The following is a 60,948-nucleotide window of genomic DNA, read 5'->3' on the forward strand; positions in this document are numbered from 1 at the left end:
AAATTGCAATTGAAGTTATTGGAAGTACATAAATGTATATTTATATTTATAAGTTTTTAGATTATTTAGGAACGTTACTTCAAAAACCGTCAAGCCAGTAAAATATGATAAGTATACATCTACAATTTGTTGTTTTATATATATCATGAAAATCTACGTTTTTTTTCTTCATACCAAATATTTAGGGACTATTTCATGTATGATTTTCATCAAAATTAGTGCCAATAGAAGCAGAACTCTCATAAGTTCATTTGGTAATATATCTATTTTGAAGCGTTAATTCTCAATTTCTGATGATATAACACAAAGTTTATATTTTATCAAAAAATTTGATTTGCACCAGGAGAAAAACAAAACTTACCGAAGAAAAGTATGACCAAATAAACAAATATATATTCAGACAATTCTGCACCTTTCAACAAATGGTTTGTGAAAATCCAACTGTAAATGCCGTCAAATTTATTTATTTTTTTTTTTTTGCATTCACTTGCAGATGTATGTGTGTGTTAAGAAATCAAGAACTAATAAAAATATGTGTCTATGAGCATTGGAGGGTGTGAACATAGGATAAAGGCAGGGTGTGGATATAGAATAAAGGCGATAGGAACGTTCATCTTGCATTGAGCCCGAACACCAACAATTGTTGAACTATCCTATACTAGTCATATTGATTGATAAAATGTACGTCACATCAAAGTTCACGGTGTCGCTTTCAGAGTTAATTAATTTTCCTTTCTTAATTTTCTTTTGAAGTTAATTTTTTATGCGCCGTCAACAATTTTGACGTTATACAAATGTCCGGCGTCCGTATGTCCGTCCATCCCTCTGTCCGGCGTAAACATGTCGCACCGTAACTTGAAAACGACTCATCCAAATTCACGAAACTTAATACAGTTGTTCCTTCTGTATACCTTTGGTGAAAATAAGATAAAAACTTTTTGAGTTACGGGACTTTGTAACTAAAACAGGGGGGTGTTTTTTTTTCACATGTCGCACCATATCTCAAAAAAAAAATTTATAATCATTGTTAAAACTTTACACACTTCTAAATTATATTAATCTTAAGATCTGTAAAATTTTTGGTGATGATTCAATATTTCATTTTTGAGTTATTGAGTATTTTGTAAAAAGGGGGGATGGGTTTTTTACATGTCGCGCCATATCTCAAAAATAATTTATGCTTATTTTACTTAAAACTTTACACACTTATTAGTTATATTGATCTTAAGATCTGTATACTTTTTGGATTCGATTCAAAATTTTATTTTAGAAATATTAAGTTTTTTGTAAAAAAAAAAGGGGGGGGGTTGCGTTTGGGGCTGACTTTCACATGTCACGATTTAACTAAAAAACAATTTATGATTATTGCTTAAAACTTTAAACACTTTTTAGTTAAATTTCTTTTAAGATCTGTATACTTTTTGGTGATGATTCGAAATTCTATTTTAGAGTTATTATGCAGTTTTTTTGTTAAAAAATGCGTGTTTTTGTCCCGGCCGATAAAGCTGCTAATAATATTATTATTGTTTGACGTAAATTTTACATTGAGGTTCTGAAAAAAGAAATCACCAATTCACCAACATTCCAACTGACTCCATTTTCAGAAAACGACATCTGTAACAAACATAAACTTTTAGCTACCGCTTTACAAGCAGAGCCAAATACAATGAAAGTCCCAACTATGTACTGGCTTCCGAGGCTACACAAAACACCTTACAAATATAGATTTATTTCGTCTTCAAGCCATTGTTCCACTACTAAATTGTCTATTCTTCTTACCAGCACACTTGGTACAATTAAAAACCTGATAATAAATTGTTCAAATAAGGCCTTCGAAAATAGTGGAATTAATTACTTTTGGAGTGTCAAGAACTCGTTGGAAGTACTTGATAAATTGCATGCTTATATTGGTGATTTTAAATCTGTTCAAAGTTTTGATTTTTCTACCCTGTATACCACATTGCCTCACATTCTCCTTAAGAAAAAATTCACACACCTAATAAAAATAAAATGGGCATTTAAAAAGTCAGAATGTGAATATATATGTTCAAACTCTTTTAGGTCATTTTTTAGTAGCAATAAACCAAAAAACTATGTCAATTGGACATGCTTTGATACTATATATGCCCTTGAATTTTTACTAGATAACATTTTTGTTCGCTTTGGGGATTCCGTATATCGTCAGATTATCGGAATTCCAATGGGGACTAACTGTGCACCACTTATTGCGGACCTGTTTTTGTATTGCTATGAGTTACAATTTATGACAAAAATAAGCAAAGACCCATCAAAACAACATCTGATAAACAAATTTAATAATACTTGTGGATATTTGGATGATATTTTGGCTCTCAATAATGACGACTTCAGTATGTATATTAAAAAAATTCATCCTGTTGAACTTACTTTAAATAAAGCTAATACTAACAATGACCACTGCCCTTTCCTCGATCTTGATATCTATATCACTAACGGAAAGCTGAATACTAAAATTTATGATAAAAGAGATGATTTTTCATTTCCTATCGTTAATTATCCATTTTTAGATGGTGACGTTCCCTTGTCACCATCTTACGGTGTTTATATATCTCAACTTGTACGATTCGCTCGTGTATGTCACAATGTTTTAGATTTTAACGAGAGAAATTTATGTATTATTGAAAAATTATTACACCAGGGTTTTCGATATCACAAACTAGTCAAAACATTTACTAAATTTTATCATCGGTATAAGGACATCATTCGTAAATATAGCTCAACATGCAGACTTCTTATACGTTCAGGTATTTCACATCCAATTTTTTATGGAAATATTCTTTATAAAGCACAAATGTGTCAGTATTCACCTCAAAAACTAACAAAACCTTTGAATAGACTTATTAAGAAGGGATAGAGAGTTACGATACTGTTGTCAGGTCATTAAAGATTGCATATTTTGGCGTTAATATTGATTATAGGGTCTTTGCATCGGAACTGAACACATTTATTCAAAAACCAGTTGTTGGCATGACACGCGTACGGGTTATGTTCTTCTCATATATGTTATGATGGTATGATACTAAACCCCTAACGGGAAGGATTGTGCCTGATTTTCATATGATGAAATCATAATCTTTCAGTCAGTTTAATTAAAGTCTGGAGCTGGCTTGTCAGTTAACTGCTAGTAGTCTGTTGTTATTTATGTATTATTGTCATTTTGTTTATTTTCTTTGGTTACATCTTCTGACATCAGACTCGGACTTCTCTTGAACTGAATTTTAATGTGCGTATTGTTATGCGTTTACTTTTCTACATTGGCTAGAGGTATAGGGGGAGGGTTGAGATCTCACAAACATGTTTAACCCCGCCGCATTTTTGCGCCTGTCCCAAGTCAGGAGCCTCTGGCCTTTGTTAGTCTTGTATTATTTTAATTTTAGTTTCTTGTGTACAATTTGGAAATTAGTATGGCGTTCATTATCACTGAACTAGTATATATTTGTTTAGGGGCCAGTTAAAGGACGCTTCCGGGTGCGGGAATTTCTCGCTACATTGAAGACCTGTTGGTTAACCTTCTGCTGTTGTTTTTTTCTATGGTCGGGTTGTTGTCTCTTTGGCACATTCCCCATTTCCATTCTCAATTTTATGATAAAACAAAATACTACCAAGAAGAAAGGCCCATGCTTTGCATTGTACTAACGGGGTAAAAATAACGAATAATATGTCACGAATAATATGTTTTTAACAATAAAAAATAGTGTGGACTTTAACGGTGCTTTTTTGTGGACTTTAGCGGAACTTGCTATAACTGTTGACTTTAACGGCGTTTTCTTGTGGACTTTAGCGGAGGTCATTTTGTGGACTTTAGCTGAAAGTCTGTGGACTTTAGCGGCGTTGTGGACTTTAGCGGAAATTTGTTGTGGACTTTAGCGGTGTTGTGGACTTTAGAGGAATTGTGGACTTTAACGGTGCCACACACGACCACCGAAAGCTTTATTATATGTGAAGCCCAGGTGGTCTTGTGGTCTAGCGGGACTGCAGGCGATTTGTTGTCACGATATCTCAGTAGCATGGGTTCGAATCCCGGCGAGGGAAGAACAAGAAATTTGCGAAAGCAAATTTACAGATCTAACATTGTTGGGTTGATGTTTAGACGAGTTGTATATATATATACTTATTTCCATAAAGTATAACAGATATGACTGCCCGTGATGTCCGTAGCAATTTAAGGATTAACACGAAACAAACGGAAAGACTGACATAATTATTTATTTCATGGTTTTAGCATAAAAATGGAAAAATAAGAATAGAACGCTACTTTTTATAGTTTTATAGGGATGTAAAAAGTAAAATCAGAAAAATATTTGATACTAAACTCCGAGGAAAATTAAAAACGAAAAGTCCATTTTCAAATTGCAAAATCAAAAGCCCAGGCACATCAAATGAATGTATAACAACTGTCATATTCCTGACTTGGTACAGGCAATTATGTATGTAGAAAATGGTAGATTAAACCTGGTTGTAAAGCTAGCTAAACCGCTCACAGACAGATATAATTGGTAAAAATATCAAAAATATAGATACAGCAGTTAATATTGTGTTATAATCTTAATCACTATAAAAACAAACAAATATGTAACAAACAAACACAAAAAGCGTTGAGCGTGAGCTTATTTAGAACTGCCAATGAAACAATTTTTCAATAATACGACTTTAATCAGAGAAATATAATACCATTCAATTTTTTATTAAGCAATTGATTAACATCATATAGGTACATGTATAATTAGATAATATTAAATATAGTTAACAAAAATATACGATTATGACAAAATAGACAGAAGTATTAAATACGCATAAAAATAAAGACATATAAATATAATTCCGAATAGCAAAGATATGTAATAAATGAATTACAAATCAACATACTAAAACAGTAATTTCTGAGCTCTAGATTTCATCCTCAATATCATCAATCTTCCCTTCGTTATAGCTAGATTATGTGATGACAATCTAAATTTAACAATACACTTTTCGTAAATTTTGGGTATTGGTTTACATAAACCCGTCTGCAAAGAAAAAAAATTGATATCGTATATCTATACAAAAAATGTTTTGATGAACTATCTAAAGTCGCATCAAACTCTTGACAGACTATTATATGTCTCTGCTTCAATTAAACCAACCAAGAGCTCACTATACAGACATTTATTCAAATAGAAAACTCTCTAAAATCAGTTTTTCTCACATTAATACTCATTTATCAGAATTAAAGTCTTAAAGAAATCACTGTGTATACTCTAAGTTTTTCTTTACTATACATTTTATACCCCCTCCCCTGTTTCAATTTTTTAAAGAATTTGAAAACAAGACTTTAATTATTGCCAGCTTACCCTATTTGCATATTTTCTGATAAAAAATGTCTAGAACCTGTTAAAACTGTTTTGATAACATATTGAAAGCATATCAGAATATCATAAATGAAATGTTTAGCGGTCAATCATTACAACATTCAAGATTATATAAAGTATCCAATCCAGCCTCTATCTCCAGTCCACATCTTACTGTATGCCTATTTGTCAATTAAAGAACACATTTTCTGCCTCAAATGGTCAATTTAGAATTCTTGTCACAACAGTATCATCTTTAACCATATATCTGACACAATTTAGCTACTATATATACTAGAAGTGTTCAAACAAAGCCATATTTGCAATAGTTGTATGTATGCAGATACCAGTCTGAGATATAAATTCACTTAAAATGTTGTAGAGATGACTGCTAACATTTGATTTTTGCATAACTTCCAAGCATAGTTATTGTTTTCTATATCAAGAACTTTAAAATCATAAAATCATAGCATTTACAAGTTAAATTATTTGTTTTATGACCCAGGGGGTAGGCAATTTTCTATGTTTCTTGCCCCTGGGGCCTCAAATTTCCTAAATAATTCTGCTGTTTCTAGCAATTTGGAGTATTTAGTACATATTCAGGATAGAACACACTATTGTAAGTTTTCTTGAGATATTTTTGTTTTTCTAGCTTGTATTTATCATGCCGTGGTTACAAAAAAGCAGATTTAGGTGTTGCGGCTTACTTTTGGGTTATCGAAAGGACACAAATACCCCATAAATAATATTCAGGAAGGATCTATGAGTTTCAATGACTGCGAAGAGTAAATATAAGCACTTCTTAACAATTTAACATACAAATATGCAAATATTATGATTTAATTTTGTATCCAGGACTTTAAGTAAACTATGCATACTGTAAACTGTGAATTTATGCTGAGTCATCATATTTAAGGCCCAGGATTCTATCAATCTTCATTAAATATTTATAAAACTTCTTATTTGAGTTAATTTCTTTAAAATCTGTGAAATAAAGCAAACTTGGTTAAATTCTGAATGTTCCCTTTTTTCACCCTATATAGGTTGCATTTCTGTAAATATTGACAATGCAATTTCCCATAGGAACTCCTTTTACGGCTAAAACTGTACCACTTTTACTATGAAGTTTTGAAAAAAATCTTATCCTAGAATTGAAAGTTCATATGCACCACAATTTTTTTCAAAGGTCAAAATATAGGGCTGTGCGGCATATTTTCAACGTTTATATGCCCTGAACTTCGCAGAGTTTAAACTTACACTAATTTTCTTAACTACCCCTACCTCGAATGAAAGGTTACCACAGATTTCAATGTAAACAATATGCACGTGTTTATTTACTGGTAACGTTCCCAAGTTCTGTCTCTGCGATATGGAACACAGAGAGCATAACTGGGAACCAGTATGTAAACAAAATGAATTTTCTATGAATATTCAATTACTCCCCAAAAGAGGCGTGTTTTGAGAAACAGCTGTATTTACAAAGTGCAACCTTGAGCCTAGATCACTTTTCAATATTCTTCAGTTTTTAAGGCAATTACTATAATCCATAGGGTTCTTATAGGTAAATAGTCGCTTAATCTCGTATTTAATCATGATGACAGAAATTATTATTATCTAACTTATATTGACACGGTTTTAACAAATATAGTTAAATTACATGTTTCATTATATTATATACAATTAATTAGAGATTTTGATTGGCTGACAACAATTGCGAAGCACTCCGATGTGTAAAATACACCAGCTATAACTGCACCTGCTACAATGTATCCGTAACGATGTTAAAGCATTGCATTCAAAAACAAATGGTTAACTCTTAATAACATGTCTGTAGCATTAGAATGCCATTATTTAAAATGAACCGCTTCTGCGCTTCAAACCGAAATTCTTCGGTCAACGCTTTTTAATTCCTATAAAATAATAAAAAGAAGCATTTATTTATAAAATAAATACACACAACATTAATTCTACTCAAAGTAATATTTCGTCTGTTTGGGAATTCATACTCATGACGTCACAAAACGGGGTTATACAACAATAAAATGTTTGGTGTGCGATTAGGATTAACAACCAAATAGGACTTAGCACACAGCATTGGAATTATCTATTTATATTTGTAGATGCAGACTGTACATTGCCATCTTATATGACAGGAGCATGGTATGACAGCAAGTTTATAAACGTGGAATTTCCCAGTTCTTCTGTGATGTATCTGGAAAAGTACTCCATTACTCGATCAGGATCAACAACCAATCTCACATGCTATTTAAATAGTGGGAACAAATATATACTTAAGTAAGGAAGCATTGTACTCTCGATGTTATTGTGAATTCAAAGGAATTATTTTGATATTTAGGAACAGCATATGGGAAGTAAAACAGTGGTCTTTATTATCAGTTCTTTCAGTTGAGAAAATAAGACCAAAACTTGGCCTTCACAGCAAATAAACATATTTTAAAGAGAGTTTTGGTCTACCCGCATTACTTTATTTATCTCGCATAAGTAGTGAAAAATATGAAAAATTATTTTCAGTATTTTGTCTAAAATCTAGTTAAAGTAGATTATGTACTATTATAACTATTGGCCTTTATTAATACAGTACTATATAGTACTGTTTGGTTGATTTGTTTTATTTATACATATAACATGTTTGTCATGTGTAATACTGGTGTCTACCATTGTATTCTTAAATGAGTTTTCTTTTCTAAACCGTTTGTTATTCCACTGATCGGGAGAAAAATGGAAGTTTGTGAGTTTGTGTACAAACAAAACATAGTTAAAACTTATTCAACCGAATTCTAATATGACTACTCAAAGACAAGGAAAGTTGTCATTATTTATATCATAATGATTTGTTCATTAAGAAATTTGGTACTGCTAATTGATAATTCTTAGATTTTTCTCTGTTTTTAAACAAATAATTCATCAAAAGAACGAATTAATGGCAATTACGAGTTTAAAATATAGACGACAATTTTTGTTTATTGTAGAAGATCATATGTGGACCTCTACGGGTTTACTATGTTTTGTCAGATTGGTGTGTATCCCCGACATCTCTCTGTTTACACACTTAAATGGCTCTTCTAGCCTTTTTAGATTCATTTCAATTATTTTAAGTTTTTAAAAGTGCTACTTAGTAGCGGTTGATTGTTCAATCTAGATAGAAATTCTCATTGAACGTAATCATAATAACTCAAAGTATACGTTTTATTTTTGCTGTCCTACTTATGAGTCGATATCACTGCTGTTTTAATCCCACTATACTGTATGTTTGAAATTGTTAATGCTTCATCAGAAAAAATAACTTCGAATGTAAAGGGAGGGTTAAGCGCTTGCTAACGTATGTCGTTGGAGGCTGTTTATTACATTTTTTTTCGTTAATTGTTTTGTTTCAGTCCGTTGTGGGTTTTTTTATCGTTGTAATTGTATTAAAGTTTATCATTTCGTAACTCCATAAAGCTTATTATTACTTATAAACTTCAATCCCTAATACTTACAAAACATTTTGACAGCAAATGCGTAGTCACAGTCGGTCAACAATAAATAGTTTAAACATAACATATTATGAATACTGTCATTATTCATTAAATTAACATTAAACAGTTTACGTGTGACCAGATCAAAACAATTTCTTAAGGGTTCCATTTTATATTCAATTATAATTTCGATATGTTCATTCTTTCTTTGTTTTTTTTTCGCAGAACAACCGATACAGTTTCAGCAACTATATCAGGAGTCCCTGGTGACTACAACTATTACTTATGTATGGAAGTTACGAAGATAACAGAATATTCATTTTACCACTACATGCAGTCAGGTATGTATGTACATATATAATGTTAAACCAACATTTGATTGAACGTGGCAATATTTTTTGGTTTATTCCAATAGGGAATGACGAATATGTAAACTAAGATAAAAATTGAATCCATGTACAGATTGCCTTAACACGAAGATCTACAAAACCATGAAAAAAACGAAATCAACGAAAAGTCAAAGATAAAAAAAAAGAATGCCGCTACATGCATGTACAATAATATTTGTGGAAGTGTAATATATTATTAGAACTTTAGTCTGGGAGATTTATGTATAAGTTGTAAATAACTTTGAACGAACTTTCAGTGACCGCTAGTACTCTCAGATCGGTACTTTGTGTCCTTTGTCTTGATGTAAGTTGTTTTGCACTTCCTGCTTATATAATGATGATTTCACAGTTTGCTCTACAGTATCAAAATATATTTCACCATAGTCTAAAATTAAGGGGAAAACCCCAGACAAGTGTTACACCGCCATAGGATCCGTCCAAAATCAGGAGCGTTCATCAAGAGTTGTCGTTTGTTACTTTTTGTCAGATTTGGTTTTCGTTTATCATTTTATCGGAATGCCGTTCGTTTTTTAACGTTTGAATTGTTTCATTTTTTGTCAGGTTTGAACCTTTCATAGCTGAGTATTGATCTTTGTTAAAGGCCATATGGTGGCATTTAAATCGACATCATTTGTAGATAGATGACTTATTTGTAATCATACCACATCTCCTAAGTTTATATCAAAAACACGCATGCTCTGGTAGGATAAGCAGATCTTTTATAAAAACTATAATTATCTTCCCGATGGCTTATACGACAGGTATACGCCTAAGAATGTCGAAAAGGTATGGTTGCTTCTGTTTCGTCTTAAAGCTGCGTTTTAATTCTGTACTGTCAAATGACTCAAAATTGCCCTGTTCAAATATTGAAATTGAATGCATACTAAGTACAAAATAAATAATGTATGACTTGCAGAACTTCTAAATCGTGATGAAGTGTAAGAAATTCAAAAGAAAAGTATGTTTTCGTGATACGGAAGGTATGCCTCGCAATAAGTCAACTACGAACATTTCTCCCACACTGGACTCCCTGACGGACCGAAAATGATAATAACACATGGCTGATTTGCTTGAATCATTAGGTCCCTGTCCCTGCAATGAATAACACAACTAAAGTGAAGCCCAGGTGGTCGTGTGGTCTAGCGGGACGGCTACAGTGCAGGCGATTTGGTGTCACGATATCTCAGTAGCATGGGTTTGAATCCCGGCGAGGGAAGAACAAAAAATTTGCTAAAGCAAATTTATAGATCTAACATTGTTGGGTTGATGTTTAGACGAGTTGTATATATATATATATAACAAGTCAAAAAGGGTACAACATCACCATTAAATAACTATAAAATTAACAAATATAAGTTATATTTCGGATAACAGATATCCTTCTTCAATAATAGCACGATGTCAAATGAATCATGTCAATATATTCAAACTGAGAAACTATCAAAATCTTGAAATTTATACAATTTAAGCGAACAACACAGACGCTGGTACAATTTTAAAATTTCCAAACACGACGCAAAGATTACAAAGATATGCCAAATTAAAATAGTTATTTGCGATGTGAACTGGCACAACTTTCCAAAGGTTGTGACAGTTTAGATGTTATAACTGCATGGAGGGCAGTTCTCAAACAAAAAAATCAAAAATGCCCTAACCGATCCAAGTAAGTATATAATAATTCGTCTAAAAAACAACCCAATAATGGTAGATCTGTAAATTTATGGAAGCAAAACTTATTTTTTTTTTCCTGGACGGGATTCAAACTCATAACGGGATTCGAATTCATTTGTGTATATATAATACGTGCAAGTGAATAATTATTTGGAAATTTTTCTTTGCTTATTTCGTCAAAATGAGCCAAATTGGCTGCTTAAAGCGAATATTCATTTCACTATTTCACTTTCATTAATGATTGAACAGAAAAAGAATCATTTTTTTTCTATATCTCGTAGCTTGTGTGCCGTCAATACATGTATCTTTATAGATTGAAATATACTGTAAACTGCAAAAATATCAGAAAAGAAGATCTACCCAAAAGTCAACATAAATAAATTGTCAATTAACATCTTGTTCGAGTTAATATTTTCCTAATTAAGTCCTTTTCTAGTAGTTCAACGAATTTATTGGCAATTTCTGTACAATTTAAAAAAAAAAAGTCTTCTGCTTTTGAATACATAACGGGGCCAATATTAAACCAAATTTGGTCTCAATCATTATTAAGGTATTTTTTTTATTATTTTAGTCTATTTTTAACATGATTTCCAAAAACCAATGTAGAATCAGGTGAGCAACATACTCTCTTGAGAGCTTCTAGTTTTGGTTCTGCAGTTTTTTGCACGGAAAATGTATTTCTCTTAGACACGTAAAATCTGATTCGATATGTGAAGGACAAAGTGTTTTTTGTCAAATGCCGATGTTGTTGTTAAAACAGATCTGAATTAAATAGATGTGCCTGTAGAAAAGCAGGGCAAATGTGCAATATTAAATGTCATCCAAATTTAGTTGGTAAAAATAGATGATTGTTTTGAAATATTGTGCTTAACATTTAAATATATGGTGCTCGATATTTTAGTATATTGTGCATACAATTTTAATGTAATAAGGTAATCATTTTAAAATGTTGTGCTTAACATTTTTACAATTTATGTTTATAATGATGTTTTAATATGATTTTATAGAATGAGTCATCTAACTTTTATTTATTTTCTATATAAATAAGAATAATTCTTCATCTGAGTTATTATATACAAAATGTATAATCCCTGACATCTTTTTATTTTACATAATCTCTGAAAGTTTTAGTTGTATATATAATACCTAAACTAACCAGTTATTCTACATAATCACAGGTTATTGATTCTACATATTCACTGATAATACAAATTCACTATAAGAGAGAAGAGAAGAGGGACGAAAGATACCAAAGGGACAGTCAAACTCATAAATCCAAAACAAACTGACAACGCCATGGCTAAAAATGAAAAAGACAAACAGAAAAACAATAGTACACATGACACAACATAGAAAACTAAAGAATAAACAACACGAACCCCACCAAAAACTAGGGGTGATCTATAACATATACACACTTAAATATGAAGCATTGTAACTTGTTTAACAACCAATTCTGTGTATACACTTGGTAATTGGAAAGACTATGTGGTAAAGATAGACCAGCCGTCCGCCAATCGTCACAAAAATTAGATAGATTTATCTATTGAACGTATAAAATTAAGTCGTGAGTTCTATACAATGCTCTCCATTTCGGTAATGTTTAAGACACATATTTCTTAATACAGGTAGAGATACCAATGGAGAAAGGACTGTAGCAGCTTTGTTTTCAAATTCACCAAGTGTAAATGACATTTGTACGGAAACCATAGCAACAGAACTTTTTCAAGTTATGGTTCGTCAAGGTAAGTTATAAATCAATTATACCGTTCGCACCATTTAATGTGGTTATTTTCGAGCAATATACCGAACACTCGGTGTTTCGAGCACTAATACAATGATATTATTAAATAATAAGTTAAGAGGAGAACAAAGATAAGACAACTGAACGAAATATTTCGTTTAGAAAATTAAATACAGAAAAAATATTTTCCATATTTTTTGTTATAGCAACGGCTTATTACCGTGGTACTCCTGAAAATTAGCAAAACGACGCTTTTTGAGTCTTTCTTAACCGCGTTATCTACTGTTGTAAAAATAATTTATGGCCTTAGTGAGAAAATATGAACCATTTTAAGTTGATTTTGAATATTATTTTCTATATTTGTATATTTATCATACAAGTCTAAACATGTGACAACTTTATGACAGACTTTCTGCATCAGAAAATGTAATGAAACTAAAGAATCTATAAGTCAACTTTTCTGGGAATGTACCCTAGTTAGAAATTCATGGTAAGAAATTTCAGCACTTTTTCAAGTTAAAAATAATTTAACTTTTATATTTAATGCTGAAAATATTGTTCTTTGGTAAGAGTCATGGGATATAGCATTCCTAACTTTTTAACATGAGACTGTAATTGAAAAATGTAATAACAAATTACAAAAAAAAAGATACCACGTGGTTATACAAGGCTTTAACAATATATATGTATACATCGTTTTCTTATACTAGTAATACCTGACTCATATAAATGTACTTTTAAGGTTTTGCAAGTAGTGCGTTGCAACAGTGTGCTACTCCTTTCCTTGGTAATTTCAAGTTCTTTTTCCAAGATACTCTAGGCACAGACAGTACAGGAAACATAACCGCATGCGATACTGTTAATTCAGCCAATGTATCATATGTAACATCAAACTTGCTGAAAGTAGCCTTTTCTGGTAAGTTTCAACATTTAAAAAACTGTTACATACCAGCGAGTAAACCAACCATTAGTAGTGCTTAATTACAAGATCCCTCCCGCTATGTTTTACAAAATAACTGGTATGCTTCAAATATTAAAGCTTTAATTGTTTTTACATTTTAAATTGATTTAATTGTCTCTAAATAGTATTTTGAAATAATTACAATGAAGAGCATTAAGAATTTATTAAAAGTCGTCGAAATTGTAATTAGAGTCACGTCCGTTTTCTGCGACATGACAGAACCGCATGGGTTCATGGCATCAATTCCTGAGTAGGATTTACCAAAGACACGAAAAGTTGTATATACTTTCCCATAATAAGGAAATGGTAAGGAGTATAATTATGTAACATGTAGGGTAACATGTCTACATGACTGTAGACTGTCACGAACTAACGAAATCAGAGGTTACCCCGTGTCAAAGCATCATCATCATCATCATCATCATCATCATCATCATCATCATCATCATCATCATCATCATCATCATCATCATCATCATCATCATCATCATCATCATCATCATCATGTTTTAAATTATCACAAAATTCACATTATTTAAATGCTAACATAATGAATTATACTTTATACAGTTGGTGGATACTTTGGATGTGTTGCGAATATAGAGTCTGGTTCTACATACTATACATCTTGGTATAACTTTGATCCTGACTCATCTTTTATATCCAATTCAGTTACACCCAGATTTGCGTGTGTGGTAAGATTGAAAAATTTAACGATATTTATACTGTAACTGTTCTATTTGAGCAGTCAAATTTCATTCCGTATGCATGTATTCATGTGTTATATACAGCCACTGACCTTATGTATTACGCTCGTGTATGTTCACACTATACGACTTCAGAAGTGTGGCCCTTACACAAAAACTGCTCTAACAGGGCTATGATGAAGAAGGAATGAAATCAACAATACATCAGTTTGTATCGTTTTCTCAACTCACTAGCGACAGGTCTTTGCGGTCATGTATCTTTAGATTTCCAGTATAGACGTCTTGTATGTAATTTTACCATTTGAATCTTGTTTCCGTATAATTTAATTACGACGTCAATAAAGAATATTATTCCACTGTTTATACATATTGATAGTTTAGCAATATCTGATTGTTGATACTATACCACGTGTCATTGTCATTGAACAAATCTTCACATTTCATTCTGAGGGTCATATTCCCCTCTGAAATGTCGGGATTACATCGTGTGACGTTACGCGCGGTTAATGTACAACATAACGTTTTGAACTTCTTATTCTGCTAACAATAGCGATATAGCAATAATCATTATCAAGTTCAAATTTATTTTAGACGATAAAACAAAAAGACTAATAATTAAATTTTGATACGTACTGATTGTCAAAGGGTAAGATGTGTGTTTTGTTTAACTTATAAAAGCAACCGGATAAGAAAACAAAATGTATGCAAAATAATATTGAATTTATACACCTTATCGTTATTTGTCCGCCATGACTAGATATCACACAGGTTCCCGTAAAATGTTGACGTCATAAAACAAAATATCTGACGCCACAATGGAAAAGTGAATGTTGTGTGCGTCAAAAGTTCAAGCGGACGACCTAAAATCCGCGGACCTGAATTTATTTATTTCCTGTGCCTGAGGGAGATATGAAGATTTGCTCACCCTCGAAAAATCTTATTTTCCTCGGGCAGAGCCCTCATGAAATATGATTATTCTTTGTGAACAAATCTTCATATCTCCATCAGGCACAGGAAATAAATGTATTCTGTTCCGCTGATTTTAGGCCGTCCGCTTTAAATTCAAAATTGATGGTTAACCAAGATACTTCATTTGGGGTAGTTGTTACAGTTGCATTCTAAAGAGAATATCTATATATTGGTTGAATTGTAAATTTTATTTGTACTCAGGATAGAAATGTTTAGCACAGACGACAATAACAAGTTAAAAATAAGCTTATCGTTTCGGACAGTAATCACGTCATTGCGTCAATGCGTCAAAATATAACATTTATTTAAAAATGATAGGCATCTCTGATAAATATTATAACAGATAGTTATATATTATCTGTATATCATTCTATAGATTCAGTAGATATTAGTTTTTAAAAACTTTAATTTTTTTTAATAAATGCTTTATTATGCGCATTAACGCATTTTTATAAATTTCCTGTTTTCAAAGCTTTGTATTTTTCGAAAAACTAAGGATTTCTTATCCCAGGCATAGATTACCTTAGCCGCATTTGGCACAACTTTTTGGAATCTCAGATCCTCAATGCTCTTCAACTTCGTACTTGTTTGGCTTTATAAATATTTTGATATGAGCGTCACTGATGAGTCTTATGTAGACGAAACGCGCGTCTGGCGTACTAATAATCCTGATACCTTTGATAACTGTTATAACATACACAAAAGATCAAAAGTGTGCTTGCAAGACGTTAAAACCCATTCGCATAATAACTTCTGGAGGAGAGTTTTGTTTTCTGTGCTTTTCTGGAGAACGTGAAAGTTGCGAAAATTTCATGAAGATCATTTCCGTTTATTTCTTGGATTCATCACACATTGTTGTATACCCATTATTTATTTTTGTAAAGCTTATCGGTTTTCGATTTTTGATCATCGTCAGATAGCTCTCGTATTATTCAGACTGTCACTGTCACAAAAAAATAAATGCGACTTTTAAAACATGTTCATTTGTATTTTGTAATTTATCGTCCTACAAAATTATGTTATATACAGAATGATTACGTCTGCTTTTGTACAGATAGCACAATATGACAGTACAAACATTACAGCGTCACAAAGAAGTCGTATGTGCCATGAAGGTCAAACTGCTACTTCAAAACCAACAGACGCATCAGCAGTGTATCCTGAGTCAGTACCTACACCAGGTGGTCTTCTCCATCTGACACCTTATCGTAAGTAACAAGCAATAACTTCCTTTTATGATATGATTCTGGAACCTTTGCTAACTATTTGTAACATCTGTAAATAAATCATATTTCTACAAGTAGGAATGAGCATGTATTAATTGAGATGTAAGTGTATACGGATTGACACAGCAATCCATCGACAAAAACAAAAATAGATAGCAATGTCTTCAATAGTATACAGGTGCCTATACAACATTTGCCAAGTTCTAAATCGCCATGAGTCTTAAATGAATACGCGAATAAATCCACCAGAAAATTTCAAAAATCTGTCGCCAAACTTCCATCATGCCAAAGAATCTATAATACACCCAGAAAACTTATATTTGGTGTATGGCATTTCAAATCACAACGCCATTAGATTAAATTAATCTGCTTATTAATTATTTTGTTTTATTAATACGATGAACAGTTTGAAATAGAAATTAATTTCCAAATAACCATCTCGTCCTTAGATTGAGACTTTTGTCAACACTTCAAAATCTCATGTATGCAGCAAAACTTAAATTTTCTGAATTTGCTTTTTTCTTTAAAGATAATGCGTCCTTGACTTCCTCTGAATGGCCTTCCTACTGCCAGTACTACTTTTCCCCTTAAAGCACATGGTCAATAAATATATTTGACTTAAACCAACATTCTCCTTAACAAAAACGTACCTGAAAGAAGCTAAAAAAAATGCTTTGTCAAAAATTTAGATTTTCAAACAGGCACAAAATAAAACTGGTTTTATGTCCCAGCTTTTGTCATCAAAAACGAAATCAAGTGTTTGAATTTAAAGAAAATAATACGCTTACTTTTTTGAAGATTATGGATAAATACATTCTGTTGAAAGTATAAATTTTGAAAACAAATATCACATGAATAAAAAACCCGAGGTGTTACATATTTCCTTACGGATATGTAGGGGACAAAAAAAGAACTATGAACTCTGAGGTCTGCTGACAATTTTTTGTCAAATATTGAATACAAAGATTTTCACCTTAATTTCAGTGCATTTATGAATTATGTAATTCTGACCTTTGACATATGGTATCTAGTGATCAAAATCAGAAGGGTGGTTAAATCCAAGGCGAAATATCTACCAAAAATAGGTATAGATTGGTTGTTTTGAAAAACATTGTTGAAAAATAAACTTTTTCCCGAATTCCTTTGACCTATTGATATAGGGATGTTACATTATCAAATCAAGTTTGGCTCGTTGAACCATACCAGAAAATCGACATTACCATGCATTCAAATGTTTAATTTTCTGTAGTATCATAATCACTCAGTCTTAATTATTGCATTCAAAATAGATTCAACAATTTCTCTTACACTGATATATTGTTGACCCTATGACTATTTCTATCAATCAAACCACAATATATGTATCAACAACATATCAGTTTTGAAGAAAAATCTATGCACTTGTTATTTGACAAATCTAGGAACAATGTTACGTGCTTTATATTTAACGATAATTGGTATATAATACTTAATGGTCGTGTGTGCTTTTGATACAAATCCTAACCTATTATGAAAGAATTCATAGAGTAATATTTCAAAAAAATCGAAAACAATCCGGTTTTTTTCGATTTTCAGTTTATACTGTGTCAAAGTTCTATGAATACTAAATTCTGTGCAATAAAAAGAGCATATGGTATGATTACCAACGAGACAGATCTCGACCAAAGACCGAATGACGTCGACGATAACAACTATAGGTCACGTACGGCAAACGTCAATAAAGTGACAAATGTGGAACAATGCAAAAAATACAACTAACGGCCTAATGTATGTAAAAGCAATAAATGAAAAACAAATATGATATACAACAACAAAACACGACTACCAGTGAACTGCAAGCTCTTGAATTGGTACAGCTAGGTATTTACAGTCATTGATTGATCAATCAAAAATCTTTTTTTCAAATTTCTTTCTTTCGAAATAAATGTAGGCAAACACATACAACAAGACATGTTTATTTATATCCATGGTTAACAAACTTTTTATTTACTTCTTACCCTTAAGATGTTGATGTCAATGTTTTGCTGACACTATTTAAAGCCATATTCATGTTTAGATTAATTTTTAAAATATGATACTAATATTCCCTATTTCTTATCTCTCTCTTTATACAGTGACATGTGGTAAGTATGCTATAGAATAAAATTATTATGTTAGTCATATTGACATTAATTAGTTGATGTCATGTTATGGTGGGTATAAATGAAATCACTGTGTGTGTAAATATGATGGTGGAATACTACTGAAAATCGGAAGATCTTAGTACTGTAGTGTTTTTGTAGCCATTTCAAGTTTTAAAAAAAAATCACGAAAAGCAACAAATTATTATAGTTTATACATATGATATTTGAACAATAATCACCGTGTATAACGCCACATTCAGGTGGAGTGTTGACTTTGTTTGACAAGGGTTGGCGGTTTCGAGGCAAAGAAAAAATGATCGAATCTAGAAAAATGAATATTTTACATTTTACGTGCTTAGTGTCAAGGAGCAGTATATGGGCTATGTCGAATATTTGCTAAAATTATGCATACAGCCTTGGTCTGTTGAACTACAACCAAATATCAAAAACATAATGCGTTTATCTCATTTATCATTTGACTATAACTGATTGCATTCTTTCAAAATGGGTGAACTTTTGTATTGGAAGCACATAAAATCGGCGAAAACCGTCTAAATGTGTCTTAAATTCATCATGGCAAACTGCATGTTCTTGACACATAAATTTCTGTTTCAATGATATAAAAAAAATCATATAGCCATCGACTTCGTTTATTGTCTAATAATCAGTTTGTGACCTTTTTGGTAGTAAAAAAAGTAAAACAAAATCAACGTTTTACGGCCCGCAACACGATGACGTAACGATTATTTTTATGTTTGTTGGTATTTTTTCATAAAGAACACAACTTTGAATGATGTTTACTGTAAAAACGAAGTCGGTGACCCTATCTTTTTGGCACCATTAAAACGGATATGTATGTATCAACAACATATAGTTTTTTAAAAGTCTATGGAGTAGAAATACGAGATTTGATCATTTTTAGACAATTTTTAAACGGTTATTCGACAATTGTATGTGCTATTTATACAAATGTTAACCCATTTTGAAAATATTTAATCAGTCATATTTTGAATGATAAATGATAAAGATGCATTATTCGAGCAAGTGTTGTATGAAAACATATATTGAAATTTGTGCCATAGTCCATTAACTGTAACTTGACCTTAAGAAATTATTTATTGCACAAACTATACCGATTACTTGGTACCCAATCTAAACGTATGTTGTGCTCCTTCTCGCAAACATTACTGCACTGTTTCAGTCAGGTCAAATATTTTAAGACTTGGATGCAACTTTCTGGATAAAAAATCATTCCGTGGACCAGATTTCGTATATTTTTATAGAAATAATCTCATGAGATCTTTGTCTGCAAAGGCATCACGTTATTGTAGAATATTTCTCTGTATGCAATTTCTAAAATGAAAAATTCTTCGTAACCTGAGATGTAAATATCCAATCGTAAAGGAATCCAAACAATAATGTGAAAAAATATGCTGTATTAGTAATACAAGAATTTCCCAATACAAATTTACAACGAGTATGAATAATTTGCGTTATAATAAATGTCTTTGCCTAAAAAGGTTTACTATATTACAATCTAAAAATAGAAGCAGAAGATACGAAAGAGACGATATTAATGGCAAGTATTAGTAGAAGAAGAAAATACTTGATACCATAACAAGAAATATAACAACAACAAAAAATAATTCTCTTCAAATATTACACACCAAACATGTAGTGGATGTTGGCTTACATTTCTCCACTGTTTCAGTCAGGTCACAGATTATAAGACTTGGATGCAACTTTCTGGATAAAAAATCATTCCATGGACCAGATTTCGTATATTTTTATAGAAATAATCTCATGAGATCTTTGTCTGCAAAGGCATCACGTTATTGTAGAATATTTCTCTGTATGCAATTTCTAAAATGAAAAATTCTTCGTAACCTGAGATGTAAATATCAAATTGTACAGGAATCCAAAAAATAAAGTATAAATTTCCTGTTGACAAAACTTTGAATTCTATTCGGTATTGCGAATCAGAAATTGAAATTTCGAGATTTATCGGGATTAAAAGCTGAAATATATCGGTTTTCTAAGTTCATATCCTGAATAGTCGGTTTTAGTCAAACATGAAGATGACATAACCATATAAATGTGGATGCGATATCCTTTATTTCTAGTTCGTGAAGGTATAGAAGCGATCAACATAGTTATCAAAGGAATTATTATTAAGTGAGATGAACAAAATCATCCTAGCTTCTTTTAATTCTTCTTGAGAAACTACTGTATATAAACACTGAACAGTTTGGCAAAGAGATACATTAGGAAGGAGAGCACAGTTAAAACATGGTAAAATATGGGTATTCGAACTGTTTCAATTTATACTATCAAAGTTTGTTTTCTTTTTCAAGTTCCTACTACTGATTCTAGTGACTCATCTAATGCTGGAGTGATCATTGCTATTGTGGTTATACTGTTACTGCTAATAATTGCTGTTGTAGCAGGAATCTTGTTCTATAAGTTTTATTATAAACCAAAGCAAGATGAGAAGAAGAGACTCATTGAAGGTAAATTAATTAAACTAAGATTATGAAATGAAAATTTTCCTCTTTTCAGGTTTTCTTTTTCCGAAACCGTCCGCCAGTTATGTAGTTCTGTCAAATTGGAACCTTTTAACGTTTTTTGAAAGCATATCTCATGTGGAAATCAAATGTGTAAATCAAAGAAATAAACTTACATTTCGGACGAACATTATCAAGAAGATTATCGGTTTTTAACGTACAAATATATTAACAAAATATTAGCCGCCGACACTATTTAAAGCGTTTTTGCTCATCGTACATCTTTTGTAGTTTGATATCTATTTTTCTTGCCTGTCTCTGTAATCAAAATTTGATATTTATATAAATTTAAATTTCTTTCAGAGCAAAAAAAACCTAGGAGCCATATTGGAATGATGAGGAAAGCAGTGGATTCTGGCATTGGTGGAGGAATTCATAAAGAGAAAGAGAAGATCGATATGATAAATATGGTAGACATAGATGATGATGATGGGATTGAGGGTAGCATAACTGGTATAAATCCCGATAAATTCCGGGAATATAACAATAATATGAAGCTAAGTGCAAATTTTATTGGCACTTCCACCCCTGCAACGCCTAGTGGTGTCGATGCTGATTTTTCAGATCCTAATTCCGTACCAGAAAATGATACACCGAAAGAAAAACCAAAGCTTACTTCAGGATTCTCAGCCAATATGCAAGGAACAAGTTCGAATGAAACGCCAAGAACAGCTGCGGATTTGAACGGTCATATCCCAAATGGACATTTATCAGGAGATAAGACAAATCAAGCCGTCAATGCTGGACAGCCAACAGCAGTGACGAATGCAGTCGTGCATAATAGTACAAGTGGAATCCGGAGAGAAAAATCTATCATGAAGACTGCGACTAAAGACGGTGAAGCTTTGAATGACAAGCCTGTTTTAAATGTACCTACAGAGAAAAAGACGACAATTGCTACAATTAACCCATACACAGAGGAAAAGCCCACAATCCCTCAACAGAATCCTCAACAGAATCCTCAACCAACAGAGGACGATAAGCGGGAAGATAAATTAAGAAAATCTGTATCTTTTGCGCCTGATAAACCCGCCATAACTTCAAATTCGTCCTCAAATTCAAACAATGCTCCACCTGGCATTTTAAACATGTCAAAGGAAAAGACAAGTTTACCTGGTGCCATTCAAGACGTTCCTGATACCCTTATTACGCTTCCACGTGAACGGTCTAACCTTCTTGGTCCTAGGGATACAACATTACCGGAAATAGACTTAAAGAAAAACACAGTCCCAGATATGTCAAACTTTTAACAGTTTATTAATTAGTACACATAAAGTACATTAAATTTATGTTTGTATGCTTATAACCATGTTTCTTGTTATTTTACTTAAGAATGAGCTTATGCAATATTTATGATTTCCAAACTTTTGTAATCATTCACATTTGTGATGCAGCAAACGTATTTCTTGTAATATATAAATGTAAAAACTAATGTTGATGCAATTAGTCTGAGATATGGATATAAGAAGATGTGGCGTATGTGCCAATGAGAAAACTTTCCATTCAAATCAAAATTTGTAAAAGTAAATCATTATAGGTCAAAATTTAACTAAAAATGAATTTCTTATACCAATCAAATCTTGCTTATTACGTAAAGATAAAATTATATCTAAAAACGTTCTAGATTTTTTTTTATCAAAACATGTGAATAAATCTCTTCTGCAATTTTTTTGTATACAGTGCTTTTAATCCTGGTATCTATGATGAGTTTATTTAAAATAAACGGTGTTACTTTGCCTTTTTTAACAACTAAGTGCAACATACTTGCCAATTGAGCAAAATAACTTCGGCTTGAAACGATTCGACAACTTGCGAATGACAATGACAGAACAAAAATATGACTTCCAGTCTAAAAAAAAACATAAAATAAATTTCCAGGCAAGATTTAATATGATTTCTCTCGATTTTATTCAAACATGTTGCTTTATAGGTCCGTTTAAATGTTACATTCATTAACATGCCATCAAGATAAACGGATTCGTAAACCTTTATATTTCACGCTTTCGACAACAAAGTGGAAACCTTTCCTGTTTAACCCTCTTATACAATAAATAAGCATTGACATATCTAGGGGTTCAAAAAGAGGTGTGGCCAACAAAAGCTAAAAATTAAAACCTTCATCAGCTTAATCATTATTTTTTATGATCACACATTTAAGCAAAGAAAGGTTATTGTTAATTATGTTATAAATTCTGTATTATGAAACTTGTTTAGTCTTATTAGACATTGCAGTGCATATTGTTTCATGTGTATGATATTGTATATATTCGTTAGAAATTAATAATGACTTATAGATTTCTTTAAAGTATAATGATTATGCTTTTTGTGTGTCTACAATACTGAACATCTAATGCATCTTACCGAAACTTTGTACGTGTTACCGATTACCTAGAGAAAACATGTTACATGTACTGTCAAATGAATATTGCAGCACAACTCTAAAATAAAATTAATTTTATTACAAAATGGAACATACATGTCTCACATGATCAATATGAACGGTAAATGAAATATATAAATGAAATAAAAAAGACAACAAAAAAGGAATATATGCGTTTGAAGGAAAATTCAAAAAGTCCTTTATAATATCATGTATGGCAAAATCTCAAACTTAAACACATTCAACTAATGAAAAACTACTGACAGATTTCTGACTATATACAGGCATTTTCTTATGTAGAAAACGTCAATTACAAAATGTTTATTGAAATGCTTGAATTTGTACAGTTATACAGCTAGATAATTAAAAACAAATGTCCTTAGTGTCAATAATAGTTAATCATTTTTAATATTTTTAATTTATATCTCATGCTGTTTGAAAGATTTTTTTTTGGTTATATATAGCTAAATTTTGTATAGAAATAATATACAATATTCACCCTCAATAAACCGAGTTATCAGACTTTGGTCATTGTTTGGTCCAAAGAACTCTTGATTACATAAACGATATGATACATTTCGAATTTTCGTTAGTATTGTTAATATTAAGGTCCATATTATGCTGTGTCAGTATTCAAAAAATTATCAAAAGAAAGATTTGGAAAACTATATTACTATCTCTGTTATATTATTTTGCAAATCTATGACATGAATTTGCACCAGAATCCTATATACTATTGTGTAAATAAAAGTTCTATAAAATAGTTTTCTTTAATTAATTTGATCAAACACTACAATTTGTTTTCTTTATTTGTAATATGCAAAACTATATATTATTTTTCTGTTCATAGGCAAAAAATAAAATAACAAAACATACCGAATCCTGAGCAACATTTTAAACGGAAAGTGCCAAAGTAAATGGCAAAGTCACAAGCTCAAACACATTAAACGAATGAACAGTTGTCATATTCCTGTCTTGTTACAGGCATTTTCTTATGTAAAAAAATGGGGGATTAAACCTGGTTTAAAAGCTAACTAAACCTCTCACGTGTATGATAGTCGCAAAACATTTCATTATATTCATGATGTGTGAACAAAACAAACAGACATAGTAGGTAAAAGATTAAAAAAATAGGGGTACAGCAGTCAACATTGAGTTATAACTCTTCTCTACACGTAATATCTTTCAAATTTATTAAAACAAGTCTATTCACCTGGAATCATCATATGTTTCAACCACTAATCATTTTAATATTGTTTCTTGGAATCTTGTCAAATAATAAAAATCCTGCTGCCCTTTCTATCGATTCTAGAGGTACTAGATACTTCTTCAATTTAACATCTTTTGGTAACGGTTGGTTCGGCAATACAAAAGGCATCAGTTCATACTGTCCTTGATTATTTTCTATTAACAAAACCTTGAAGAAATGTGTTGGAACGGCTACGTTATTTTTACCAATTACTTCATACTTTACATACACTTTGCCATCGTTTTCACGTCTGCAAAAATAAAATAACATACATGTATTTAAGTGATCTACTTCATTTGAATAACTATCAAATTCCATGTAAACATACTACCAAACAACATAATTATAACCCATGAAACGACACCGTCAGATGTCTTTTGTTTTTGGGGTGTTTTTTTCGGTGGCAGAGTGGTTTATGTAGTTAATGTACTAGCCTGTCATCACTAAGGTTGTGAGTTCGAATCCGGCAAGTGGCAGGATCGTTCGACTCCAATCTTAGTTGACTTGGATTGTCAGTTTTCCTATCGAAGGTCTGTGGTTTTTTCCAGGCACTCTAGCTTCCTTCATCAATAAAGACTGACCACCATGAAATAACACAATCGTAATGAATGTGGCGTAAACACCAATCAATCAATCTGGGGTTTTATGTTGCTGGGTTGCTGTCTCTTGTTTGTACTAAATGTCTTTTTTTCTTATTTCTATAAGCCTTCAGAAAAAATATATAGTGTATGGTTATGTTTATGTTCTGCTCTATTGGATTTGTGAATTTAACGAATGAAGATCTCAGACAGAAAAAGTAGCAGATCTCTACTGGTTTTTTTTAAAGTCTATCTTTGTCAACTTCGTGAAAAAAGAAACATTTTGAGCAGATCTCCCAAGTTTACACCAAAATTCTTCTCCATTATGCTCAATTCGTGCGAATGAAGATCTCAGTGACGGAAAAGCACCAAGTTCTCTACTGGTTTTTACTTGGTTTAATAGTTTTATCATCTTCGTAAACACATTCAAAAAATTGAGTAGTCTCACCAAAGATGAAACAAATTCATAACAAAAACTCCACTCTGTACATATATGGTAAATGTCATTATTATGTATTATGGAAAACTAAACCAAAATCATTTGAACGAAGAAACATGTATTTCCACATATCACCGAAATCAAAGACAACCAGATGCTCCAAGTCGTAGCTTTATACGACCGCAGAGGTTGAACCCTGAACGGTTGGGGCAAGTATGGACACAACATTCAAGCTGGATTCAGCTCTAAATTTGGATTGTGATTAAATAGTTGACACAGCATAGGTTTCTGACACAGAATGAATGTGTTCTAATGAACTTAAAATTTTTGTTTTCTCTCAGAGCAATTCACTATGCTGTTGAATATTAATCCTCTCAAAAAAATGTTTGAAGAAATTTTCTTTTTTATTTATGAAATTTCAAATGAGAAAAATTGAACCCAATTTTTTTAATCACATCCCCCTTTCCCTTATTCCAAAACTAATCTCAATTAAAATTTCTGATGGAGTTTGCAACAATAACTACTCATTTAAATACATCATAAAATATTAAGATGTAAAAAAACTGCTTGTTATCACTGAATGGTAAAGATTATTTTAATTTATCAGTTGGTAGTAAAAAGTGAATATACATTGTATATTGTATATAACAAAGATTTAAGTTGATTCTGGACAAAGAAAGATAACTCCAATTAAAAAAAATCTTGCTATTGCACAATATTTTGCAATGAGATATTTCTTGCTTACTATTCTGGACAAAGAAAGATAACTCTAATTAAAAAAAAAAATTGCTATTTCACAATATTGTGCAATTAGATATTTCTTGCCATTGCGCAATACTGTGCAATTGAAAAGACTTGCTATTGCACAATACTTAATATAATAATTTTAGATCCTGATTTGGACCAACTTGAAAACTGGGCCCATAATAAAAAATCTAAGTACATTTTTGGATTCAGCATCTCAAAGAACCCCAAGATTTCAATTTTTGTTAAAATCAGACTAAGTTTAATTTTGGACCCTTTGGACTTTAGTGTAGACCAATTTGAAAACAGGACCAAAAATGAAGAATCTACATACACAGTTAGATTTGGTATATCAAAGAACCCCATTTATTCAATTTTTGATGAAATCAAACAAAGTTTAATTTTGGACCCCGATTTGGACCAACTTGAAAACTGGGAATCTAAGTACATTTTTAGATTCAGCATATCAAAGAACCTAACTGATTCATTTTTTGTCAAAATCAAACTAAGTTTAATTTTGGACCCTTTGGACCTTAATGTAGACCAATTTGAAAACGGGACCAAAAGTTAAGAATCTACATACACAGTCATGACAGTTAGATTCGGCATATCAAAGAACCCCAATTATTCAATTTTGATGAAATCAAACAAAGTCTAATTTTGGACCCTTTGGGCCCCTTATTCTGTTGGGACCAAAACTCCCAAAATCAATACCAACCTTCCTTTTATGGTCATAAACCTTGTGTTTAAATTTCATAGATTTCTATTTACTTATACTAACGTTATGGTGCGAAAATCAAGAAAAATGCTTATTTGGGTCCCTTTTTGGCCCCTAATTCCTAAACTGTTGGGACCTAAACTCCCAAAATCAATACCAACCTTCCTTTTGTAGTCATTAACATTGTGTTTAAATTTCATTGATTTCTATTTACTTAAACTAAAGTTATTGTGCGAAAACCAAGAAAAATGCTTATTTGGGTCCCTTTTTGGCCCTAATTCCTAAAATGTAATTCCTAAAATGTTGGGACCAAAACTCCCAAAATCAATACCAACCTTCCTTTTGTGGTCATAAACCTTGTGTTAAAATTTCATAGATTTCCATTCACTTTTACTAAAGTTAGAGTGCGAAAACTAAAAGTATTCGGACGACGACGACGACGCAGACGACGACGCCAACGTGATAGCAATATACGACGAAAAATTTTTCAAATTTTGCAGTCGTATAAAAAGATACCCATCCTTTTATTTTTTTATTTTTTTATGCATCATTTAAAAAATTGTAAATTCAATTAAAAAATTGTAAATTCAATACTTGTCCATTTTTCACTTTACCAGTTTTATGTAGGCATACGAAAACACATGTGCTTCAAAGAAACGAGAAAAACACATTTCATTATTGTAATTCAAACGATACTATTATGTTGCAAAAACGGGTCTATTGACTATTGTTTTGATTTTTTTTTATAGTTTACGGAAAATGTACGAGTTTTCTTTATAGATATGATTGTGTTCATATGTACTCAATATTCCTTACAGACTGCTTGCAGACGCGGATTCAGGGGGAGCAGAGGGCCACGCCCCCTTTTCTGGGAAAAAATGGTTGATTATATAGGAAATCATTGAAGCATCATCGGAGCGGGCCCCCTGTAGTGCAGTCAGTGGGCCCCCACTTAAAAAAAAATCTGGATCCGCCACTGGCTTGCTGCTTCTTTGTGTGTATAATAATTTAACTTCTTCTACAGCTATCTATAATAGACATTCTTGGAGAATTACAACGGCAATGATCGACCACTTGACATCTAAATTTTATAACTGGGTACATATAAAGAGTTTCAACCAATTTCTAAAAGTTAAAAGATATAGCCTAGACAAAGGAAGGATTAAATTACCAAAACGTGTATTCTTTCTTCCTATATCCATTTAGTATTTCGAAAACATGAATTTAACTAATATAAAACTTCATTAATAGAAATTCAAAAATAAAGTATAAATGCATGTTACCTTGGGAGATAAAGAGGTCCTGTACAACAGTACACATTTCTGCTTTGTCTGGCTTTCGCCCGGACATACTTTTCCAAATCATTCCAGACATCTCTATTGAAACCCTCTCCGACCTATTCGAAAAATTGACAAAATTAATAAAAATAAATCAGAATGAAAATTCATGTACAACAACATGCTAGACGTATTTGACAAAGCAAAAAGACATTTGCAACTCATATTTACTAAAAAAAAAATGTATGATTTTAGCATTTATTACTTACCTGTAGCTACGTTTCTGTGTATGACCTGGCTTCTGAAAATACCTATTTCTATATTGATGATAATACACAATTTGTATAATATGGTTAAACAATGATGTGCGGGGTATACATCCATGAGAAGCCAACAGTCGATTTACACTATACCGTCATGCATTTATAGTTCCTTAAAGGAATTAACTTTAATTTTATAACTCTGGCAAAAGTTAGTCAGATATGAATTATATTAAAACTATACTGTTAACCTAGAATAATTTATTTTCAGTTGCATTTCGAGAGCAAATAGCATGTCGTTGTAGTTTCATAGCCATTCCCCATATCTATCACCCATCAGTTTTCATTTGCCAAAAATTATCAAAAACTTTATCAAATATATTAGCAGGATGAATATTTTAGTTACTGTGAGGATCATTTTTAATCATTAAAGATTATTAATCTTTTCATTAAAATTTGAATGAAATGCAAAATTATTGTAAGTAAAACAAACACGAAATATTATTGTCATATTTAAATGTGTTTGTTTCAGAATATAAATGATATAGCTTATGTTGGAGATGATAGGTCGTTTAGGCTGGGTTTTTTTTTATTGATAAACAAAATGTTTTAGAACAAAGCGAATTTACAAAATATCTGTTTACATGGTTTAATTCCATTAAAAATTTGGCGGAAATATATACAATATTGGGTTTTCTAATAAAATCCTCCCTGTATATCATTGAAAAATAAGTTGACATATATGTTATAATTCGGAAGCTTCACCTCTAATATCTAATCTATTTGTCAGTGTTCTTTTCATGTATTTATATCTTTTTATTCTTCATTCTTCAAGTCAGATTTTTTTTTAATAAAGTTTTTTTTTTTTATCTTTTCGGCAAAAATCCATGTTAACTTTAAATATATATACAGACTTGTAAAACATAGTTATACATGTAATATATGCAGAAATGTATGTGTATGCTTTTATCTAAAATACATCAAGCTATGAAAAATTTAGAAAGAATTTTGCTTGATGACCTCTATACATTTTGAACATGCATGTAATTACATGGAAGATACATTTTTAGTCTACCGAAATAGCTTGCCAAGATTATTATTTTTATAATTGTATATTACAACAGAACCCTGTAGGGATTTCAAAAACCTGCATATATGTGTACGAAAAATACTAAATAACCAAAACTAATAAAACTACCTGAGGTGATACATTGCTGAGAGTAAAAGTCTGGTCCATAGCTTTCTGTGTGTGGCGATGGTTAGCTGCCGCTGCAAGATGTCCTCTGTCATAGCCACTGTTTTTGAAGTCATTTTTTGTAGCCCGGAAGAAATTGTGGATGATGTTGTCTTCCAGAAATTCTGATTTACCTCTCTTGATGTTTTCATTCTTCATAACATGCTCTGGTTTAATGTGTTCAAATACCCACTGGGCATTCCTATTTCTTCTGTCATAGGACAGTACAAAATTGTCAAATGATCGAACTTGATCCAGACTAGGAAAGCCAAACTTCATGATTTCTGAAACGCGATTTACTGGTTGTGGAAAAGCTGCAGGCATACTTGTACTTGTAGTGGCAGGAATAGACGATGAGGCAAAAACTGACGGAACGAATAATGCTTTGGTGTCAGTCAAGGGTAACAAATGAGTTAGAGGGTCTTTATTTTCCTTCTTCAGTTTTTCATATTTGGTACCAAAGAATAAACCAATTCCCATAGATGCACCACAAAGGCTGGCAGTTGTGATAAAACGAACTCTTGACATGTTCGTGAATAATCCAATGTCAACACTGACAACGTGCTAGATAATGAACCGGATGTTCAATAAAATCCAAAGTAAATAATGATGATTAACATGCGGAATATTTATTTCATTAGTTTGTACATTTATTTTTATAGGACGTTCTTAATTCTTTCTTATTAAACAGTTTTTGCATGGATTTTTTTCTCGTAATTTTTTTTATATAAAGAGGACTTCAGCTTAACAGAGCTTTTAAAAAGTATCTTTAGACCTAACTGTGGAAGTAAAAAAAAAACATGACAAAAAACAACAAAATCCAACTTGCAATAATTACAAGATAGCGGTCAGTCTTTTTTTGAGATGTTTGGTTTCAGTTGCGTGAATTGTTTATTCATCGGTAGTTGTTTACTATATTTAGAATAATTGCAAGATTGATTAGCATTATATATAATTTTTATAAAAAAAAATACTTTTGACGGTTGCTTGCTTAATGTCTAGTGGCAAGTATTTCATGCATATTTACAGCGAATAAATTAAAAGTACTGAAGTGCTGAACATCGTATGACTGCAAGTTCTTGTGGATGGTCACGTACTTTTTCAAGAAAAAAAATCACATCTCTATGCCTGAAAGTCACATTACGTCCAGTGGCAAACAAACGTATATGCGTTATCAGGACAACCATACATTAACAATTAATACTATAAATAAGTTCTATAATAAGAGGCGAAAAAAATCCGGAACTTTGGAATTGTACTTTTGTTTCAGTTTCCTGAACTTTGGAATTGTACCTTTATTATTTCGGGAATTTAGGATTGTGCCTTATTTTGTATGGTTATTAGGAGTTTACTCTTATCAGGGCTAGGAATTCAAAAAATATTCTTGGAAAGCCGGCAGAGACTTTTTTTAAATTTTTTCGGGACTTCAGTATGGCACTGTTCACTCCCTTTACATAATAGAGCCCGTTTGAAATTAAAATCGGATGAAATCCAACTGCCACAAGATGATAAGAGAATATGTATAGGGACAAATGTGTTGCCTTTCAGCAATCCACCGACGGCGCACTGAAAGAGTTGTTACAAGGATTTTAATGTGCCGAGGAGGTATTTGTTTTAATATCCACCTTATCACATACGTAACACTGCTGCGTACTTTTACAGCCCGCACAGCCGAACGGAGGACCAACTTTGGAAAGGGGGATACTGTTATTCATATAAAGACCTAAAGGACTATATATTTCAATTTGCAATGAAATAGTAAAAGGAGTTTACGTCAATGAAAGAGCAATAGCCAAATAACGGGGGACAATTTGACGTTTTTATAAAATGAACCCGATTGGGTGTTTATAAAAATGACACGCTTTAGTTGCCTTCTACAACTTTACATATTTTTGAGTTTATGCAGTGACGTTATATGGACACGTTTGGCGGATTCGGACACTCTAAGGGGATGAACACGTTTCTGGGTGCTTCACGGTTTGATAATTTCTCTCCATATATTCGTTGTAATGTCGTTAATGAAACTATAAAACCGAACAAATATAAGATATTACTAAATGAAATTAGCCGTAGTCGTGTCATTTTCAATATGATAAACTATAGGGAGTAAGTAATCCAGTTTGGTAATCTCCTATGCTTGTCGTTCTGGAGTTATAATGTACATTTCTTTATTTTCGAGAAAAGGGTGGAAAGTAAAGGGTACGACAAAGTAAATGTGTGACCCCTGATGTTGGGTAATACAAACGTAATTCTATCAAATAACAGTCTTACGAATCTTATTTTGTTTTCTTTCATTTAATACAAAAATATATAAACTTGGTCGATTGAATCATGGCCATAAATGTTAAGAAATCTCTGGGATTTTGTTTTTTTTCTGTTGGATTGTTTTTAGTAAACATTTTAACCCCGAAAACTGCAATAATTATAGTAGATTGAAATTCACGTGTTGTTTACTTTGACAATACATGCACTTGTCTCAGAATTTTTTTTCTTATATACCTTAATAAAACACAAGGTACTTAAACTTGCATTTTAAAAAAATGTCAGACGGTGACGAAATTCCGTTATATGCCCCTTTCTAGGCTGTCAACGCTACTAAAACTTGTAAATTGATTTATCTTTACAATGGGGAATAACACGCCTACATTTGTTGTCGGAATCATTCGTAGCAATCCTACCCAAGTATGTCAATCGTAATAAGTTTGAAAACCGCTGAAAATTTGGAAATAAACGTCTCGCAGTATATTAAGATATATGGGACATTTTTTTTCTGAGATAAGTGCCTGACTAAATTGATTTATCTTTACAATGGTGTATAACACGCCTACATTTGTTGTCGGAATCATTCGTAGCAATCATACCCAAGTATGTCAATCGTAATAATTATACCAACCGCTGAAAATTTGGAAAGAAACGTCTCGCAGTATAATAAGGTAAATAAGATTATTTTTTTCTGAGATAAGTGCCTGTGTTTGACAATTATAAAAATATTAGGACATAAAAACTTGAGAATAATTGCTATCTTATCTATTTACTTACAGAACAAGGATTGTGAAAGAAGATACACGATCAATTTGTCTACGTTTCGTGCAGGCTGTACAAAAATGCACTTATTTATTTTGATTTTGCTAACTGCAGATTTAGTATATGTTAACAGGTCAGTACATGTATGTATGTAATATATATTCACTTTGACTAACCCCCCCCCCCCTAAAAAAACAGAATAAATTTGGTATGCACCAATAAGGAGGTAATAAAGTTATCATTGATATAATATTCATAAGGTTGCAGGAGCGGTTTTATGTTTCAATTTAAAACATTAAAATGCCTCAAAACAAAATCTGGCAATAAAACTAGCCTTTATACAAACAGGTATCTTGTAATCGATCCATCTTGATAAAATTGGAAAAGATTAACTTTTCTCCGAAAGAAGGAATATCTGATCCATGGAAGAGACGCATTAAAAAAAGTCAATATGGAGGTTTGAACAATATTTTAGCGGTTTTCACGTATTCATGAATTGCCACGAAATTTGAAATCAGCATATGGAAAAGTTAATATTGTCTTAAGCAAAAGATAAAAACGTGTCTTTTTAGTGTTCTTGGTGTCTCAGGTGGCTGAGGTTATATTTGATAGATTTGTTTTTTTTTTAAACCAGAATCAGGGATTATAGACTCCATGCTGAAGCATAATGTCGCCTGCCAAAAGTTGAAATGTTCGAAAATTAAGATGTATAGAAGATCTGTTGCTTAGAATTATCGCCAAACACAATTTTTATTTTAAAAAATACATTAATTTCAGTCAGGTATAAGAAGTACAATATTTAATTTTAGCCAAACTACACAAGGGTATAATTTGAAAGCTCTGAGCGTCAAGGAATTTTTACGGTTTGATGCCAACCATGATGGAACCATTACTTTAAGCGAATGGGAAACTGTTCTTCGAGGAGATGATGATGATGGTAAGTCCAATAAATGTTCAATGAAAACAGCGATTTTGGAAGGTACGGTATGTGCTCAAAGGAACCGGCGATGTTGGAAGGCACGGTATGTGCTCAAAGGAACCGGCGATGTTGGAAGGTACGTTATGTGCTCAAAGGAACCGGCGATGTTGGAAGGCACAGTATGTGCTTAAAGGAACCGGCGATGTTGGAAGGTATGGTATGTGCTGAAGGGAACCGGCGATGTTGGAAGGCACGGTGTGTGCTCAAAAGAAACGGTGATGATGGAAGGTACGTTATGTGCTCAAAGCAACCGGTGATGTTGGAAGGTACGTTATGTGCTCAAAGGAACCGGCGATGTTGGAAGGTACGGTATGTGCTAAAAGGAACCTACGATGTTGGAAGGCACGGTATGTGCTCAAAGGAATCGGCGATGTTGGAAGGTATGGTATGTGCTGAAGGGAACCGGCGATGTTGGAAGGCACGGTGTGTGCTCAAAAGAAACGGTGATGATGGAAGGTACGTTATGTGCTCAAAGCAACCGGTGATGTTGGAAGGTACGTTATGTGCTCAAAGGAACCGGCGATGTTGGAAGGTACGGTATGTGCTAAAAGGAACCTACGATGTTGGAAGGCACGGTATGTGCTCAAAGGAATCGGCGATGTTGGAAGGCATGGTATGTGCTCAAAGATACCGGTGATATTGGAAGGCACGAGATGTGCTCAAAGGAACCGGAGATATTAGAAGGCACGGGGTGTGCTCAAAGGAACCGACGATGTTGGAAGGCACAGGATGTGCTCAAAGGAGACGATGATGATGGTAGATACAATGTATGCCTAATGAAAACGACGATATCGGAAGGTACAAAAAATGCTCAGAGGAGACGACGAGGTCTGACGGTACAGTATGTACTCGGAGGAGACGACGATGTCTGAAGGTACAGTATGTACTCGGAGGAGACGACAAGGTCTGAAGGTACAGTATGTACTCAGAGGAGACGAGGTCTGAAGGTACAGTCTGTACTCGGAGGAGACGACGAGGTCTGAAGGTACAGTATGTACTCAGAGAAGACGAGGTCTGAAGGTTCAGTATGTACTCAGAGGAGACGAGGTCTGAAGGTACAGTATGTACTCAGAGGAGACGACAAGGTCTGAAGGTACAGTATGTACTCAGAGAAGACGAGGTCTGAAGGTTCAGTATGTACTCAGAGGAGACGAGGTCTGAAGGTACAGTATGTACTCAGAGGAGACGACAAGGTCTGAAGGTACAGTATGTACTCGGAGGAGACGACGAGGTCTGAAGGTACCGTGAGTATGTACTCAGAGGAGACGAGGTCTGAAGGTACAGTATTTGCTCAGAGGAGATGATGATGACGGTAGGTACAGTATTTGCTCAGAGGAGACGATGATAACGGTAGGTACAGAGTTTGCTCAGTAAAGATGATGACAATAGGTACGATGTACACATGTTAAGAGGAGACGACGAAATTTGACAATGTTGACGGTAGGTGCACATTTTGCTAAGTAACGTTGACGTTGACAGTAATAAGTAGGGACGATGAGAAGGTGAGATTGGCACGATTAGCGAAATATGATCTTTATAGCTCAAAAATATTGGATTACAAGAAAAAACATGTTCAATGTTTATGCCATTACCAATTTAATTTATCCATCTGCTAGTTGCAAGAATATATCTTTGTCACTGTCTGAGTGAGTTTTAATGTTTTTAGTTTTGATATTGACGACTTAATTGCTGTGATAGGTTATATTTTTGATACACACTGTACATCATTTTATTAATTACTCATTAATTTTGTTATTTTAGAGAGATTAAATTTTAAAAATATTCCCAAATAGTAAAATAATTTGAATATGTACTTATGTACTTGTCTATATTTCTTATTTTTTTTTGGTTTTGTAAAAAAAAATGCCCTGAAAGACATCATTTTGGTAAGATGCTTGATTTTATTTTTACGCCAGAAAAATTGTATTTTTTTTCCAATAGGTGACGGAATCATAACTTGTGACGAGTATGTTCGTCATTCGTCATCACCACATGACATTGCTTTAGGAGTACTGAACCAATTCAATGGCGGCGATTGTAAGTTAACGCACGATGAAGGACTGGTTCCATATCACCACATGGACGGAAACGGTAAATGTTTACTTATATAATTTGTGTCAGCCAAGTAGTGAAATATAATAAAATTGAGAATGAAAATCAGTGGGGAATGTGCCAAAGAGACAACAACCCGACCATAGAGCAGACAACAGCAGAAGGTATTTATAAGTATTTATTTAAAACCTTTTTTCGTTAGAGTAAACTTACCTTTTATTTCAGTTCGTATAAAATTTACAAATGTATTATGAAAAAAGAAGAAAAGTGAGGATAATAAATGTAAAATAACTCTTAAGTACTTCTCTGCGCTCGAAGCGCTTTTATTGGTTACCATTCATCAAGAACTCCCAGAGTAAAATATTTTGAAAGCCAAAGAAGTACAGAAACAAGAGATGAGTTGCATGGCCAAACATAATTCTAAGGTGACATCCAAATAACATAAGTTGAAGGAAAACACGCCATGGGGAAAACAGATATACGAAAATTCCACAAAATACCACATAGGATATACTATTACAAAATGTAGGCAACTCGAGTCCAACAAAATACCGGTGACAGATACTTGGCTGCTCCATAAGCTCCTGCTCTACTAATGACACTCATTGTGTTGTTCATGGCCGGTAAAAATACTATGATAAACTATCTTCTGTGATGTCGCAATCAATGAACAGCACAGAATAAATGCTACGCCAAATTGATAAAACATATGAAAAATGTGAAATTCATTAAGTTTACCATCAACCAAGTCTAGTTACTAGTGTGTTGATGCAAAGACATTAAAAATTCATAATAGAATAATTAAAATCGTCTTTCTTGACTGAAAGTTATGTAAAGTCACTACCACAGCTGGGATTATCCGTCGATATAAAGTAAGAAAAAATATTTCTTTTTTTCATTGTTTTAATTGTTTAAATGAGCCTTTAAGAATAGATTTAATAACTGTTCGTTATTTATTTCAGGTGATGGAATTCTTCAAGAGATTGAGTTTATAAATTTCTACATTCAGGTAAATGTCCTTGGGAACTTGCATGTTCATATTTTTATTGCACATACGGCATATGAATTAATGTGTTTCCATTTCATTCTTTTTATAAAATTTTAATGAATGTTTTGTTATTTATTATTAACATCTTTTAAAAAAACATGGATCGTCGTGCAGGGAAGTTTCATAATGCAGTTTTGTTTGTTTTATAGGGTTCATCTCCATCTTTATATTGTTTGTTGGATACCAATTTTCGTAGATTACGTGGGTATACAGGTGAACCTCAGATTTGAATGTTCAACGAAGTACAAATTACCCATAGGCTTGTAGACAGACTTTGACAAAACCTCGAAATCAAATACAAACTAAAGAATGACATTTTTTCCTCAAACCACGAAAGTTGGTTCCCATAAAAAAATAAATAAATTGAAAGTGAACACGTTGTGCATGTAGACATTTTTCTTTTGTTCAAATTGACCTCTTGTTACTTTGAATATTTGCGTCATTGGGTTACTTTTTCATTGGAGTAAATATTACATTTCTTTTTATTTCAGGTTTTGAAAAATCTTGGTCTTACTGATCATGGCCATACAACAAAGAGCACTTGAATAAAAGATATATTGACTTAACCTTGTCATTGTTAAAGGTCACTGGTTTTACTATCATATATATAGGAAGATGTGGTATGATTTCCAATGAGACAACTCTCAACGAGAGACCAAATGACACAGAAATAAACAACCATAGGTCACCGTACGGCCTATATAGTTGTTAATTTCGATATACTAATAGTTAATGCTATGAAGGTTTATCACTACCTCAGGTTGACTATAAATGCACTGCCGCTACCTGTACGTTATATGCTATATTTGCACTATTTCATATTGTAATAATTTTCCATAGCAAGAGTAACTCGACGGATGCCACTAATGGAACAGAGACAGCTAACCATAATAGAGCACATGAACTTACCCGTAGTTTTGATAGAGGTTCATGTTGCTCATTTTTTAGTTTTCTGCATGCTTAATTTTGAGTTTTTGCTATTTTCTTTTTGGTCATGGTGTTGTTTTCTTTTATATGTATTTTGATTTACATCATGGGTATCTTTTTTCTATCTCTTCTCTATCATAGAGGTATTACTTAAAATATCACTATCTGGTTGATATCTAGTTTTTTTTTTAAGTATTCAATTTGGATTCTTTTATTGTGATACTGTTACAGCGCTGATTACTAGAACTAATGACCATTTGTATTGAATTGTTGAATCGTCCACATAAATGTTTTAGTCAAAGTACCTACAAATATATGTATAACAAAAAATACAGTGCAACGCCTAATTGACATGAATTATAGAACAAATAAACTATATAAAAAATGTGAAGATGTGGGGGGGTTGTTTTTTGTTTCTTCCTTTCTATTCTTTGGTCATCGACTACCCCTTTGCATCACGGCTTTCTATGTATAACTCTTATAAGAATCCAGAGTTTATAGAAGGAAGCATAACACCCAAAACTTACTTGAAAATATTTGTCATACTTATTCTTTTTTTTTTAGATGAGAAAGGTAGGTGTGGAGGTGTCAGGTAACAATTACATGATCTATGGTAGGAACACACATAACCTTTTTGGCTTAAATAATACGGTGATGCTAAAAAGTTGGACCAATTAGATCATTTTGCCCACATTAATTAGTGTAAAAAATCGAAGTTTTACCGAGAGTGGAAATATATTGACGACTGAAGATTATCTAAATCTACTAGCTTGTCGTTTGCGTCATAAAGCATACGATTGCGCCAATTAGAAGAAAAATTACTTCCCAACTCCTTTATTCGGACTTGGAACCGGCAATTTGCACAACAAATGTTGCTTTTTCTGAAACATATATATCTTCCTCTTACTGCTGCTGCATGGGTACTTCCAAATTTAATGTATATATATATATATATATATATATATATATAGCTTTTAACTTCATTTTATTGTCCAAAAAGACAAACATTGAAGGATGAAATGGATAAAACATTTCATAATAATTCCTTATAATTGTAACGGAGATGCTGTGGAATAATCTCCCTTTGTTTAATTCGGAATGACGCAAAATGAACTTTTTCACTGTCAGAGAAAGGAATAACACAGTGTATATTAGATAAATTATATGGTAGTGATTTGGTTGACGTTTCATCCAATTTACTGGATATTTAAGAGAAAACTTGGCCATTCTCATGGAGGAATTATACCGTTTCAAATGGACCTGTGAAAAGTATACACTCATTAAAGAAATATATAGAATTGGGCTTTAAACAGACCACTTGGATTTATCACTAATCCGGCTCCGACCAAACATTTGAGCTTTACGGAATCAAATTAATGATTTGGCTTCACTGCTCACATGTACATTATGTGGAACAATTTAATAATGTATCTGAACATCTGTCTTTGGTCTCATTTGCCAGACCTCAGTCATACCAAGAACGAACCATTAATCGACAAGAGGGAACGGTGACGCATAGTCACCCGACCCTCCTGTTACATAATAATAAAGCCCATGCGCATGGTGGGAACAAAGCACTGTGTCATCTACATATGTGGCTAAAACATAATCAGCAAAAGCTTCTATTTTCTTCTCTATTGGCATATCTTTATTAAATATTCAGCAAAGCAATAAGTTTTATTCTCTCTCTGCACATTGACTGTCTAATGCATGCTAAGTAATCATTAATATTTATAATAGTTATGTGTACAGGTAAATTGACGCAAATGAGTTCCGAATATTGGCCCAACTTATACATTTGGAAAACACAATTTGTCGTAAATGATACCCATGAAGAACAGTAATTGGCGCAAAAGGACTGCTGCCCTTAGATTTATATTGTTAGCAATTATTGCAGTCATATTGATTTTGAATGCAAATGCATTAATACGATGTAAATAATTCATAAGTTTTCAAAGTAAAAATAAAGTATATATACAGTCAGATAAAAAATGTTATTTTTCATTTTGTTACTTTAAAAATGTTTAAATTAAATATGAAGTAGAATAATTGCTCTACTTTGGAACAACAAACATTTGGGATCATAGTATTAATAGGTGTGGGTGCTTATACAGGTACATGTATGCCATTGTCACACGTTGACCTTGACATACATGTATGATCTTTTGTGTCAGAGTAAGCCTTTAATTATTGAAAACATTTTCTTGCAGAGAATATTATTAGGGCATAGTACATAGGTATTTCGTAATGAATAGACTTACGTTGTTCCAATGGCGATTGTCGTGCCTTATCAACATATGCATGTATTATTGTCATGTTTAATTCAATGTTTTTCTTGTTCCAACTGTATTTACTTTTGACCAACATCTGCAAAGGCGGGAAAAACGAAAATGGCGTCATAGAAGAAACTTAAAAAGTATTTATCAGTCACTGTAACGAAAACATTGCTGCATTAGTTAAACCTCATGACTTATTGTCTTTGTTTTCATATTTACAACAATTTACATCTTATAGTTTTGCGCTTTATTGCATGAACCTTCATGCATATATTGGCGAGTTTTGGATGTGTCTATGGGCCACTCGATATCTCTCGGCCGGAAGTCAGAATAAAATTCTCGGAACGTCTCTAAAGTTTTCGGTCATTTATACAGGTCTTAACAGGTTGTTATCTACGTCTTTGATATGGTCCCTTGATGGGCCTTGACAACGCAATTATATTTGTTTTAAAACGACCACTGTACACAAACCACTGTATCTGGGTCAATTGTAACGTGGTATTGTCTGTTGTCTCGATAATATGTAAACTAATTATGTTTGAAGATTTAACCACGGAATTACTGTGTATTTCATCATAGACTTACGTTAGAGAATATTCTGGTTAAAATATTAATATTTAGATCGGAAAATAGAAAGATAATATTCTTATCAAAAGTATTTAATACAATCGGAATCAAAGAAATATATACAAAATATATACTGTATTTATGTTTCTGAAGAAACTAACAATGATTGAAATCAGAATATTTTCAGAGTTGAAATTAAGAAATTTTAAAGTATTTCATATGACAAGATACTCAGTCTGCTTTGGTATTTTTAAATATTTATTTGTAAAGGAAACATAAAAATTAAATCTAAATAAATTCTTGCATCCTACAAAAAATGTGTATAAACAATATAATCATTATACTTCTACGTTTAAATATTTCATACCATTTTAGTATTTAGGTTTTATGAGTAATCATTATTCATTTTTGTGCATTGTATTATATCCATAAAACGGAAAGCCAGTAAGATCAATTTATTAAATATTTAAATTTTAAACGGTCGTGAATAAAACTTGTGTGTTTTCAATTCGTAAAGCATGATTTTAAATCCTTGCAGCTCACAACAACCGTTAAAATAATTTACAATATTCACAACTAAATTTAATTTCAACCATAACGTTGATTATTTTTATTTTATACTGTTAGTATGGATTTAGAAGTCTAAGTTTGCTTATATTTTGTATAGTAATATATTCACATAGTCACTGGGGTAAAGCTGATGACCGTAACTGCATTCACGGTCATCCCAAGATGTCGGATGAAAAAATAGCTCAGTATCTGTATTGTCTGTTACAGTGTTTCTATATCATTTTCTTTACAAAGGAGACATTGATACGATGTAAATTTATAAAAGATTCACACGAAAATCACAAAGTAGCTCCGAGAAATGTCATGAAACAGGAAATTCGATTTAAAAAAATCGCTAAGATGACCGTAAATCACAATCGAGATGACCGTAACAGAATCAGCAATTCATAACAAGGGTGACCGTAATTGGTTAAAAGATGACCGTAATTTCTAAATGATGACCGTAACTTTTAAAGGATGATCGTCAATTCTAAGAAATATCCGTTTTTGTATAACTATTTTTTTTTGTATCAAATGATAAATGGTGTTGATATAACACGTATTTATATGAGAGTATTATCCTACAGGTAGGAGAAAATAAGACGTGCTTTAAATACAAAGTTCACCATATATATCTTTTTTTACGGTAGAGGTACATTTTTTAAAATGAACATACAAACGAAATATGCACATGAAAAAGTGGGGAAAACATGCAACAAAAGCGCGATTAAATGACACCTTACAAGTATAATAAATAAAAAAAATTGTGCTGCACAGCCTCCAACTAAAAGCCAAAAGATTTGTTTTTATTTCTGGAATTCCTTGTAATGACATATAATAAATGCACTTTTTTAAAAACGCCAATGGATGTACACCCTTTGATATTATATCGTCTTTGATTTGTCTTCTATTTTGTCTTGCAAGTAAAATAACAGAACCTGCTTTAAAATACTACGACCAAACCAGTAAAGGCGAGCTCCAGCAAAATTGATCCTTAAAATAGTCTTGTGCGTATTACTATAGCGTATCACAAGGGGCAAGGGCGGATTAAGCCATTTTCAAAAAGAGGGGGCCCCAACCCAGGGAAAAGGGGGTTCAAACTATGTGTCCCCATTCAAATGCACTGATCGGTAAATAAAAAGGGGGTTCCAACCCCCGGACCCCCTCCCTTGGATCCACGACTGAGGGGAACCTTGTCAATTTGTATATACAGCAATGTTATTCATATATAAAGACAAACTAAGATTTTAATCTGCTTCCTCTGGAACCATACACACAGGCTCGATTACCGGATATTCATGTGTATGATTAGTGTTTTTATGCTCCATTCATGGGCATTTTGTTTTCTGGTCTGTGCGTCCATTCGTCTGTTCGTCCGTTTGTCTGTTCGTCCGTTTGTCTGCTCGTTCGTCCGTCTGTCCCGACTCAGGTTAAAGTTTTTGGTCGAGGAGGTTTTGATGACGTTGAAGTCCAATCAACTTGAAACTTAGTACACATGTTTTCTATGATATGATCTTTGTAATCATAATGCCAAATTACCGTTTTTTTCCTCCATTTTAACGGTCCACTGAACATAGAAAATTATAACGTAGATGAGGCATTTAATAGAGACACCTCAGGGGGACACATTCTTGTTTCTTCAACTTTTCGTCGTATCTCTGTCAATTTGTATTGGAATTTTAAAGTCGTTATCAATAAATATTTCATTGTTTACTCAAAATACGGAAAATAGTTAAAAATAAATTGATGAAACATGTTTATATCCTCTAACTAAGCCCCTATTAGAGAATTTTAAGTTTCAAACGAAACTTACGTACGTTAACGCAAGTAACTTAAGCTTACAATTCTACATAAAGACATAAGACATAAAGACATAAGACATTTTATTTCACTAAAGCCCCCACATGGGGTATGTTAGTACAACATTTTGTAACAAACAATAAAAGTGTGAACATATTTACATTAGAACAACATGGTTAACAAAGGTGCAATAATAGTATATATATAATTAATACAGATATTTGACAGGAAGTACAAATTATAGTAACATGATTAAGCACATGTATTAAAAGGTTTTAATAACACTTTTGCAAAATTTTGCTATTCCAGTAAGTGTAAATAAATCTGATGTATTCATCAATTCTTTAAATTTTAAAACATTTGGGTTTTTACATATATTTAAAGGTAAAAATTTAGCTCTTACATTGTTGAAAAAGGTACATTTGAATAAGTAATGAAACTCATCACCAAGTTCATTAGCATTACAAAGATTACAATGTCTTTCAGATCTATCAATATTAAAAAATCTGCCCGTGTCAATGGGCAATTTATTACGAAGGCAACGGAATTTACATAAATACGTTCTGAGATCAGATGGTAAAACCGATAAATATTTCTCAAAACAAAAATCAGACTTGTATATTCTGTAATTAAGACATTTTGCAGAATTCATAACATTATTACTCCAGTTCAACATAAATTTATCACTTAAACATTTCTTGACATTCTTACTAATATTATCAGATTTAGCAATTATTTTATCATCCCACATCAAATTAAATCCACATTCATATAAAGTATTTTTAATTTCTAACAACCATTTAGAGTGGTAGATACCCCTTTTACAAAGCTGATACAATATAGAATACAGTGTATATGAAATTTTTTCTCTTTTACCACACATGATACGTTGCCAGAAACCAAGCATTCTAGTTTTAATAAGAATATGTAATGGTATTCTACCCAATTCTCCATAAATCATACAATGAGCAGTACTTTTTTTAACCTTCAAAATTATTTTACAAAATTGCATATGCAAGTTTTCTATAATATTACAATTTTCAAAACCCCATACTTCTGCACCATATAACAAAATAGGTACAACCATTGTATCAAATAGCTCTAATTGCATATCAATTGGTAAATTCAACTTCCTAGCCTTTCTTAAGACTATAAACATGGCTTTTCTTGCTTGCTGTACAAGATGTGCTTTGGCGTCATTAAATTTACCCTTACATGAAAATATAATACCAAGGTATTGAAAATTTGTAACAATATTAAGGCTTTCACCACTATATTTAAAGTTCATATTATCTGTGTTAAGTCTAGATCTTGAAAATATTACAACTTTTGTCTTAGATATGTTTACTTGCATTTTCCAAGTTTGACAATATAAATACATGGCATTTAATGAGGCTTGTAACTCTGCTGCCGATTCGGCTAAAATTACAGTATCATCTGCATACAATAACAAATATAAACGAAAATATACAGCGACTTCATCACGGACTTTTAAGACATAATTCAAATTGTGGTTGTCTCCCTTCGCCGGTTCAATCATTTAGATTTCAGTCAGATGGTTATAATATTGTTTTAATTCTAAAATAACATTCATGTATCAGGTACAGACATTTCGATTTTGGGATGTATGGGGAAAGCGCTTTGATATTGAAATGAAGATATTTCTGGTTCTGATTTTGACTGCATGGAATTGAATTCACAGCTACCAACTTGAGTTAAGAAAAGTCCTACATTTCCCCATGAGATAATTATCAAATTGGAAATAAGCATATTTTGGGTGAAACAAATTTTGGAAGAGCATTTAAAAAATATTTACAAAAGTGATGTGTAAAGGTTAACAAGTCTACAGGTTGACAGGTTTAATTTTACAATCAAACAAGTAATTAAGAATAATTAGAAAGGAGTAGGTATAGTAAGACCGCTTTTTGGCCCCAAAATATAGCAGTTTTACAAAATTGTTAAAATGTAAACTTTAGTTATTTATTAGAAAGTGAAATGCTTCTGCTACATGAATATGGGCTGATTTTGACAATACAGTGTACATATATCAGGTACTAGCATCATTAAGTCATGCTAAATTACTGAAATCTTCACAATTTTAGCATTTTTGTAAATTTTTAGACGCTGAGTTTAGTTTTGCATGGTTGACTGAAATAATTTAAATTAATACGTATCACGTAAAATTTGTTTAGCGTAGCTTTTGGACTTTCAAAGAGTAGCAATTGAAGAAAACGGGTGTAAAATGATGGCAATAACTATTTTGCCTTGTAATGCGCCAGTTGTCGTTCAATCAATTTTAAACACCAAATATCATCTCTCTGTATTTTAATAACTAGTTTGGCTCCAATATTTAAGGCAAGGCTACAAGAAAACACCATAAAGATGATCATTTCCGAAAAATCTACTTGACATGGTTTATCTGTTATGGTAATGAATTTGTTTGACAGCTAAGCCAGTACAACATTGCCATCTGACATGCAATTTCTTTATAGGTAATAAAAAGTAACACAATGCTACCATCGATCCCTCTGCTTGTCCGTCGGGGCGTCCGTTTGTAACATCCCTGTTGACACTATTGAATCTGCATATAAGAAGGGATTCTAAACATGGCAAATTTATCACACTGCGATGTGTTTTTTTTTTTTCACTTGCTAGAATGAACTTTCCAGGTAAAGGTTTACAAACATCTTTTCTTGATAGATTATTAAAATGGCACTCACGACACAGATCATTCATTTTAAAAAAGAAAAGCTGAGTTATCATTAAGACAAGAATACTCATGTTTGGAGTTCTCACAAATATTTACAACTTAATCATGTTAATGGCAATCCAATAGAACAACTTCCAAAACTATCTGATAATCAAATAATCCGGGTATTTTTTATATGCTTATATTAGAAAATCATTACAACCTTTGATCAACGTTATCCTTTTTAGAATAAATATGTTCAAAATCTCATTTTCCCGTACATACTTTTTAAACGCGGCATGCCATATTCACAAATTAGTTGAAAATAAAATCTTTTTCTACGAAAATAGGAAAAATGGTTAACTGTATTTCATTCAAAATATACATGTATTCTCTGTGAACAAAGTTTGCTTTTTCGTAAGTTCAGATATCATGTATAAGACTAATGTAAACTGTCGCTTGTGGATTACGCTATTTTTAAGAGATTTGAAAAAAAACGGAGAAAGGGAGACAAACACAATTTTACAACAACCAAGTTTAGGTGTATTACGTACGTCAAAATATACGATTTTTGTTTAGTTTACAAGTTTAATGATCAACGGGAGATAACAATAACCCTTTTTTTTACATGTTAAGGTATGTTACGTTTAAGTAAGTCAAAAACCTAAAATTCTCTAATGAGACAATAACACAACAAAAAGCTATGAATACAAATACGGATATTCTTAGAATTGAGGGTCATCATTTAAAAGTTACGATCACCCTTTATAAATTACAGTCAATCTTTACAAATCACGTTCATCTTTTACAAGTTACGGTCATCTGTTTACCAATCACGGTCATCCTTGTTTTATGTAACGGTCATCTTGAAAATATTTTGATAATGATTTACGGACATCTTAGCAATTTTTTCAAATTGAATTTCGCGTTTCCTGAACATTTTTCGGTAGTAATTTGTGATTTCTGTGCGAATCTTTTATAAATTTACATCGTATCAATGTATACTTTGTAAAGAAAATGATATAGAAACACTGTAACAGACAATACAAATACTGACCTAATTTTTCATCCGACATCTTGGGATGACCGTGAATGCAGTTACGGTCATCAGCTTTACCCCAGTGATAGTGGAATGTTAGAATTTAAAAATAGATTCATTCGATAAATAAAATGTCCATCCGTAAATACTTGACGTTCGTGTTTATTGATATTATATATATTATTCAAAAGAATTTGAAAAAAATACTAACAGGAACGTTAATTTATTATAAAATTTTAATTCAATTTTTGTTTGTTTATTTTAATAGTTTAACCTTATAGCATCTACATATTTGTACTATCATGGTACGGTATTGAAAATTGTATTCATTGTATTGATTGTGTGTCCAACTATCCTACACGTCTCGATTCATTCAAATTATAGATCACATTTCAAAAGCACACTAACGGTTTGCGTTCTCAAAAATTACGGATAAAATGTCAATGAATCCGGAATCAAAACATTTAATGTAGGCTGTTTGACATTCGAATTCAATATTAAATTAAGATATGTGATGACGCAAATGCGTATTCTTTTCCTGAGTAGCAGTGATATGCTTACTATTTACTATTTCGTGCGCTAAAATACTACTTGCTTGCATGTAATACTATTAAATTCACTCGTGAAAGCCAATTTTCGTTTTTGTTATCTAAATTAAGGACACGGCAGAAAGAGCTTTACATGTGACTTTCAAGCACGGTCATCATTATTAACGGTATTCTGACCTCGAATTGTTTCTTTTTTAAGTCACTGTCCTATTATAACCTTTGACCTTTTCGAAAAGCTAAGGATTATCTACCCAAGGAATAGATTCCTCAACTTTGTAATGTAGTTAGCCTTTTAACTTTTTTTATTCGAGCGTCACTGATGGTTTTTTTTGTAGACTTAACTCTTTTCTGGCGTTTTTTATATCTACATACCTTTTTATATACATTGGTTATTTTGAAAGTGTGTACAGGTATTCCTAAACTTCTGAATTAAGAAATTCTTCGGCAAAACTAAGTTTCCCTGTAGAATGTTTAAATTGATTTAAGTAAAATCAGGAAATCCTTAAAATTTGAGATGTTTTATGAATCAAAAATAAATCTCTTCATAAGAGGTCCCAATCAATTGCATGCCAAGACAGCTTCAAATATGAGTTGAGAAAATAAAGGCATTCATGTAGGAAGCAAAATATAAAGATATGATAGATGAAATAAATGCATCCAGAATTCCAGATTATAAAGCAAACTGAGTGCATAATTTATATTGCGATAGGTTTGTTCAATTTGCATAAGTCATCCGGTTAGTAGAAATTAGGATTTGCCAAAGGGTTATAATCGGAAAAATTATGTTTATTCTCAAGTAATAAATAAAATAGTCCAGCTTTAAAACAAATATTCAAATAGAAGCTGTAAATATATACTTTTAACTGGCTTCTTCTATTCACAGTCAATTATTTCAATTCAAAAGCAAACACAAATTCAGCAACAATCTTTTGGTGACCCGGCATTGAGCGGTCTTAGGTTCATGTATTGCTTTTCTTTTTTTTTTAAAGAAAGCAACTTGTTTTTAGATCGTTACGTCCAGCAGTGACGGATCCAGAAATTTTCAAAAGTGGGGCCACTGGCTGCCTAAGAGGGGCCCGATCTCGTCACGCTTCAGTGATTCCCTATATAAGCAACCAAATTTTTTTCTCAAAAGGGGGGCGGGCTCCCTTCACCCCCTAAATCCGCCTCTGTCCAGGTTAAGAATATGTTTAGGATACGTATAGCACGAATCATTGACAGGGTCAAAAAGATGTTTTTTGTATAAACAAAGGTTCCGTGCCATATATCGCTATTAATGTATGTATGCCAATGATACAACTCTAATAGTAAAATGAAACAAGTTTGTTAACTTTATATTAAAGTCAATTATTGAACCAATGTATTCATATGTACTAAACGAAGTCTTCTATGCGCGCTTTATAATTACATTTATTACGAATCCATAAAGTATGTTCGACATAAATATTTCATTCAACGAATGATGATCGAAAACATTGGCTGCTAAGTAAATTTCTTGTTTTGCCAAAGTTCTAACGATGATTTTGATAATGTTTAGGATTTTAAGTTAAAAGTCAGTCCTTGTACGTGTATTTTATAGTTAATAAAAATCCTGTCAAGTATCACACGGCTTCAAGTATAAACCAAAGACTAAATACTCTATAATGACAGTAGTATGATTCCTTTGGGACATGCTTTCAATATAGTCGGTCAGTCTCTAAATGTTTTCCCACCGAATGTATCCATCTTTCCGTTGAACGAAAAATAATTAACTGTTGACAATGACCTGTGATTGAACTGGTAAACACAAAAATTCCCCATATGCACTGATCACTAATTTTCACTCACTTAAACGTGTATATGGTTTATACAAATTGAAAGCATTGATGATAATATAATAGAGATTATTTGTATCAATTATAATTCCAGATAGATAAATAAGAATATCATTTAAAGAATATTTGTGATGCATAGAAAATAATTGTGTTGTAAAATTAGTGTTCTGTCCAATTGTCTGTCCGCAGTCTGACTGGACTCCTGTTCGAATTTCGCATTATGCTATTTTGCCTTTGCTAGTTGTGTTCTTCAAAAGCAGTTATGATGATTTCTGGTTGATAAACGCACTGTTAGCTTCTGAAAATATAACTATTAGATAATTAACAATTGTTATAACGGTTGATATTTTCGTATTATTGGTATGGATTCTCTTTAATCTCCCATTTGATTGACCATTAAAAAGATAATGCATGCAATTTTACGTGTAATTGTTTTTCGTTCCAGCAACCAAGATTAATATGGTGAGACAAAACATATTACAACACAAATAGCATCAACGCTATCATGACTTGAAATAATGAGGACTATTTCTAACTATGGAAAGAGTAACTAAGGTCAGCCAAACTAAGGAAAACGTGATCTGTCATAACGTCAGTGAAAGATAAAGGACTAATGACTTAGCTTTAAATACCAGTCTAGTCTATCTAGTCTTTGTAAGTCGTCTCTTTGGATCAAGGTGAGTTCTATATTTATATCGTTCTAGATACCTTCAAATTTATAGTAAAACTTACACTGCCATATATGTGTATTCAAATTTTGTACTTCAAATTTTGCTGTTTCTTTGAGATATTAATGTAATCAAATTTTTAAATTTTATGATTTTTTAGGTGTTTTTCTTTCTTTCTACAAAACGTAGAAAGTTACTAAAGAATGCTTCTGAATGGGGTCCAACTTAGTTCAGTCTAAATTTAGATATTTGTAAATCAATTTTCCTTTCTGGAAGAGAAAAATAAGTGAATAAAATTAAAATTAAAAAAATATAGTAAAAGACGACGGTAATAAGTTTATATATGTATTCCCTGACCCAAGGATAAAAAAAGATTACAAATTCTCTCAATAATTCCTGAAATGCACGAACACATGTGCAATCAACAACTGGAACATGAGCACACTAGTTCAATATGCATACGAACTATTTGTTCATTTGTAATAGGCATAAAGACAACATCGACTTGGAAATAATTGAAGTACAGAGAATGTCCATTTATTTTTTGAATACACCCTTTAAGACAAAGAAATACGTCATTGTAGTCTCATAAATAAATTCATGTAGACTTAGAAAGAAGTATATTCCAACTTAGAAATAACAGTTCCTGTAGACTTGGAAATACGACGTTCATGTCGACTTAGAAATACGTTCATGTAGACGTAGATATACGTTCATGTACTTATAAATACTTCCATGTAGACTAAGGACATACCCACAAAAATATGGACTACGTCTATGTAGACTTGAACATACGTCCACATAAACTTGAGAACACACTCAACAATCAAAACAAATATTGACCCTTTGGTGGCCTTTGGCTGTTTTCTGCTATCTGTTCGGGTTGTTGTCTCTGGAACATATTCCCCGTCTCAATTTAATGTTGTCAGAAAAACATTCAAGCACTAAAGATTTATTTGAAATTTGTTTTAGATCACCATGCAGTTGCTCGTTGTATTATCCTTACTTTTTGGATATGCTTATTGGTAAGTCATAATTGTATTTTTTTATACTGTCATCAAATTCTCGAAAAACAAAAACTCGTTATACATTCTGCAGTGTGTAATCTCCCTAATTTTATCTACTTAAATGATTATAAATTTGACAATGAATTATTCATTATTTACTAAGTAGTTGTTTAGGTATATATACAAAATGAATTTTCTATCTTATGTCTCGTGAAAATGTATAATATTAAGATCATATATAATGAAATACCTTATAAAGTTGGTTTTTTTTTTTAAATTTGTTGATTTCAAATTAGTTATCTGATGTTCGGGGTCCGTTGTTTTCCTCTTATAGTAGATGTGTTTTCTTCGGTTATAATTTGTGACCCGGATTTTTTTTTGCTTGATCGATTCATAACTATTGAACAGTGGTATACAACTGTTGCCTTTATTGAAATCAGAGAAACTAACCCATGAAAAAAACCCATGTTCTTGCAAATGCATTGCGTTTTTTTACAGTCAGATTCATGTCCATGGACATGAATTGAATGTATTGGTAGCTAAAGGGTTTGCTCGTCTTGACACGAATAAAGACGGAATCTTGGAAACCAACGAATACGAGGCTGTTTTAAAGGTTGACGACACTGATGGTTTGTAATAATATATAATACATACTTCAATAGGACTCCCAAATCGATGGCCGATTTTATGGCCCTCTAATCAAAGTTTTTTTTTCAAATCACAAATTGACGTCCAAATCTTTGACTCACGACCTTAAAAATAAAATGTGAAACAAACAGGATAGAATGTTAAGCCCCAGTCCCACTAGACTACGATCGCACCACGCTCACCGCGATCTAAAATAAATTCAGATCGTGGTGAGGTCGCGGCATGAAAATGAAAATTTCCGTTGCTTTCACGATGCTACTACGTCATCAATACGCTTCTACAACGATCCCGCTGCGATTATACCACGTTCTCACCGCGCTTATTCTGCGACCTCACTACGCTTATTAAAATCGTTCTACGCTCATCATGTTCTCACAACGACCATACCACGAGTTATCCGATTGCAACACGATCTTACCACGCTTCTACTGCGATTATAGCACGTTCTTACCACGATTATACTACGCTCATACCGCGATCTTACTACGTTCTCAGCAATAACGTCAACGTCGTGTTCTATATCAATACAGTTCCATTCCTTCTATTTCTGATTAATACGTAAATTTCGCGAAAACAATACAGTCATGCCACCAAAATCTACTAGAACACGTGGGCGTGGTGGTAGGGGTTGATGAAGAGGCAGAGGGAGATCAGATAGTAATGAAGCCGACCAATCCAACCTAAATTACAACCTTTTGTTGGTCCATAAAGCTCAAATGACGATATTTCAGTGAACGATAGCAGAGATGACACAGATGTGTCAATAGATATAGGAATATGTGGTATGAGTGCTAATGAGACAACCCTCCATCCAAGTAACAACTTATAAAAGTAAACCATTATAAGCCAAGGTACGGCCTTCAACACGGAGCATTGTTTCACACCGAACAGCAAGCTATAAAGGGCCCCAAAAATATTAGTGTAATACCATTGAAACGGGAAAATCAACGGTCTTATCTATATATTTAAACGAGAGGCATGGTTGAGCCGTTAGAGAAAATAGACAAGAAGTCATAATAACATTCAGACAAACAAAACCTGGAGAGATTTAATATATCTTATGTGAAAACGACAATGAGAATGATGGTCGTAGTATAAACGTAGTCAGGTCGTAAGAAGAGCGTGATGAGGACGACAAGGGCGTGCTAGAATCGTACTATGGTCTTGAACAGCGTGGTGTAAACGTGGTATAGTCGTAGTGGAAGCGTAGTTGGGTCGCGGGGAGAACGTGGTGGTCGTAGTAAGATCGTAATAACGTCGCTGTGAGATCGTAGCGCAGTCTCTTCGAATAGAATCCCGCTTTCGCTACGCTCTCTCTACGATGGTACAGCGACCTTTGCGATCTTACTACGACCTTAGTGCGCTCTCACTACGCTTTTTCTACGACCTGATTTCACCACGACCGCACCACGATTGTTTTGAACATGTTCAAAGTTGGCCACGCTCATCACGATCTTGAAGACCTCACCACGACCGTGATACGACCGTGATACGACCGTGATACGATCTACACGATCGTACTACGATCATCAAAATTTGCATATTTTTCACAGATCGTAGTGCGATCGTGGCCTAGTGGGACTGTGGTATTATTTAATGCGGGGTTCACACATTGCCGATTATTGCTCCCGTTTGAGATCAGACAGCGATACGACGCGAAAAGTGAAAAAGTCGGATTACTATCCTCAATTATCTGGAATGTCCTATCATTGTCTGAAAGCAGTCATTTAAGTTCGTAATAGATTCCTACGGGTCGGGAAGGGTCCGAATAGTTCGCCGAAGTACCCCGACAGTTATGTGCGTCCCGTAACATTCGGGGAAACTCAGCCGATTTTGTCTAGTCGGATTACAATCGTGCCTATGTCGTGACAGATTCTGCTGTATCGGATCAAAATCCTAACAATGTTCTGTGTATTCTGGACGGTGTCCTGTGGAACGGGAATGATCTGGAGAAAATTTTCATTGCTGTTTTTCTACCGATTGAATCCAGATTGAATCCAAATCTTGTCGATTGCGTACCGTTTTTGCCGAAACCGTTCCGGAACAGTCCCGTTATTAATACGAAATTCGTCAATGATACCCACGTCAGATTCCCGACAATTAAAGAATACAATACGACTAAGACCAGACAAAGCCGTTTGCAATGCGATAGAGCGGACCGTGATAAGATTACATTACGACAGTACCTGATCCTCCCGAGTATGCAGACAGTTTTCGAACGGATAACTTCCGTCAGCGTCGGTTCACTGTCTTGTCACAGTATGATCTCTGTCGGATTACATTCGGTAAAATCGGGACGCAGTCATGACAGACTCGGTCGAATTTTACCAGGCGAAAGATACAACTTGGATTAGAAGCGGATTATCGGGATAAATTCGCTTGGAAACGGTTGAATATCGACGCTTCCTGAACAATATCTGATTGTTGTCGTGATTAAATTATTTGTTTTACATATTTTAATTAAAGTTTGAACTACCATCCACGATTCACAGGATCTTGATCCGACTTTTGACAAATTTTAATCGGGAATGGTCCTGTCAAGGACGGCAGTAAAATCGTATATGTGTGACCCCAGCTTAATCAAATTAATTGTATGTTGTCATTGATTGTCTTGTTGTCGTTTACAGAACCCACGTTTGTTCTTTTATCTTGTTTAAAGAAGTTCGCTTGTCATATTTTGGAATTTTTGTCATATTTTCGAAATCCTCTGGTTTTATCTATTCAAATGCCTTAAAACAATTTGTCCATTGACCTCCATATTTCTTTTTATAAATCTTTTACATGTAAAGTCTTATAAGCCATCTGTAAAAAATCTTATAACATTTTTGATATTTTTAATAGTTTTTGAGAACTTAAACTTGTCAATGATAAAGCTATGAAAAATCAAGAGAGAACATTTTCCCACAAAAATTTCAATGGCTAATATCTCGAAAACAAGCACATTAACCTATATTTTATTTTCGCTCTTTCGATTTCTTTATTAATCCACTATCAATATATACTGGTACTGTGAAAAGCTTGTTATTTTGAAATTGAGTAGCGAACTTCCTTAAGGTGACTCTTTGGGACGGGAATCTGTTCTGTGTTGTTAATTTTCATAAGTCAACTACGTCAGTATGATTTGTATATATATGCCTCTTTCGGCGATACAACTGCAAAACCAAAACAATGAATACATGGAATACAGAAGAAATAAGTAAAGTCTAAACTGGGAATAAAACGAATCATTATACCATATATTATTCGTCGATTAGAGGAGAGAACCCATTCTAACATGACGTCCTTCAAACGCTTTGAGTACACACCCGTGGTAAAATATGAATATATTGGTTGGGCTGTTCTGATTGTACTCTCACGTCATATGATTGTTTATGGATGGAGTACACGACGTCATAGAATGATAACGTAATAGTTTAAGCATTTTTCGGGAAAATACAGGCTTCTGATACCGAAAATCATCACCAGAATGAAACGTAAACAAACAATACTAAAATGTGGTATAAGCCCTTTTTTATATACATAGAAGATATATAAGTAAATTATCATTAAAATTCATCCAAATCTATCTAAATATATTATTGTAAATAGTTTGAGCATGTCACTAAATCTGTTTGCTCCGTTCTTTACCGCCAATCTTAAAGTGGGTTAATTTATGGGAACGGCAAATATTTGCCTCCATCTAGTGCGCTTTGAACCAAAACAATTGCTATATTTGTCTTATCAGAATCGAAATAATTCATGGTGGCTTGAATATATCTAAATTTTACCACGGGTTGTCCCTTTATGCCGATATTTTACCCCTCGCTATCGCTCAGGGTAAAATATTTGTCATAAAGGGCCAACCCGTGGTAAAATAACGATATATTCAAGCCCCCATGAATTATTTCTTAAATAGTCTATAACAGATCGGACATCTTTTTGTAATTGTAATACATGACGTCATAGTTGATTTTGATTAGAAGATGAACAATATTTATTGCCATTGATTTACAATTGTACGTATATTTTGAGACCGGTTGTCGATCTGAGTTTAAGATATATATTCCATATACCATACCAATCTCCCAAGAGAGAGAAAGGACCGATAACTTTGCATGGGAGATTGATACCATACGTCTGTTTTCTAGGTGGTCAAAACGTTTTTTAAATACAACATATTATTTTAAGACATCGTTACATTCTATTTGTACTGTTATAATGTTTCTATGATTAAAGGTGACGGAACGATTACCTGTGATGAATACGTAGCTCACTCGTCTGCGCCAAAGGCACTTGCTTTACAAATATTTACCGCAGTTGACCCTGATCATGACTGTTCTCTTACTCATGCAGAAGCTTTGAGCTTACTGACAAAAATGGACCAAACAGGTATTTTTTTTTTACTTACAAATCATAGAAAAATCGAATACAAGTGTCGAAGGCCGTACCTTAACCTTTTATGGTTTACTTTTATAAATTGTTACTTAGATGGAAATTGTCTCATTGGCACTCATATCACATCTTCCTATATCTATTGAATAATCTGGGAGATGCATACTATGACCTTTTTTGTCATATACTTCATGTATGTCTCACATCTAACGGTTCGAAATGTTGTTTATTTGTACTCTTTAGTTTGAGAAATGAATATCAAAGATGTCCACATACATTTCGATAAATGAACAGCAGAAGCACAACTGAAATCATAAAAAGAAACGTTATTTATCTCACGCTTTTGGAAGTTCAATGATTTTTTTATTCCAGACAAAAGTTACACGAATTAAAGCAACATATTTATAATGAATTTTATACAGAAAAGAAATATATAGTAGATGAAACAAAAGACCAAACAAAGGCAAAACTGACACCTACATTACATAGGGACCAGTTATCAACGCCATCACTGATCAGGGGGTTTCTATACCTAATATGTTTAAGAAAATAACTATGGTAACCGAATGTGCTTGTTGATTTGCTGTATTTATTTTCATGTATACATTTCATTTTTACAGGAGATGGACAGGTCAGCGAACATGAGTTTGAACATTATTACGTTCAGGTAAGACTATAATGGCAACTTCCAGTGCTCAAGATACTGGCCATGTATGCATTTTTTTTTAATTGAAAAAATTCCCAAAAGCAACAGATTGATTCGATTATGTATCTCATTAATAACAAGAATGTGTCCCAAGTACACGGATACCCCATCCGCATTATCATTTTCTATGTTCCGTGGACCTTGAAAATGGGGTAAAAACTCTAATTTGGCATTAAAATTAGAAAGATCATATTATAGGGAACAGGTGTCAAGTTGATTGGACTTCAAATTCATCAAAAACTACATCGACCAAAAACTTTAAACTGAAGCGGGACAGACGGACGAACAGACGGACGCACAGACCAGAAAACATAATGCCCATAAATGGAACATAAACATTGAATATCTCTTTTAAATACGTCTGTAAATTGCTTTTTGATACCTCTATAAATTGCTTTTTATGGTTGCTTTTGTATGAGACTATATACCTTGCCTACTACAAAGTGGTGTTGTCCTCTTGACATCGATCTGTGTGGTTATCTTTGTCATGGGGTGGCTTACTCATTGACGTTGAACCCAAAATATACTGTTATGTACAGTTGTATTTGTTTATGTCTGTCATATGTTAACAGTCATATGTTAACAGTGTAACATATGACAGACATAAACAAATACAACTGTACATAACAGTTTATTTTGGGTACAACGTCAATGAACTAGCCGCCTAATGACAAAGATAACAAACAGATGTTAATTTGATAGATGCTTTTGTGATTTTTGTAAAATTGTTTGTTTTAAGATTTTAACACAGTGATGACTGCCGTACCCATATTTTGACTATTTTTTTTATTATGTCCGTTTTGCTCACGCATCGTTGTAAATATAACGGAATTTGATGAAACTGTCGTACAAGTGAAAGGTTTAGCTCTATAAAACCAGGTTCAATCCACCATTTTCTACATTTGAAAATGCCTGTACCAAGTCAGGAATATGACAGTTGTTGTCCATTTGTTTGAGGTGTTTTGTCATTTGATTTTGCCATGTGATTAGGGACCTTTCGATTGAATTTCCCTCGGAGTTCAGTATTTTTGTGATTTTACTTTTTTGTGTGGCAGAGACATCAGCATTAATCTTTAAAATAACTAATTTATACAAATAAAACAGATTTGACGACAATAGACTTCTCCCAATGTTTGAGTATTTTTAATCATGCTTATACGTAAAACAGGACAGGAGTTTTGAGTAATGAAAAAAATCAGGACAGGAGTTTTGAGTAAAAAAAAAAAGGCAAAAGGAGCAACTTTGCCAAAAAACGGCAGGATGACAATTTATGTAAAAAGTCAGAATGAATATAGGCGGGACCGACTAGAGCAACACATATAAAGGCAGGACAGAAATTACAATTTAAAAAAGACAGGGCAGAAATTTTCATCCTAGACCACCCCCTCCCTCTCACAAAAAATCAAAAAAATGAAATTGTAGCTCCCTTATGAAAATATCATTTTTTAGTACAATAATGTCATGACTTTTGTTTGTTATTGGAAATGTTTTGTTTGTCATCGGCCATCTATAACAGTGATTTTACGCTCATTCAGTGTGTCAGAAGCCTTCAAATAGTGATTAAAATAGAATAAAAGAGTAAAGTACATGCAGGTGCACGAGAAAAAAAAATGAAAGTTTAAGGATGCAACATTTAAATCAACACACAAGGTTTAGTCCTTTGCACGTTATTCGTATTATTTGATTTAGGCGTTTGGAACCTTTAGCAACCCCACAGTTTAAATGTCTGTAACACGTTCGATATGACAAGTGGGGGTTACAGACGAATGTTCACCCAATCTGACCCAGTCAATTGATAACCGGAGCGCGCCAAAAAAAAATTCTTGTCCACGTAATTATGAAAATGATTCTGTTTACATATGGCCTGACGAAGGCTATTTGTTCAGCTAAATTATTTGTCAACACGATTTTATAACATTATCTTCATATATTATCATTTATATGAATACTGTTGCGCAAATCTTCAAACTTTGTAACATTTTCCTTATTTGCGCAGCATCGTCCTGTACATATTAAATTTGCTGGTCGGTTATTTTCTATAGACCTAGATGTTTCATCTCAAATTTAACAAAACATTGTAAGATCACTTAATTTGTGTTAGGAAAGTTTTGTTTTTCCCTCAGCGGGGTTCGAACATTTCCGTCTGTGGCATCGTTGCAACTTCGCCTGGACCGTGATCAACGCCCTACACCACTGGACCACTTTGGCTACAAAAAAAGATAGCTTTCGGGGGTAGATTTAAATGTAATGACTTTGTTCGTTGATTTAATCTAGGGTTGTATATATTTGTCCAAGATCGAAACAAAATTATATTATATTTTTTTCAGATCTTGAAACACCTCGGTCACGTGGACCATGGTCACCAAGTAGTGGGTTGATCTGTAAGTTCTATGTTGATTATGATTATTAACATTATGCAATGTTGTTTTCTTGTATTATATTTATTTCTGAACATGTACAAAAAGATACTATAACCATAATAACTGTATCACACAGAATGTATAAGATATTGTCCTACTTTAAGCGTGTGTAGACTTTTTAGCCCCTTAAAACATTTATTTGAAATGCACAAAAGATGGAAAATCGGCCTCACCAAATACCTATATCAATCTAAAGGCAACTTTGGCTGAGGGAGTTGAAACCTTAGTTACTAATAATTTCAAAATTATTAACGAACAATTTTTAAATGTTTTGTTATAAATCGTAAAAGTACCGAAGTTTTGACTTCTGAGCTGATGCTAGCTCGGGAACTGATAGTCCAGTAATAAATGAAGCTACACGATACAAATTTCATGCATTTGAAAGCCATTTATATGTAAGAACCTAAACAGTTGGAAAGCTATATAACCAAACATGACATCAACAAATAGCCATATCAATCTAAGTTAAACTTTGCTTGAGGGAGTTGAAACCTTTGTTTGTTGTTTGAACTACTGAAAGACAAAACAAGGAGAATATTTACCAAAAGAACCGTTGTATAACATAGTCAAAGTCATTCGAGAAATAGCTGTGCTATATGAGGAACATAAATAAGATAATTAAACTTCAATAATATAACAGAAGCTTAGATAATAGCGGTAAATTGGAATAAGAAGTAACAGTAGCAGTACCAGAGAAGTGGTAACAGTTGCAGTACTAGTAGAAGCTACATTCGTTGTAGAAGCAATATTCATACCTTTTCTTCCTCTATTCCTTTAGATCTGTTTTTGGTGTTTCTCTTTCGTCCGCTTATTAGAATTTCATTTTTCAATGTTGTAAAGGTGTATATAAACATAAAATGGACGATGCTATTTGTTTTGCTTGTGAAATTGTATTTCATATCACTCTTTTTCAAAATTAAACTAAAACACTCATTTTTGCTGAAATGTGCAAAGAATTTCATATTTCGTTGTTCTAGAAAGAAACTTAAACGATATGCGTTAGCTCATTTCAAAAACTTTCAAAATAGTTTGATCACCTTATAAGAAAGAAGAATCGGAATGATTGCCAATGAGACAAATATCCATACAAAAAAGAGCAAAAAATATATTTTAACAATTATAGATCTCGATTCTAGCTACACAAACAACATGTAATTTAAAAGTACAAATAAACGTCATTGAACATATAATTAACATTGATAATACTTTTCTGATGATATAATAGTTAAAAACTCACGATAATCATGATTTCATATTTCAGCTCTCCTTACTAAAGCGACATGATACCAAATAGGAGTCAGACCAAGTTTTAATAAAGGACTAGAATTATATCCTTAGATTTGTTCTTTCGATTTTAATAGCATGATTATTTAAAAAAAGAGGGACGAAAGATACCAGAGTCAAACTCATAGATCGAAAACAAACTGACAACGCCTTTGCTTAAAATGAAAAAGACAAAAAGACAAAACAAACTGACAACGCCTTTGCTTAAAATGAAAAAGACAAAAAGACAAATAATTATTATATTATAATTAGTACACATGATACAAGAGGGAAAATGGATTTGAGAATTAGTAAAAACTTGTTATCTGTAATTATGAAATGAACTACAAAATTGATGGTTCAGATATTTTGTCAAATGTAGTGATATCACAAACAGTGTCGGCCATTAATACACATCACCTGAGTCTCATATTGGTAATTGATAATATCACAAGCGGTCACGGCCATTAATACAAAT

At 32.7% G+C, this 60,948-nt stretch overlaps 4 protein-coding genes across 6 annotated transcripts; 3 read left to right on the forward strand and 1 right to left on the reverse strand.

Moving 5' to 3' along the window:
- The first annotated feature begins 16,313 nt into the window (after nt 1-16,313).
- Nucleotides 16,314-22,502, forward strand: LOC143062514 (uncharacterized). The gene is made up of 3 exons (XM_076234184.1): nt 16,314-16,491; nt 20,987-21,142; nt 21,500-22,502. The coding sequence occupies exons 1-3, from the start codon at nt 16,314-16,316 to the stop codon at nt 22,444-22,446; spliced, it is 1,281 nt and encodes a 426-aa protein (XP_076090299.1). The 3' UTR covers nt 22,447-22,502.
- A 2,247-nt stretch (nt 22,503-24,749) lies between these two features.
- LOC143063944 (endonuclease G, mitochondrial-like) lies at nt 24,750-30,659 on the reverse strand. The gene is made up of 3 exons (XM_076236404.1): nt 30,040-30,659; nt 28,588-28,700; nt 24,750-25,075 (listed from the first exon to the last, which is right to left on the reverse strand). The coding sequence occupies exons 1-3, from the start codon at nt 30,601-30,603 to the stop codon at nt 24,808-24,810; spliced, it is 945 nt and encodes a 314-aa protein (XP_076092519.1). The 5' UTR covers nt 30,604-30,659; the 3' UTR covers nt 24,750-24,807.
- A 2,020-nt stretch (nt 30,660-32,679) lies between these two features.
- Nucleotides 32,680-37,744, forward strand: LOC143062319 (uncharacterized). 3 transcript variants are annotated; one of them, XM_076234043.1, is made up of 6 exons: nt 32,680-32,757; nt 33,117-33,232; nt 33,909-34,036; nt 36,020-36,169; nt 37,093-37,139; nt 37,670-37,744. In XM_076234043.1, exons 1-6 carry the CDS (start codon nt 32,701-32,703, stop codon nt 37,721-37,723), a joined length of 552 nt encoding a protein of 183 aa, XP_076090158.1. In that variant the 5' UTR covers nt 32,680-32,700; the 3' UTR covers nt 37,724-37,744. The 3 variants fall into 3 exon arrangements, with proteins under 3 accessions (XP_076090158.1, XP_076090157.1, XP_076090156.1); XM_076234042.1 differs by lacking the exon at nt 32,680-32,757 and adding an exon at nt 32,807-32,823 and having other exon boundaries at nt 33,115-33,232; XM_076234041.1 differs by lacking the exon at nt 32,680-32,757 and adding an exon at nt 32,855-33,008.
- Nucleotides 37,745-49,983: 12,239 nt separating this feature from the next.
- LOC143063945 (uncharacterized) lies at nt 49,984-60,538 on the forward strand. Its single transcript, XM_076236406.1, has 7 exons — nt 49,984-50,064; nt 51,028-51,080; nt 51,561-51,691; nt 55,926-56,078; nt 56,702-56,748; nt 59,115-59,168; nt 60,469-60,538. The coding sequence occupies exons 2-6, from the start codon at nt 51,034-51,036 to the stop codon at nt 59,163-59,165; spliced, it is 429 nt and encodes a 142-aa protein (XP_076092521.1). The 5' UTR covers nt 49,984-50,064; nt 51,028-51,033; the 3' UTR covers nt 59,166-59,168; nt 60,469-60,538.
- Nucleotides 60,539-60,948: the final 410 nt, after the last annotated feature.

The sequence above is a fragment of the Mytilus galloprovincialis genome, chromosome 2, assembly GCF_965363235.1.
Source record: "Mytilus galloprovincialis chromosome 2, xbMytGall1.hap1.1, whole genome shotgun sequence".
Classification (NCBI taxonomy): Eukaryota; Metazoa; Mollusca; class Bivalvia; order Mytilida; family Mytilidae; genus Mytilus; species Mytilus galloprovincialis.

Coding starts and splice junctions, on each gene's coding strand:
- LOC143063945 (XM_076236406.1), top strand. CDS start 51,034: ATGCAGTTGCTCGTTGTATTATCCTTACTTTTTGGATATGCTTATTG. Junction 56,079..56,701: donor GACAAAAATGGACCAAACAG/GTATTTTTTTTT, acceptor TCATTTTTACAG/GAGATGGACAGGTCAGCGAA. Junction 56,749..59,114: donor TTGAACATTATTACGTTCAG/GTAAGACTATAA, acceptor TATTTTTTTCAG/ATCTTGAAACACCTCGGTCA.
- LOC143062319 (XM_076234041.1), top strand. CDS start 32,943: ATGTCAATCGTAATAATTATACCAACCGCTGAAAATTTGGAAAGAAAC. Junction 33,009..33,116: donor ACGTCTCGCAGTATAATAAG/GTAAATAAGATT, acceptor ATTTACTTACAG/AACAAGGATTGTGAAAGAAG. Junction 36,170..37,092: donor TCACCACATGGACGGAAACG/GTAAATGTTTAC, acceptor TATTTATTTCAG/GTGATGGAATTCTTCAAGAG.
- LOC143062514 (XM_076234184.1), top strand. CDS start 16,314: ATGATTACGTCTGCTTTTGTACAGATAGCACAATATGACAGTACAAAC. Junction 16,492..20,986: donor TCTCCATCTGACACCTTATC/GTAAGTAACAAG, acceptor TTCTTTTTCAAG/TTCCTACTACTGATTCTAGT. Junction 21,143..21,499: donor GAAGAAGAGACTCATTGAAG/GTAAATTAATTA, acceptor AATTTCTTTCAG/AGCAAAAAAAACCTAGGAGC.
- LOC143063944 (XM_076236404.1), bottom strand. CDS start 30,603: ATGTCAAGAGTTCGTTTTATCACAACTGCCAGCCTTTGTGGTGCATCT. Junction 28,701..30,039: donor TCAGCAATGTATCACCTCAG/GTAGTTTTATTA, acceptor TTTTTCGAATAG/GTCGGAGAGGGTTTCAATAG. Junction 25,076..28,587: donor GGACCTCTTTATCTCCCAAG/GTAACATGCATT, acceptor TTATTTTTGCAG/ACGTGAAAACGATGGCAAAG.